This window comes from Osmerus eperlanus, chromosome 17 (genome assembly GCF_963692335.1).
Source record: "Osmerus eperlanus chromosome 17, fOsmEpe2.1, whole genome shotgun sequence".
Classification (NCBI taxonomy): domain Eukaryota; kingdom Metazoa; phylum Chordata; class Actinopteri; order Osmeriformes; family Osmeridae; genus Osmerus; species Osmerus eperlanus.
This window is the reverse complement of record NC_085034.1, coordinates 9,533,568-9,605,656: the sequence shown is the minus strand read 5'-3', so window position 1 is coordinate 9,605,656 and position 72,089 is coordinate 9,533,568.

Sequence of the window (72,089 nt, the reverse complement as noted above, 5' to 3'; positions counted from 1 at the left end):
GGTTTGAGGAAGAGAGATCAAGATAGAGAGAAGTAGAAAAAGGGGAAGGGGGAGCGGGTGAAAAAGGGAACGGTAGAGGAGAAAGAGTTGAAGAAGGAGAAAGAGAGGAGGTGGAGGGTGAGTGAGAGAGAGAGAGAAAGAGAGGGAGAGAGAGAGGAGAGAGGAGAGAGAGAGAAAGAGAGGGAGAGAGAGAGAGAGAGAGAGAGAGAGAGAGAGAGAGAGAGAGAGAGAGAGAGAGAGAGGAGAGAGGGAGAAAGAGAGGGAGAGAGAGAGAGAGAGAGAGAGAGAGAGAGAGAGAGAGAGAGAGACAGAGAGATGGAGGGAGGATGAGGTACAGTACTGCAGTTTCCCTCTGTCAGTTCCAAGAAGTCTTCCACTCTGCCTGTCGCCGACAGCCATTACCTCCTGTCCACATGATTTGAGCTCCTCAAATGGCCTGAGGTACGGCTGCTAAATTAGCCTGTCTACATGGAAGACCCATATGGTTGCACACCATCTCTCTACATGACGCACACACTCACACAGTACACAAACACCCCCCCACGCTCCCAGCTGACAGGAAGTACAAACACGGTAAAACAGGAGGCGTCAATGTACAGAGCATTTTGTTGTCAGAGAGGACCGTGAGGTGGTGTAGTGAGAAAAGAAAAAACGTAATCTTTGTCTCTTTTCATTCCAACGGTTTGGAGCCAGCATGGCCTCCACGACACAGCGGCGTAACGGAGGGCTGTGTCCCTGACTCCTGCTCTGTCCTGTTCCTCGGAGCCACATCATTTCGAAATTCAATTTTCTCAGGAACAACGTATCCCTAATGTCACTCTCCTCCACCTAACTCTTCAAAGAGTTTCGAAAGACAGGGAGAGAGAGGGTTAAAAAAAGAGGGAAAAGAGAGGTTGTGGTGTTCCGAAAATACTCCTCAACCATGTCCCCAAATAAAATAATGAGTCGTTTTGTTGAGTGAATGGGTTGGCTGTGGTATGTATGAACTGCAGGTTTTCCTGAACATTCTTTGCTGTTAGCTGTTAAGACATTTTTGCTGTGTGAGTGGGAGGGGGTTGTGTGAACATGTGTGTATGTCAGGAGGGGGTATATGTGTGTGTGTGTGTGTGTGTGAGAGATTAAGAGAGAGAGAGAGAGAGAGAGAGAGAGAGAGAGAGAGGAGAGAGAGAGAGAGAGAGAGAGTGAGAGAGAGAGAGAGAGGGGAAAGGAGGGTGTATGTGTGTGGGGGTTGTCTGTGTGTGTGTTCGTGTGTGGGTCTGGTAAGTCAGTCATCCCCTGCCATCTATTCTCATTAGTTCCCCTTCTCTGTCCACAACCCCTCTCCTCATCTCTTTCTCGCTCTCCCTGACATCCATCCCTTTCTCCTGTCCTCCCCCTGGTGCTGAGCTCAGTACTCAATCTGAGAGAGGGCTGATAAAGAGAGAGAGAGAGTGAGAGAGAGAGGGGAGAGAGAGAGAGGGAGGGATGGAGGGAGGGAGGGAGAGGGAAAGGGAGAGAGAGGGAAAGGGAGAGATGTAGGGATGGAGAAAGAGAGTGAGAGGGACATATTGAAGAGAAGCGAGAGAAAGATCGGGGGGGATAGAAAGGAAAGAAAGGCAGATTGAGGAGGAGGAGTAGAGATTGGCAAAGGGTGGAGGGAGTGGGAGGGAGAGAGAGAGAGAGCGAGAGACAGAGAGAGAGAGAGAGAGAGAGAGAGAGAGAGAGAGAGAGAGAGAGAGAGAGAGAGAGAGAGAGAGACAAGTGCGACCTCATACATTTTGATGACCCAAATGCAGGCTCCCTCCCAGGCGACGGGCGGAGAGGCGCGCCGGTCGATCCTGCTGAGGCCCGGCGAGGTTGCGTTCGGACACCCTCCGAGCGCACTGGACGTGCCTCCGCCCCTCACCGCTGACAAGGACATTCATCCTTACAGCCACACACACATACGTATTCACACACACCTGTCAGCTGAGGGCTCTCATTATCTCGGAGACACACCTGCATCACGCGCACACACCCCCACCCGCTTCAAGGTTTAGTTAAGGCCTGGAGAATTTCCTTCCCTCCCCTTCCTAGTGCAGCCCAGCATCCCCCGGCAGCCCTGTAGAATGCATGTCTCCTGCTGCGACCAGCGCTGTGTGTTGTACGGAGGAGTAAACCAACCTCTAGGTGGAGAAAGAGGAGGAGAAGGAAGAGGAGGAGGAGAAAGAGAAGGAAGAGGAGGAGGAGGAAGAAACAAACCAACCTGAAGAGTTCAAATCTTGCCTTGCATGTTAAGTTGGACCTGTTTCGGTTTCTGCTGAGCCAGCTCGGTGTGTGTCAGAGTGTTTGCCCTACACTTATTTGTGTGTGTGTGTGTGTTTCTGTATTTAGTCCAAGGTGAATCCGTTGACCAGTCTCCCTGTCAGGTGACAGTAGCAGAGACAGGAGGGACACTCTAAGAATCCTAGTTCTGCATTTTGGGAAAGATCATTAGGAGGAGCCAGACAGAGGGACCAGCCGTCAGGCAAGCAGACAAACATCCAGACAGACAGGAAATTACTTCAGCCCTGAAGGACTGTCTGATGACTGTCCGGATTACAAACACAAAGAAGAGAGAGAAAGAGAGAGGATGAATTCTCAGAAATGCATCAGTAGAAAATTCTCGAAATGGCCAGGGCTTCAAACAGTGCTTCATAAGCCTCGGAATCAAAACCGGGGCTGCTTGCATATCGACCCTCGCACAAACCCTTCAGAAGTCTGTGTTGCTCGTGAGCACATGTACAATACCGCATGTTTACGATCCTGAACGAGATCAAGTTGGTGGAAACATCACCGTCGTCACAGCCCCTGAAGGCGTCCTCTCACGTCGCAGCCGGATACCTTGCTGGTGCCAGTAAAGATTTTTATGGGGGTGGAAGATATTGGGGGTGGGGTGGGGGGAAGATGTATGTATGTGTGTGTGTGTGTGGGGGGGGGGGGGCACAGAATGCAGAATATTCACATCGTAAATCCCACCATAGGTAGCAGAGTCCCTGTCCTGGAGCACGGGTGTGATGTGTGGTGTGTGCCTTTCTTACTGAGTGTAGGTGTGTTCCAGCAGTCAAGTACCATGAGCTCAAGTTTAGCCCCAAGATAAAGAAGAGAATTACATCATATACGGTGTAAACACTGTTGTGGTTCTGCCTGAGTTGCAGTGCTCTACCTTGTCCTGGTTAATAAATCAAATCAAATCTAAATGTATTTTGACATGCAAGCATTTCACAGAGGGCTTCACATACGCCCATAGAACTGCCCCTCAATCAACCTAAACCCTCCAGGAAGACAAGGAAAAACTCCCAGAAAAACTCACTGCGGGAGAAAAAATGGAAGAAACCTTGGGAGGAGCAATTCAGTGAGGGATCCCCTCCTCCAGAGACGGTTGGTGAAAGAGAGGAGCAGAACACAGGCTTAACATAGTCATACAGCAGGGAAGTGTCAATGGGTTTTGAAACACCAAAATCCATTGTTCAACTTGGTAGATGTAGGAAGGGACTGGGAAACTCGCTGTTGCCCGTCATGGAGACTGGTTTCCGGTTGGCGACCAGGTCCAGCGTTGGCAAACCGACGACCAGGCAGGTGCTGACAGCTCAAACCCCCCACACATGTGATACACACATGTGATACACACAGACAAACACACACCCCAGGTTTACATAGAAAGTACATACACACATATTTATCTTTAGAAGTCATAAAATTGACTAAACAAGAACGTTTTTAACCTAATTTTGAATGTCGAAACTGTATCAGCCTCCTTAATTGATTGCTCTATATGAGAACACCCTGCCTCCAGCAGTTTTTTTTTATTTTGGGAATCACCAGATAGCCGGCATCTTGAGATCTAAGTGTCCTTGTAAGGCGATAGGGTGCAAGGAGACCAGAGAGGTAAAGTGGTGCCAATCCATGCAGAGATTTGTAAGTTAGTAATAGAACGGAGAATAGAATAGTCTGATGTCAAGGTGAGAGGCAGGGGAACACCAGGCAATACTCGTCGCCAGGAACACACCTGTGCTCAAAATACCGTCTAGAATCATTTCAATTAATTATCTGTGCTTGATTATTTATGTATGTCCCTTTAGAACCAACTGTCTGCTCCAAGAAAGGCAATCCCACTTCACCGGTAACTCCAAGCACGCTCAAACAGGTATTGGAAGGGTTTCTAATAGTCTTTTGATTCCTTAGAGAAGTTATAATGAGAACAGCTTTGTAGTGGTTGGGTAGAGAGAGGGAGAAGGAGGGACGGAGGGAGGGGGAGAGAGAGAGAGAGAGAGAGAGGGAGAGAGAGAGAGAGAGAGAGAGAGAGGAGAGAGAGAGAGAGAGGAAGAGAGAGGGGGAAGGAGAGAGAGGAAGAGAGAGGGGGAAGGAGAGAGATAGAGGGAGAGAGATCCCTTGAGCATTCTCACCTGCGAGGAGAGAGAGACTGAGCGAGAGATATGGAGTAAGAGGAAGACAAACATATGAAATAACATAAACACTGACAAAACAATTATGATTTGGCTGATGCTTTTCATTCCGTCCTCACGCTCATTGTCAGTCTTAGCATAAAACAGACATGAGGCAACAATGAAACAAACAAAAGTAAAGCACACCGGCCAGAGACTGTGCCTTTTCTGAACACCACAGTGTCAGTGCCAACATGTGCAGATACAACAGTGTACCACAACGCAGTCTAACATAGACCCAGAGAACAGGTTCTGATACCAACAATTGTTGCATATTTCTGTCCGGACCCAACCCAAGCTCACAAGAGTATTAACAGGACCGGAGCCGATCATCCATCATTTTAATTTATTTTTAAACAACATTTTCTCTAAAAAGAAGCTTAATCATCAGGCCAGTCCAGCTGACATGACCAAACCCGATCCGAACACATATATAATTTCAAATGTTTTGTCCGAACTCGCCCCAAAGTGAGCCAGCCAGCCAGCCAACCAGTCAGCCATGTCCCCCTCCTCCTCCACTACCCCAGCCAGCCAGCCATGTCCCCCTCCTCCTCCACCACCCCAGCCAGCCAGCCATGTCCCCCTCCTCCACCACCCCAGCCAGCCAGCCATGTCCCCCTCCTCCACCACCCCAGCCAGCCATGTCCCCCTCCTCCACCACCCCAGCCAGCCAGCCATGTCCCCCTCCTCCACCACCGCAGCCAAATGCAGCTACGGCCCTCATCATCCCACTAGTTTGCCAGCAGATCCGAGGAGTCCGATTTGTCACAGGCGCTGGAGGAAGTTCAGCTCCTCAACTCCCAGGTGGACTCCTGGATGAGTCAGCAGAAAATCTCCCCAACTCCAACACAGATGCACACCCGCCCACCCACACTCCCCCCCACCCCCCCGCCTCACAGTCCCCACCATTATTTCTCATTGCACGTTCCCAACTGCCCAGCCCTGTGATTAATGATGCGCCAGGGCGAGATTAAATATCAAAAGCAAACTCCGACATCTCAACTTCCTCTCGAACACTATCTCAGAGTAATTGTCCGAAGCGTAGAAGCAAAAGCCATTACGCCATAGCAGCCATCTGAAAGATGAATGGCTCCCATCAAATGTCAAGCTCAACGTTGTATATAATTTGAATCCTGTTTTCATACTTGCATTTGGTGAACTGACTCAGATCTGTCCGGTGCAAAAGTTCACTTTGTTAAGTAAGGTTTTTGTTGTTGTCATTCCGGAAAGCCACATTAACTTTACGGACTTCCAAGAATGGCGAGACTGACATTCTCAATTAATGTAAACAACGAGGAAATGAGCGATGCTGTGAGTGGGAGGACGGCGATAGACGTTAACTTTAAAAGCGTGTTTCTAGAACGAGGTGACAAGGAGACACGAGATGGAGCGACGGCCATATGTGGAGATGTTCAGCTGGAATTTAATTTGAGGTGAGTGTCACACATACAAAGTTACGTATACAAATTGCAATATGTAGCAGGCCAGCGTAATGGCGGAAATGGTGATGAAAGCTATATTGGAACATTTGCATTATCATAGCATTGGCTAAGTTCTCCAACTGCTGAATGTGTTTGAAGGTTGTGTGAGTACTTGCATGGCCGTGTGCAGAAGTGTGTGTACATTTGGCCAGATCATATCACTGAGCAATCGGGTCATGGAACAGTGCAATGATCCAGACATTTTAAAAAGCTTGAGTAGTTCTGGTTTTTGGAATGAAGCCCACCCAGTTCTCTCTTTCATCTAGCTCATCTGACTCTCATCTATCTGGCGCACAAACAGGCCGCGTGTCGGCATGCGACAAGATTGTTTTCACGCCACTGGGCTGGGACTCGTCTCCTCGACAGCCGAGCATGCCAGACGGCCGTCCCCCGCATGCTAACGACGCGTGTTCTCTCATCGCTCAACCCCCCCCCCCCCACTCCCACGCGCTCTCTCTCTCTACCTCTCTCTCTCACTCCCTCTTTCTTTCTCTTTTCCCCACTTCGCCCTTCTCTCCTACCACTGTCGTCGCCTGCATCCGTCGACCGCCCTCATCTTTCTTTCTATCAGTCCCCCCCCCCCCTTGCAGGTCCATCTGTCATGCCCCCTTCACCTCCAATCTCTCGCTCCTGTTCCATGGACCCCCCCCCCCCCCCGCTCTCTCTATATGGGCAGGTAACAGTAGGTTGTGACTGATAGAAGACTTGCCCATCTCTCTATACTGTTGCTGCTGTTTGGCTGTTTACCACTGGCTAATTAACGACCTCAGTAGTTGAAATACCACACACACAAATACACACACACACACATACGGGAACATAAAGACACAGATACGCACACACAGACATACAGACACCAAGATACACACACACAGACATATAGACCCCCAGACACACACAAGCACACACCCACAGACACACACATATACAAACATATGCACCCTGTTCGTTCCCCCAGGACCCTGGTGTGAAGGAGACAGTCTGAACCAAACAAACTAATCCTAGGGACAAATTACAGTGAGCATGACACACGCACGCACGCACGACAACGCTACGGTGCAGCACGTGTTCCATATATATCCCATTCGATTCTCCCCAGAGCACAGTGAGCACTCCAAGTCAGGGCTTCAACACATTTACGGGAAACAATGGCAGAGCTGTTTAATGAAACAACAGAATAGGAATTCCACAGCTGATTAAGTCCCTCCAGTTCTGGGGGTCATTTGGAGTTGGGATGGTTGGACTCATTATTGAAAGCAGGGGGTCTGTTGTGTGCTGTCCCTTTGAGTAACATTCTCAGTTTATCCGTGGTCCTGCTGCCTTGCTTGTGTGTGTGTGTGTGTGTGTGTGTGTGTGAGGATACTGGTGTGCAAGTGTTTTGAGTAATCTATTGAGTTGAGGGAGAATCCTACCCCAATGGAGAGAATATGCACACACAAACACACAGACACACACAGAAACACACACAGAGACTCCCTGGCCTGATTGTTCACTCTGAATGGGAGAATTAATTCCGACTAATAATCCTCAGCACTGTGTAACCACAGAGACAGACCTGACCTTCACTCCCCGCACACATGAAACTGACGCTCGCATAAGCACACACGAGCGCTGAACCTGTGCTCTGGGAATCCCACAGTCGGAGCAGGAGAGCGTTGGTGCTCAACAACAGCTGTGGTGTACAGAGGGAGCACGACAGAGAGGACAAGAGAGAGAGAGAGAGAGAGAGAGAGAGAGAGAGAGAGAGAGAGAGAGAGAGAGAGAGAGAGAGAGAGAGAGAGAGAGAGAGAGAGAGAGAGAGAGAGAGCGAGACTGAGCGAGAGAGAGAGTAAGAGAGACAGAAAGAGAAGGAGAGAGAGGGAGTAAGAGAGACACAAAGGGAAGGAGAGTGGTGGAGAAAAACAGAGTGAGAGAGAGAGTGAGAGAGAGAGAGAGAGAGAGAGAGAGAGAGAGAGAGAGAGAGAGAGAGAGAGAGAGAGAGAGAGAGAGAGAGAAAGAAATAAAGGGAGAGAAAGGAAAACCTAGTGACACTGAGGCATCTGACTCCAATCAAAGAGAGATGTTTAATTCAGAGCAGAGGATTGAGGGATCCACGGTTGAAAAAAGGTGGATAGAGGCCCTTCCCTCGGGTGGCGTGGTGGAGGGGGTGTGTAATGGTGACCTTCCCGTTAGTGTCCCTCTCCAGTCACCCGGAGAGACATTACCATGCAGTGACAACACAGAGGACAGCGTGTTCCAACCCAACCTGTGTTCTGAGCAGATGTCGTAAACACAAGGTCAACACTCGAAACAGGACAGAAGATAGCAGAACCAACATTTTCGATTCGAACACACCCAGTATTGGGGGGATCGTTTGCATCTCAAACAAAGCCACGTGAAGGCTGGAAGGATGTAACAAAGCTCCACCGCTTCGGACACAGAGTGCCGAGTCATGGCCCAATTTCTTAAACGATACCCCTCAAAACTGAAGCAGGCGTCGAGAAGTGCGGTGCTTGTTCGTTGTTGACTTCGTCACCTCGACTGACATCGCCAAAAATACACCTCGGAGTCACTTCTGGTGGTTTGTCCAAGCCCAGGTGACAGATGTGTTGTGACAAGATTGCTTGAATGTGGGTGGTCAACCTACCCTGACTCCAGACCCAGGAGCTGGGTGGGTGAGGCATGGAGACAGTGTCCAGAACTGGAAGCTTGACATAATAGGCTGTGAGGATCATAGCATGAAAATCCTGAAGAAACAGGTACGGTTAATGTTGTTTATTTGTTGTCGTTTTCTTGTTCCGTTTCATTGTTGCATTCTTTCGTGGAGTGGACTATGAGTCCTGTTCCACACCAGTGTTGATTTGCTGGTTGTATTTGAGGTCATTTCAAGTGTAAAGAAAGTCAGTCTATTGGATGTTCTTTTTTCAAGCACAATCAATCGGAGCTGGTTCATGCAGGAGACTCTGAGACCTAACGCGTCACTGGCAACTCGTCATATCAAGCTGTCAGGGCACACCTTCCTAATAGGGCGGGGTATATAGCAGGGTATCCCGGCGTATGCATTGCTAGGGCGACACAGACGTCAGTATTCCTGCTGCCTCCGCCTCCCCGGTCTCCACCCTTGGTTCTGTGTTTCCTTTCGTAGGGGGAATGCGTCGATGCTCTCTGCTCGGATGTCGTTGGGTGCGGATGTCTCCATTGGGTGCAGCAGGGAGCCGATGCAAGCAGAACCATTATGCCAAATCATGTATTACAATCATGTATTGTATTGTGTGCAATAAAGTATCAAGTAAACTACTACTGAGTCCTCCTGCCTGAAACAGCGAATGTGTTTGACATGTATTCCCCATGTAATTATGCTTTGTAGAAACCAGGGGTATGTATTTTTCTTTGCAAATTCAAAAATATGACTCTCACGTCTCATGAATTTGCACCCTTGATAACAACTAATAATCGGCAAGCACAAATAACTCGCACAGACAGGCACAAACGTAGGTGACACACACACACACATACACACTCATACACACAAACCTCTGCTCCCTCATTGTGAGTGTTCTTATTCAGAGCAGAAGCTCCTTCAGGAGATGTCCAGCTCAGCTGAGAGCAACAGGGACAAGGGCGTCTCCGACACACCAATCCGAGCTCACAGTGGTGTTTGTCTGTTGGGTGAAAGCAGAATGTGTGTGTCTGTGTGTGTTCTTGTGTGTCCTTGCTGTGTGTTTGTGAGAGACGAGGCTATCTTGGCCAGCTTGGGATCAAGCTGTCAGCGTTCACCTCAAGCCTGTTTCCAGACCGCTTTCAGCAATACACGAGGTCCGAAGCCTGAGAAGACCAGGACGCATTGGTTCTCCTCCCTTCCTCATCTAAACTAGTGTCTTCTCCCCTCACTTCCTCATCTAAACTAGTGTCTCCTCCCCTCCCCTCCTCATCTAAACTAGTGTCTCCTCCCCTCCCCTCCCCTCCTCATCTAAACTAGTGTATCCTCCCCTCCTCTCCTCATCTAAACTAGTGTCTCCTCCCCTCCCCTCCTCATCTAAGGAGTCTGTATCACACTTCTGGTGCCAAGGAGCAGTCAGAGACAGCAAAGGGGAAGGTTGAAGGGAGGGAGGGAGCGTAGCAGAGGTAACCGAGGTAAGAAGAGAATGAAAGAGAGGGGGGAGCATACAGAAGATGGGAAGGTGATTTGAGTCAATGGGTTTCTGTCTGTATTTGATCTTGGGTCCCACCGAAATGGCCAACTGTCCTGTTTACTGCACTGTTCAAGTCATCTCAATATCACGTAGGACAACGCACACATATGCGCACACACACTCACATAAACTGTATTTCAATGTAGGATTTGATGAAACAGTCCAAACGCCAGCATGTTGGGAACCCGACTGTCCAACCCGGACAGGAAATAACCAGGGGGAGAGGGTTCACACAGGGCACACACCATGGAGTCCAGTAACCAGTTACGGTGCCTGTTCAACCATGCCGGCACGCACAGGGTGTCTTGGTTCACCTCGTTCTTTGCTTGGCTAAGAAGAAAGTTCTCACAATGTAAGCACCTTCTCCCAAAGTCAAAGAGAAAGCCGAGTGGGGGTAAAAAACTGGAGTTTGTTTAAAGCAGGGGGGAGGGGGGTTAAGGGGAAAGTGAGTTGCGAGGGAGAGTCGAAATGGAGTAGTGCTGAGTGGTGAGGGGGCGTTGAATCAGATCAGATAATACGCGTCCCTGTCAGGGCAGGTCAGCGTCAAATCGCCCCACCCCAGCAACATCCCTCCCCCGCCAGCCCAAACACACACGCACGCCTTCGCATATTCCTGGAACGGAGCGTTTAAAGGAACAGCAGATTGAGTGGTCTGTATCTCACTCGGACGCTTCATGTCTAATTCACCAGTCCTGTTAGTGCTGCCTTCAAACAGTCACGAGCTAAAGAAGACGACATGTCCTCTTTGGACCCTCTGAATCTTTCAGGATCCCGAGTACCGAATGCATCCACTAACACACACACACACACAGAGACACAAACATGTTCAACCATACCGTTTCTGTAACTCTAATAGTCGATGGAGCTCTCAAATGGCATGGAACACAATAATACTACATTCTGTGTGTGTGTGTGTCTGTGTGTGTCTGTGTGTGTGTGTGTCTGTGTGTGTGTGGAAGTGTTTGCAGGACCCCTGCGGCTGATTAAGGAGGGCAGCCTCTCGGAACGTCCTCACCTGTCCCTCTCCCTGCGGCCCCGGGGGGCCTGCACACACACATGACATACGAGTAGCCAGGGGTGTGTGACACTGGCGCACACACGGAACAAAACAAAGACCCAGAGCCAGTCACACACACACGTAGAACAACAAACAAAGTCTTCCACGTGCGACTTGGAGTGGCCGAACCTCTGCTCTCCTCACGCTCGCCCTCTCGTCTCCTCACCCTCCCTTCCGTTCGTTGTCCTTCTTCTTCTCCTCTCCTTTCTCGTGGTCGGGGGGGATGGGAGGACTTCGGGCCAGGAGGGGAGGGAGAGGGGTAGGGAAGGAGAGGGGTAGGGAGGGAGAGGGGTAGGGATGGAGGGTCCATCAGAAAGCCAGAGCGAGGAGCTCTCATTTGGACGGGAGATAAGAAGCAAAGGGTTGGGGGGGGGGGTCCGCCAGCAAACAAACAGGCGGATGGGACTGTCGGCGAGCGTGTGTGCGGTGGGGTGGTGGGGGTGGGTCTGAACGCTCCTCGGCTCCAGTTCATTTCCCTTTCAGACAAGGGAGCCGAGCTTGCGCACGGCCGGGCTCGTTAGTGAGACAAACGAGAGCGAGAGGCACAACAGCAAGCCTACCCAGAACACCCCCCCCCCCCACAGTGCTCACGGCCTGGAGGAGGAAGAGATGGGGGGGGGGGGTCTGGACGAGGCATCGTCAGCTCTCGTCTCAGTGTATCATACGGTCATCAAAGCCCCTTTTCAATCAGTCACCGGCTCATTTTCTCCCCCTGCCCTCCCCTCTTTTTCTGTCTCTCTCCCTTCAGTGTAAATTGCAAACTGAGTCATCCTCTGATGTGTACGCTCCACCATTCCATATTTCCATTCCTTGCTTTTCTTCCCTCCCTCACCCAGCGCTCTCAAACCTTAACTTCTCCATCTCCTCTCCTGCCATCCAGAATGGCTATTTTGCCAGGTCCAAGACACACAAATACACACACAAACACACACAAACACGAAAGGGCCAGACTAAAACTAATACTCAGTTGCTGAAACACACCTGGCAACTACGATTTAACCTATGGACGGAGCAGGGAATTCTATGGGGGCTGGACTGGGGCATGTGTTTTACAAGTTCCTTATGTAAGCCTGCTCAAGAGCAGTCTAACATTGCTTTTAAAGTCAAGTGTTTGTGTGCGTGTGTGCGTGTGTGTCTGTGAGTGTGTGTCCTCAGTCACAAGCAGTCACAAGGAGGCTGGATTTGCTACAGCCCTGGCCCAACAATATCCCGTAAAAACCAAAGGGAAGACGAGGTCACAGCTGTACCACCAGCTACAAATTAACAATGCAGAAATTACCCTTTTGTGGTTTTAAATGTCAGGCGTGATGTCTGGAATGACTGCGATACACTGAACTGCTTTGTAGAGCTCCAGTGAGAAGGTCCCCACCACTAGGCTGAGTTGTTCATTTGTGAGCAAATGACACACGAGGGCCATCAAAGGTTTCGACCAACCTGCAAAGTACAGACAAAGGGTTACCTGGTTACGAAAGCTGGGGGAGCTGGCTGCTAAGGTTATTGTTTTCTCATTGCATGAAATGTATGTAGTAGAAGAGTCTGGAAAGATGAAGGAATTTCACCACAAATAAGAACAATGTTTTAGACACCTTTCACTGGATTTGCGTTGAAACTAGGCCTCTATACATTGACTGTCAACATAACAGGATAATATTATTTGATAATATGAGGCCACTTTGATCTGCGTTGATACAAAAGCCTAAAATCCAAAAGTACTTCTTCACTTTTCCCCTGGCCCCTTCAAACTGTTTGGTTAAAGATTGACTTGGTTCCTCTATGTTGACTGTGTGTGACATTAAAGGTGACTTGTTGAAGAACATTTCAGATTAATTTCAGATAAGGCTAAGACAAATTCAAGACCAGGCCAGGGTTACACCTCGGTTCTGTTGGTGCAGACAAAACTACTCCAATCTGTCCTTGAAATTAGATTATTTTGGCTTCTCACCAAGGCTCCTTCCCTCTTATTAAAACACCCCAACTTGTGCAGAACAGCATTTGAGATGAGGTAGTGAAAGTGACTTGGTGGCAATTGAACCAGCCCATATCTGACAGATGTCCTGACATTTCAGTGTTATTGAATGTTTAAATTGTGAACAGATGTAGCAAAAATTGCAGAAAATAGTTTGCAGATGTTTATATTCCAACAGTGCCATACTGTTGACCAAGTCAAATCAAAACAGAAAACCCAACCAGGAAAAGGAGAGCATATTAGCTTACTTACTATTACATTCAACTTAAGGGGTCAATTCCCATTTTGCCACCTGCAGGCCAATACAATATTCAGCTATTTTTCATTTGAGATGTATTGCATGTGATGGTACAATTATCTGACAGTCTCACCACAGCTAGCATCATAACTAAAGCTACTACTGTAGCAGAATATCCAATGGTTAGTTACAGCTAGCAGCATAACCAAAGCTTATCCACGGCTAGCAGCATGGCATGCTGGGAAACCAGCTCACTCTGAGATGAAATATTGCACTGAGCACCCCCAAGGCTACACTTAGCCACTGCAGACCCATTCAGAGGAACACTGAGGGACTTGAGCCCAGAAACGATGCTCGTTCTTGGGGATGTTTGCGAAAAGATGATTTCCTTTGGCAACACAAACAGCCGCCCAGGAGAGAGTATATACTGTTAACGGGTAAGAGATGAGAGGTAACACAGAGGACAGAATGTACCTTCCTGGGATAATGCAAGCCGGACAGACGAAGATAATTTGAAAGACAATCTCGGCTTGCACAGTGAGGAAGTATTAGCCAAGTTCCTGGGACACACATCCCTGACAGGATTACTCTTTACATGCATTCATTGAAGCAGTCTTGATGCACATCTCGACTAGGCTGTCTCTGGTTATCTGATTGTGTTAAGCCAAATCACGTTAAGGACCTAATCTTACAACTGTATCCTAGATGGCATTGATCGTGTACCATTTTCTGAGATATTCATAAAATCACAAAAAATCAGGGCTGATGGACAAGAGAACAGAAATCATTCAACGTGAAATAGTAGGTAGTGGTTTCCTACCATCGCTCTGGATAAAAGCGTCTGCTAAATGACTAAATGTAAATGTACCATGCATTTATCTAGCCTGATCCTTTTGCAAATGCTTTTTTTTCCTGCATGTTCAAGTTCCAAGGGGCTTTGTCAATGGGGGCAGACTAAAATGTCTCTGGATGCATTTGCATAGATTCAACCAATCAGAGCAAGGAAACTTCATCTTGTTGTTTAAGGCCTTAACAGCTTTCCCCTGTACATTAATCACATTAAACCCGCCCCATATCAGATAAACGGTTATGATTGGCTCCAATCTGGTTGGAGGGAAATCTGTTTGAATGGGTGGGTGGCCACACCCATTTGCCAGAGCAAATAAAACATGAGCTGGCAGATTCATCTGGTTCCAAGGCTAGCATTGAGCCACCATTTAACAGGAATGTGTACAGTCGTGTAGAAATACTAGAAATACCTCATATTAGGTGGACAGTTGGTGGATATTGCTTCCAACTCATGAAAGCGGCACCCACCTAACTAAGACTGCAGCGTCTTGGCTGGTGCTTGTACTGCAGACGTTGGCTTATTAGTCTTGATCAATTCATGTCCTCTGGACCTCGGCCACGGTGAAGACCTGGCCCCTCTGGCCTTTGAAGACAGGATTCAAAGGGATTCATGAGGTTTCAACTCTGTCGAAAAAGTATTCATCAGAACTCTCTGTGCGTGGCTGTGCTCTCCGCCGATAAGATGATGAGATGAGCTGAGAAAGAGAGGGGGGAAAAAACATCCACTTCCAGTCAAATGAGAGTTCATCCTGATTCTCTTCATCATACCTAGCAATCAACCAGTCACAGCTCAGACAGGTGTCTGATGATAGAACAACTCAGGGATTCTAGCTAACCTATCCATCCATTCATCCGTCTATTGTGGAAGAAAATTCTGTCCGTATCCACTAGAGTATTGTGACCATCCGTTGTGGTACTGGGTTTATGAGTAATAGTACAATGCTCGGTGATGCCCGTGACAGTCATGCAGCCGGTGAATAAGATGTCGGTTAGTTGATTTGGTGTTTATTTAATTGGAGTTTGCGAATTCCTCAATAGGCAGTCCACTGGCATTCTCTGAAAACAGCAACAAGACTCATAGAAACTACCCACTGCAACAGAATTGATTTCACAAGAAATTATACAAAATCCTTGAATTCCCCCACAAAACTTTTGTCATATACTGTACTACAAGCAGGATTTTTTACTAAACAGTTGTCTGAGGTGTTGTTGTGATGAGTCACTTTGGCTAAACATGAACCAATCAAATCCAATCAAAACTGACCTAAGAGCATTAGCTGTTTTGTAACTGCAACAATGTGTCAGTTATATATAATACCAGACATTGCAAGCGCCAACACCATCCAATGAAAAGGACCATTTTGAAGGCCAAACACACACAATACACCCTGTTCACAATAACTGCATTTCGCATTCCTTTAAACAACACACTTTTTGATACATTTCCAGCAAAGGCCTTGGGTCTGTTCAGCAAGCTAAGTGGCATTACCCTGGCTGTGTAGGGGGTATACAAAGCCAACCACGACAGAACATGAACATTACCCCTCCTTTCATAATCTCTCCCGTGTAGCTAAGGGTGCGTGTGGGTGTAAAGAAAAGAGAAAAGCAAAAGAAAACATGGCAGAGAGAATAGTTAAAGAAGAGCCAAGCTGTCCTGTCACATGTAGGCGCACACACACTCACACTAGCATACACATACACTCACACCAAAATACACGCACACTCACACTAACATACACACACTCACACCAAAATATACACACACACTCACACTAACATACACACACATTCATGCTTTCTTTGCATATTCAGCGAAGTAGCCAACAACCCCCCCACCACTGCCCCACTAAACAGGCAATGAATGACCCAAATACATGTTTGTGTAACGCTGGCCGAATATTGGTAAAAAGGTTCCAACACAATGTTTTCCGTAGCTGCCGAGGGAGTAGGCCCACTGACAGCCATGTCTTTAGGTTGGTTCTGTGACATGTACTGTTTACAGTAAACAACGCTGTGGCGTCTGTGTGATCTGGGAGGTGATAGCTAGCCTGTCTGTGTGATCTGGGAGGTGATAGCTAGCCTGTCTGTGTGATCTGGGAGGTGATAGCTAGCCTGTCTGTGTGATCTGGGAGGTGATAGCTAGCCTGTCTGTTTGATCTGGGAGGTGATAGCTAGCCTGTCTGTTTGATCTGGGAGGTGATAGCTAGCCTGTCTGTGTGATCTGGGAGGTGATAGCTAGCCTGTCTGTTTGATCTGGGAGGTGATAGCTACCCTGTCTGTTTGATCTGGGAGGTGATAGCTAGCCTGTCTGTTTGATCTGGGAGGTGATAGCTAGCCTGTCTGTGTGACCTGGGAGGTGATAGCTAGCCTGTCTGTTGTAATGGGGGAAATTCAAGCGGCACTGTGTAGATTTGAATAGTCAAGAGATGGCGGTTACAATAAATGTATTTTGCTTATACAGATCATGATATAACAAAGTACTTTGTGATCAGTCATAACGAAGGAGGTGCTAGCCACAGGTCGTTCGCCAGAGTGATAAAGAACAATCATAAAGCTTGTGCTTTTATACACTTAAAACAGATCCCCTAAAAAATGTTCAATTCATCAATGTAGTGGTCTCTGTGATTGGTTAACACTGGTCAGTGACAGTTAAGACAATATAACCCCCCAGGTCAAGTGACCAAAGTCTTTTGATGTCACGGCTCTTTCTCTAAATGAGGACAGTAAAGATACCCTTAATGAAACATAAACAGGACACAGGACACAATCTCCTTGGCCAAAAGGTCAGGGCTGCTAGATCAACTGAATCCATCTATCCATCTCCCTTTAGGCCACAGAACTCAAACATCCCCCAACCTCTGTGCCCCTAGCTTCTCAATCAGGCATCATAAACCAATACCATAAATACCTTAAGACCAACTGCAACATCCATTTGTTTAAACACAACCTCAGTCTATTAAAAATACATTCTTAGTAACTATATCAAAAAATGCCATTACACTGTGTGTTATGGGAAGTGATAGCTAGCCTGTCTGTGTGTCATGGGAGGTGATAGCTAGTCTGTCTGTTTGATCTGGATACTTCCTGGTCCTGTTTAATGCTTTGCTGCTCCCTCGAGTTTCAGTTCCTGCAAATTTCATCAGATAAGTCTACCCTCTAAACCAATGCAGACAACCACTTTCACCAAGATAGACAGAGTGATCTACTGAAGCAATTTCCCATTTGGTGAGAAGCACATTAAACAGACCTTTAAATGGAGAGTGATATATAATAAATAAATAAATAACTACAGTCGAGGTTCCAGGAAGTGGCAACTTTTCCCCCCTAGACGCTCTATCTCTTAATAGCCACATTCCAGGAGTAGCAAGGAGGAAGGCTGGGATAAGAGAAAAATAGCTAAGTTGATTAATTTCCCCTATGATGCAATGAGGTTTGAGAGCGAGAGCACAAAAGAAATGATAAGAAACACAATGAGGAGAATCCAGTAGTGACAAAAAAAGGTCATCTGACCATGTTGATCATTTCTGTCCCCCCCGTTCCCCTACACCTTACGAATAACTCAGAAAGCCTTGCTAGTTATCATAATTCATACATATTTAAACATGTCCCTTGCAACGTAGCAACATGGCGGGCCAAGATTTGTAAAAAATATTCATACAGGTCATTGCTGCCACAGTGAGTGAGAGTGAAGAAACAAACAAGATGAAAGGTCTCTCTCACAGGGTGAAGTGAATGGACCACTCGGAGCCCTGCGTTGGTCCTCAACCTTTCCAAGAACGCCGAGGCCACAGTGGGTTCCAGCTTCCTGCCCCCACCTCCTCACACAGCTGGTTCCAGGTACATACAGCCTCCCAGAGGGGGAATGGACCTTTGAATGAACGGGTTTCAGACAGCTTTTCTGAACACACACACACACACACACAGGTTCTGACAATCACAGGATGGGGGCGTGGTGTTGGAGGACACAGGGTGGCTCACAGAGCAGCGTTGGCATGGCAACGAGGCTCAAAGTGGAACCCATTGTGACTGTGAGTTCTTGTACACACCAGAGGAGCAAGGGCACAGGCATGCACACACGCCCACAGCCTTCCTGCTTCACCTTCACACAATCGCCCTCTTTTTGTCTCACACACAAACTATTACTCTATTCTGTGCTCTCGGCCTCTGTCTCTCTCTGTCTGTCTATCGCTGTCTGTCTATCTTCCTCGCACACACATACACAGACAAACTTCAAAATGCAAACATTGACATGCAGCACAAGTTCCCTTATGCAAAGCACCAGCTGTCAGCCCGGGATGCTGTTAGCCAGGCCTCCCCTGCAGTCCCACACTCCAGAAGGGCATCGCAATGAGAGAGGCTCCTCCCAGCCCTGCCCAGGCTGGCTCTGCTGTGATGCTCCCAGCCCTGCCCAGGCTGGCTCTGCTGGGGTGCTCCTCCTCTCTGAGAGCCAGCTCACTACCTCTCCTTCAAAGTAGCAATATGGAGTAGCCTGTCACCCCATCGCCCTGCTCTGATCCCACCACACACACACACAGCAACATTCTCACGCAGTAATGCAACAACTGTCAGTGCCTCTGCTTGAAATCAGCCTTCGACCACGCCCCTCAAATGAGAACAATTAGCATCACAAGCTTCACCCACCCTCTGCCCGTTGATGCTATATACCATCTGTTCCTCTGTTCCTTGCCATATCATGGCAACTTTTTTCCTGTGCCTTTGCAGTTATTAGAGTTTGATACCTGTTCAGTCCGCTGCCTGTTTTTGACCTGGATCTTGCCTGACGTTCCTTGGTTTTTTAACTCTTGCCTGTCCATGTAGTCCGAGCCTGCCTGCCTGCCATTTTTCTACCTGCTGTTTTGGAATTGCTGAAATCCTCCCATTTTTCACTGTGCCCCTCCTGCTCTGTACTGTACCTGACACAAACACATACAATCACTCCCACACACACCGATGTACACACACGCACACGTTTTCTCTCTTTTTGTCTCACATGGAGTGACTCACACACTGATACAGTAGGTGCCGATGCATCCTTGACAGTAGGGGAGGGGGGGGTGCTCACAACAAGAGCGGCCGATTTGGAGTGACACTGCTTTGTCAAGCTGCACAATGAGCCTGATTAGGGTATGAAAGGCTAATCCACCCCTAGGTGGAGTGTAGTCCGTCTCCACGTACCTCATCAGCATGGAGGGGTAGCAATCCGGAGGGGTCGGGGGGTGCAGGCGGTACTTGGGAGAGGGGGCATGCGCTGTTCGCTAGCAGGAGTGGAGAGCGAGCTAGTTAAGGGAGGTGTGAGTTAGGGTGCTAGCCAGGGTCACTGTACCGCAAACAGGGAAATTAAAGCAGAAGCCTGGCAGGGATTTGCTGCAAACTCTAACCTTAAAGAGAGTACGGACGGAGCTTGGAAAGTCATGATGAGTGACCTGGCCCCCCGCGGTAATGGACTTGGACCGGCCTGGTCAAACCTTCTGCCAATCATGCTCGGCAGAGCTGGCGCGAGGGACCAGGGTAGACCTTGCCAAAACTGGGAACAGACCACCTCGCCCCGGGCTTAGGGGACACATGCTGGTGAAGGAATTTGGCAGGGGCTAGCACTCACGCTGGGATTGATTTGTGGCGAGGGGAGATGCAAAGTCATTTATTGTCGCATTTCTTTCAGTTGCCTCTTGTCAACAGCGTCGATAATGAGTTCCCTGTTTCCATGTGTAATAGACCGCTAGCTAAAATAGTGCCCTCCAAATCCAACACAGACTAATTTACACACACACACGCTACCAAGTTGAAAGGCTACGAGCTGGTTTTTGCATGACAAAGGTGGTTCACTGGACTGCATGATATCTTAACAGCAGACATTACCTGAGGACCAAACATGACAGACTACAAACACTAACCCTCGCCTCAGGCTAACACAGCCTAAGGCCTCCCAGACGACCCGGTTTCCCATTTCTGTTGGTCACTGCTAAGCAGCCAAGCCCTCTCTGAGGGAGTCTACATGACTGTTCTGAACGGCTGCCATTTTAAACGTGACACAACGTACCATGCTAGCATGACACAGCTCCATCCATACACTCCAGCCTACACAGGCGAGTGACCAAATCAACCGCTAACTAGCTGAAACAGCTCCTCTTTCAAACTTAAATGGAGGCCTGCTGGGTAATATCACATTTTCCTCTGGGGAAGCTGTGGACTTTGGGAGCGGGCAATAACAAATATGTAGCCCTGTACAAATCAGCTTTGTGTGTCGATAAGTGGTAGCAATTACGGGGGAATTATCCCCACAATGCTAGCTGCAGGCTGGGAGAGGATGGAGAACAAGATATCTGGGAGATGATTGGTTCTCTTCACCGGTACAGTTTAGCATGGAGACAACTAAGCTAGGGGTTCATGGGAGATAGTGGTGTATCAGTTGTTTATTAGTGCTGTACAGTATTCACACTTCATGGGCATGGGCATTTGTGTATGTATAGTATGTATGTATGTATGTGTGTGTGTGTGTGAGTGTGTGTGTGTGTGTGTGTGTGTGTGTGTGTGTGTGTGTGTGTGTGTGTGTGCGTGCGTGCGTGCATGCATGCATGCAGGTAGGTAGGTAGGTAGGTATGTAGGTAGGTAGGTACGTACGTATGCACGTACTGTCTTTGTGTTCAGGTCATTATTTGAGCAGGGAAAGGCTCTGACCTGTCAGACAGAAATGAAAAGTCATTGTGAATCTCCCCACATACTAGGCCTGCATTATTGGGTTTTAGACTGCACACAAATTTCCGCCTGATCACATCAGTAGATAGCACTGCATCCGTACACACACACACACAAAACACACACACACACACACAGACACATCCACAAATCTCTCACCGGACTGCCTGTGAGATGATAGGTCCAGAAAACCTCCATCTCCCTCGCCCCTATATGGGGCCCAGGCAGCTGGGGGGGGGGGGGGGATGTGTGTCGTATTTAAGAGAGAAATGAAACGAAAATGAAAATCTACCATGACTGGAATGACAGATACACACGCTGTCAGATTAACCTGGCGATACGAGTACATCCGTCCCACCGTTAGTGGGGTTGTAAAAGCTGGCCTGTAAGCCGGGATAAAGACAAGCCGTATCCATCTAGGATCCCCTAGCTGGCTGAAAGAAGCAGGAGCTTAACAGTGGCAGCCTTCTGATATGTGTTGCCTTTGATTGGTTTACAGCGGGACTGTCTCCCAGGATGTCCTATCAGACATATCAAGTGGCAGATTATATTAAGACAAGGTGAGAGGAGTCAAGATGTAGCCGGTACCAGTGTTCCTTTTAATCCTATTGTTAGGACGGTTGAAAAGCTGCTTACCTTCTCTGTGCAATCAAATTGCGATCTTTTGGGAAGCATGCTAAACTAGCATGTGGTTACATATCTGTCCAATCAAATTGCTGTCTTTTAGGAAGCATGCTAAAGTTATCACCTAGTATGTTTTTGGTGGTGTTCACATGTGTTTGTGAACCAGATAACGCAAGGGTTAACCCAGTCAGTAGAAGTGGAAGTGAGGGTCGCAGGTAACACCGAGGTTCCTGCGACCCCCACATCCAGATGTTCTGACCACGCCTTGAAGCAGAGATTGTACTTTGACTCCAATATTATACTCTCGACAGACCCAACTCAATCACTTCTTATTAAATGAGCCCAGCATCCAATCTTTCCCATCCAGACCTTCCACTGTGTAAACAGTGGATAGACATTTGAGCACCCAGAGAAACTACAATAAGTGTAGAGTCAGGTGGCTGAGCGGTTAGGTAATCGGGCTGGTAATCAGAAGGTTGCCAGTTCAATTCCCTGCCATGCAAAATGACGTTGTGTCCTTGGGCAAGGCACTTCACCCTACTTGCCTCGGGGGGAATATCCCTGTACTTACTGTAAGTTGCTCTGGATAAGAGCGTCTGATAAATTAATAAATGTAAATGTAAGTGAGGTGTGCGTATGAATGTCCTGCTTGCTCCTACTTGACTCGACAGTGATGAAGCTAACACTGAACCATCTCCTGTTCTATTACCTCGTTAATCAGCCAGCTGGTGGGGATATACGACATTTTGTTTTGTCAATAGAGACTTTTTCATCTCACCAAGTGTCTCATTTGCACCTTGATGAGATATAGTGTGCGAGGGAGGGGGCACATGAGAGAAATGGAAAAATGATTACAGAGGATTCTTTTTTTTTTTTTTATATCCCATGATTAAATTTGACAGTGTAATTGGGTGTGCTCACGCCTTCGGCGAGCACAACCATTGTTCTCTCACATATATATTATTATTATTCTTTTTATTCTTTTCCCACCGCTAAGGATCCCTCAATATTTGCGCTAGATAGACAATGCCGGTGTCAAAAGGTTTGTGCTGTTTGCGATTGCGTTGCTAGTATTTTCATCTACGTTCCGTTGCACGGTTTAGGCTTGAATTAAGTTTTTGTGGCAAAAAGTGCCTTTTGTCGCACAAGGGAACTCAGTGCTAGCCTACGTCACAACGTTAGCACACGTGAGCAACGATGCATAGATACGACGTGCTAGTGTACTAGCAGCATCATATATTTAGGCAATTCAACACTTGCATGTACAGTAAGTAATGTCAAATTAAATCATGTATTTAAACTCAAGCTTGTGTGGTGAGTCGCTGTCTTCAATGACACAGCCTACACTTTATGTCAAAAGAAACGTTTTTCATTTCAGGCGCATTCAAAGAATCCCCTCAGTGAAGTTTGGCTAGCAATAGCAGCTAGGCTAGCTTGCTCGTAGCACAATTCAGCTCTCAACTTTATAGTTTGTGGTTATTAATTGAATGCACAGTACAATGGTAAAATGTGAAGCTTTTGCATTGACATTTTATATTTTTAGCAGCTGTTTTTATTCAAACCAATCGATAAATGACTGTTAGACATTTTGTTCATATGTTTGGCATAATGTATCATGAGATTCTAAAAAGCTTAATGTCTACCAATCTTCATGCACGGCAACGGCTTTAACAGACGCTAATTAGCCATCGCAATTACGCAACCTGCCTATGTGGCTAGCATGTCCACCACCATGCTAATTCTGAGGTGACTTTGAGAGCTCGTTGGACTAAAAAACTGTTGAAAGAGTACACAAAAAAACGAATAAAAACACCCTATCATGGTTCACCAGTAAAAAGAAAAACACACAAAAACACAATATTTAAATAAAATGAGCTGAGACCAAATTCATTTTATGTGCATGATGATGTGAAAGCTAATGTTTTGGGAGAATAATTGTCCTTTGATTTTCATCTCCACATGAGCTCAATGAGTAAGTGCTGGTGATTTGGCTAAGAGGGCCCTGTGGTGCGTTTGAACAGACGACATGATTACAGTACCAGAGTGAAACATTGTTTGTTAACTCCTAGACTTCCCCAACTACAGTACATCTGTCCAATCCCTTCCCTCTCTTTCTTTCTCCCTCTTGAATTGGGTTTCACTTATCAAGTAACAGACATTTCCTAATTAATGCATGTCAGCGATATTTTGTTTGAAGTCTTGGAGCTTGTTTGGAGTCTGTATTGTGCAGACATTTCCTAAATAATTTCTTTGCTGCCGACATAATATCTTATAGTATCTGTTCTGAAGTGTTGAAAAGTGTTTGTTTTTTTATACCCTTCATAAAATGTTATACAACAAATACTCTTAATCCATTATTTCGATTTTCTTTTCTCTCTCTCTTGGGTATTCAAATGTCCTTTCATTTTCCGCCTGTCGATACACAAGGCGAGATAATGTGCAGCTTTGAATTTCAACTTTCAATTTAAATTCAGTTTGAGTTAGTTCCAAACGCATTTGCAATTCAAACATTGGCAACAGTTGTGAGAGTGGATCGGCCTCGCAATCTGATCCTATTTTACTCAGTTTTTCTGACTGAGTCCCATTTTTACTCTTATCACAATCATAAAGTGAATGTTATAATTACTTTGGATATCTACAGCACCTAAAGCAAGAAATACTGCAAAGCAAGCAGCCCGATAAAGCGAATTATTTGCAACTCAGCAAGTCTTCCATTACCTTTCAATGCCACCCGAGCAGGAATACCTGTATTGATTAAGAGAGATAAAAGTGAAATAACAAGATGGAATCAATGTAAAAACATATTGGAGGGGTGATACTTCATGGGTTAGTCTGTCTCCACATAGGGAAGAGTCCCGACATAATTGACTGTTGTGATAGGTTTGGGTGTGTGGGCTGGGATGCTGTTAACCTGTACCGAGTCAAAGAGACTGAGACGAGAATTGACGTTGGAACCCCCATGTCAGGACACTCCTCGCTCACTACCCCTCCCCCTCTTCGCTTCTCTTCTCTCCCTTCTATATCCCTACCCCTTTTCCTCTTCCCTTTCCCCGTCTCCTTTCCTCGTCTCCTTTCCTCGTCTCCTTTCCTCATCTCCTTTCCTCGCTACTTTTGGCCTTTCATGTCACATCCCCTCCATCGTTTACTTCCCGGACACGTTCCTGTCAGCCCGGGCGGATTGTTAAAGTCTTTATGAGCGCTATGTCTCATCATCACTGTCACCATAACACCACGGGACGACCTCTCCTGTCAACCACCCAACCCTGTCTGACCGATTCGGCTCCATTTTGGGTAGACGCTCCTCTGACTGAGAGGAAACTTGTCGGGATCGTGAAAGAAGTGGAACCCAGAGCCAGAATGCAGCAACCAGAGCCAGGCTCTAACAGAGTGGCGATACTGGAAGGAGAATGTGGCACATCAGGTGGATTTCACAGGCGATTGCACAAACAATACGGGCTCAGTTCTCCCCCTAACTCGCACACAAGAGCGCGCCTGTACGCGTAAACACACACCCACACACACCCATTGTCGTACACTCCTTCATGCACATACACACATATAATTGGGTTTCGTCCTCACGGAATCTCTCTCGCTCAATTCACTCAGAGCGAACATAGACTTTCACTCTCCTGTCATGATGGAGATTTCTCTCTCTATCTGTACTTCCCTCTCTCTCTTTCTCTCTCTCTCTCTCTTGAAAAATAAATGTATTGCACGCTCACAGGTCTTCCACCTACCGCGTTAGAGGAGAATACCTCTCCAAAAGTCGTTTGAATCGTAAACATGTCGGAGGTCATGGACAAGGACAAGTCTGAACAGAACCAAAAGAATATGAACCAAAAGAATATTCCAAAACCTGGAAATAAACGTACAGAAAGTTGACGTCAACATATGTACATACTGTATATGTTTTCGTCACATTTCCTGTTAATCTTTTGGCAAGTCTTCCCCAATGCGGTCATTTCAACCCACTTATAGGTGGCCTCACCCCAGAGAGCCAATTTGCTCTTCTTCATCCCCCTCTCTCTCTCTCTCTCTCTCTCTCTCTCTCTCTCTCTCTCTCTCTCTCTCTCTCTCTCTCTCTCTCTCTCTCTCTCTCTCTCTCTCTCTCTCATTTCCTCTCTCTCTCTCTCTCTCTTCCTTCCACCACACCCCTCTCTCCCGTTGACTCTCTCTCTCCTCCTCCACCCATCCCCACCGCTTCAAACTACGGCCTTCCTCTCCACCCCACCTCCCCCTCCCATCCTGCCCGCTTTGTGTTGGTGAGTATCGACCTCTGTTGCCCCAACGCTGGAGCAACTCCCCGGCATCCCTTCACTTGATATGCATTACATTTCAACACTTTCTGGCACTTATCAGATTTCCGTCAACGCGCCGCACAGGGAAATTGAGTCTGAAGGCCACGGGAGTTCTGGCTGAGGCTTAAATCCGTTACCGAATTTGACGCGTTCTCCCGGGATGTTAGGACTCGACTCCGCGAGAAAGAACGTGTGTACCGAAGTTTTATGGAAGGCGACAAATGCAATTCAAGCTGTTATTCTACAGACTCCAATAAACGTGACTGCCACACTGCTACACTGCAGTGGAACAATACCCAACACACACAACGGGGGCTAGACCTGCTGCCACCTGTCAAGTCTGGAAGTCTTATGACATCAATATGCTTTGTAGGGCTGGAGGACCCTTTATTTCAAATGGCACGGGTTCATTTTCAATTCCACCACGGGCACTCTTTCTCGAATCAACGTCTCAGAGAACAAGCCTCTGAATAGAAGGGGCACCTGTTGTTTTTTGGAATATACGTTTCTCGATGATGTAAGGTGTCCCTGAGTGAACGCGATGTGGACTGTTCTCCAATGAGGTAGCATTTGCTTTGGCTCGCAACTCGGTTGTTTGTTTCTCTCTCTCTCCCTCTCTCTCTCTCTCTCTCTCAGTAAGTGGTACTGGGGAACTGGGAAGAGCAGTTAGTGACAGGTGCCAAATATCCTTCCTGACAAGTCCATCCCTTTTTTTTACTGTAATGTGTCTCTCTGAAGGCCAGTGTTACTGCCTTTTCTGGAAGAGAGAGATAGTTAAAACACATGGAGAGAGGAGTTTACTCTGGTGGATGAGGTGTTTCATTATGAGGAGGAAAGTGATAGTCGGAGGGGAAGACAATGCATGTGTGTGTGTGTCTGTATGTGTGTGTGTGTGTGTTTTAGTAGTGGACGATGTGGGAGGGTATGTTGTCTTCAAGCCTGTTATTATGTATTTCTCTGTTGGACATACTGCAGTTTATTTCAATTGTTGCCTCTGAAACTGTGTCAATTGATTAGATCCAAGTACTTGCTTTTCACCTTCACATTAAGACAAAGCAAAGAGTAGTCATTGTCTCTTATCTACCGACGATGTAATTAAGTGAACTCTTCATTTGGAAAGGAATGATAGGTTTGTAAATAACCCAGGATGTGAACAAATCTCCATGTGCCTGTTCTGTTCAACGTCATGATCAATAAAACATTCAGTTGAAGTGTCACTCTTCTCTGATGGACAGCAGGACCGAATGTGGAAGATGTGGAAAATCCAGGGCTTCCTTGACCAGTTGGAAATATTGGCTAGATTGGTAAGAAAGAATTCCGATTCAGGTGTGTTGGACTGGAACTGGCAGTCCTCTGACTGGATGACGGGCAGTCAATCTTCTACTGCATGGCCCTCTACTGCAGTTTAGACGTGTCCAAACCTGGACGCGTGGTTTGATGTGAACCGCACGTGGAGAGTTCATGTGGAGAAATGAGTTTATAGGTGCTAGAATGTGATTCATGCTCTCCGCTGCTCGGTTAGAGGTGAAAATCCCAGCTCTTTTGTTCGAGGTGAGGGAATTATTTTTTGCGCTCCGGAGAGTGAAGTTGGGGTTCACTATTGGGTTAACTGATCCCGGGATCTTAACCAATCGTGGCGAGGTGTTGGCAGGAGAGTGAAAGAATCCACGGACGTGTTGGGGGAGGAAATGACATCATGGGGATGATGGAGTTTGACTCAGATGGCGGGACTATGTGGTTGGCAATCTGCGAAACATAAAAAAATTAAAATTACTCCTGTTCTTCCTCCCTCTAAAACTGAGTGATGGGTCTACATTGCTGAGGGCGGAGGTCAGGTTCACAGAGCACCTGGAGGATGCACACTGCACATACAAGTGGAGTTGGTGCTCGTTGGCGGCGAACCCTAGTGCAGTGCTCGTTGACGACGAACCCATGTATTATTTATTTGCGGCGCGATCCGTTGCTCCATCTCTGAGCGCAGTACAACACGGCAGCGAATGCGGTTCTATTCCTTTTCTCGAACCGACACGTCCTGTGTGTGTGCGTGAGTGTGAGTGAGATCGTACACAAGTGAGGAGAGCGTGTGTGTGTGTGTGTGCAGAAGTGAAAGGACAGAGAATGTGAGTGTGCCTCCATGTTGTTTCTTCTTGGCCCATAAATTCTCCTTTTTCACTGAGGCCATAAGCCTGTCATTATCTCCTTCAACATCTCACAGCATTTCATGTCATTCTCCAACCCTGGGAAACAAGTTGATCATTTGGACATGAATAAAGATGCTGTGTCACTGTCGCCCAGCTGACTGCAGCCTGCATCTCCACAGGAAATAAGAAAACGGTACCAGTGACTCTCCATTCCCATCTCCATAAGTTATGACACCCACAAACCGATGGGTTACGTATGATACATGTTGATAGCGCAAGTCCCCACAATAGAATATTGTGGGTTTGATTTAACTGCATGACATTAGCATAGCTCCAGATAGCAGCCCCCGATTTCTTTATTTAGTCTATTATCACATCGAGACTATATTGGTATTGTGTTCATTATTCAATGCTAATGAGACGTTGGGTGCGTGTGTTTCTCTCTCCCTCACCCTCATTTGCAGTAAACAGTGCCTCTCGCTCTCGGAGAGACAGCGGCCATCCGCCATCCATTATTCAAACCAATCATCATTAACCACAAGCTCTCTGATTGCTAAACAATACAAAATGCACAAAGGCGGATAAAAGCACACTGGCCACAATGCTGCTAGTTCCCAGGTAAACAAAATGAAATAAATAAAAAAGGAGAAAAAGGTTGGGGAATTGTACAAATGCAAACAAATCCCATTCGAGTGCAAATTCATTTAGCAGCTGCAAGGCATGTGCCATCTAACTAATATAATATGAATCTGTATGTGCGTGTGAGTGTGAGTCTGTGGCTCAATTATGTTGAGAACAGGCCCCGATACCATGTTAAAATGCACCAGGTGTATTGCTCAGGTCCCATGGACAGTGCTGAGTTGATTGTTTAAGAGTTTCTTTTGTTTGTTAGGATGCCAGTTTCGCATCAACTATTGAATATAAATACTTTTGCTGCCAACCCTCACTGCATTAGCGCTAGCCGCCAAGCGTTCGGCCCACGGGCACTCCACAGATGTTTGTTAACGTCAGACAAAGAAACTAGCTTCTGCATATGGAAAGGATTTAACAAGGAATATAAGCACTGCACACATTTAAACACTGCATTTGTCATTAGTTACTGGACGGATTATACGACCGCAAGAGAACACAACCTCATGTGCAATAAACCTGCCCATGTGACATTACAGGTGGGATTAGAACTCGCTGTTACGAACACAAAGTTTCTACCTATTAACAAGTGTAAAGTCTAGCCAGTATCCCAGTGGGTAGACTTCAACCATGAATGCTTTCATGTCCCCTCCTTAATCACCGTTTGCACACGGGGTTGCATCGTCTCAGGGTGTGATAAACGCTCAAATAACATTCCTGCTGAAACGTCCCTTTTTCTAATTCAACTTTAGTTCTCTTTTTGGTTGACTCAGGACTTTAAACCTTGGTGTTCCATGTGGGACTGAGAGTATGTCGTTAGGGAGGGCTCCACAGCAGCTGGGAGCGACTGGGTTATCCACCAGGTACCTTGCACATTACACTTCTGTTCCAGCGCTATTTGTTAACTTGACAGGTTCTTTGTCACTGAATTACAGCTAATGCTGCTAAGCTCCGACACCATTTGAATAGCAGCTTCAGCTTGAAGAGTCGATTAGTATCATCTGGAGAGTGCATCCTTGAGTGAGTGAGTGAGTGAGTGAGTGAGTGAGTGTGTGTGTGTGTGTGTGTGTGTGTGTGTGTGAGGTGGGGAGGGGAGGGCGGGATGAGAGACACGAGACATGTTTATTGTTTTTATGTCTGGATGCAGGTGCACTTCTTTCAACTTCCAAATGCTTTTAGACTTGTTGACAGTTTTTTTTGTTGTTCTAGTTGAAAGAAACCTGTAGTTAAACCGTGATGAACACTACGTGGTGAAATCGAACGTACAGCCATCCTGGACATTTCAACATATTTAGAAACCACTTCTGTTGATCATAGTGAAATTCTCTCGAATGCGAAAAGAAAGAAAGTGCCTGAATCCCTCTCTGTCCTCCAGTCTCTCCACCACTTCTCGCCTCTGTCCGGCATAGCTGTGGCGATGAGCTGGGAAAATGAATAGGTACTGGGAAGTAAATAGTCCCTCCGGACACAAGATGTCATCCAGATAAGAACCAAGATGGAGTAACCCTTTGTTCTGTTGAAGAAGCTTCACTTCATCAAATGCCAAAGCTCTAGTTCCCCCAGGACTCCGGGTGAAAAACACGGGGCAAATGGGTTGTTGAATCCTGGGGTGTTTTTCACCTCAAGCCCTTTTCTTTTTTAGTCTCACCTATCAAAACCGTTTGGATGACTATCAGGTTTCATTGGTGTTACATCCTAATATCTCAGATCTGTCAATGTCATTCTTCACTTTAAGTCATTTCCATTCGCCAAGGGTGACCTTACCTAATCCTCTCATAACCAAACAAATCTCAAGGAAAAAGACGCATGAAACAATACAGAGATTTCAGAGAACTTGATTTGTTATAAAAAAATTATAATATAGTATTAACTCACAGAACGTTTTATTTAATTTAGAGGGGATTTCATTGAATTGATACCACAAGGATTTGGTGCTTCTAAAGAAAATTAATTGGTTACCTCCACCTTAAAAGAGACTCATTGAAGGATTAACCCTGATAATCCTAATGGTGAGTGGTTGTAGATAGCATCTTTAATTAAATTCCCATTCTCTGTGGAAACAGCCGTTTATGAAACTACAGGAGGAGATAAGAGACATCAATGGCAGTTGAATACAGTGAGATCATAGTACAGTGCATATTGTTGTCTGAAAAGAAAAACTTGAATAAAAAGATCCGCTATTGTTTTATTGCAAACAAAATAAAAATCTCCAAATGTTCTTTTGAGTTATTTCACACTGCTAAGTGCACAAGCCCTGTCTACAATATGTACATATGTAGTGCATCACCTACACTGTATGCAAGACTAAGCCTTGAAGAACTCTATTGAAATGCCACATACTTCATGAAGCCATTATGAATCCCCCCCCCCCCCCCTTTCAGCATTAATTACATCAACGCTGATTACAGAAGTCCATTCATCAATATCAATTTTCAGAGCCGGAGTCTCCAAGCGTATGCAACAGAATATGAGACGCACCTGTTTCCGAAACGATGAGGATTGAATTAGGGGCATGATGCTCGATGAAGACGCGTTTTTTGGCAAGGGTGTCGGAGGGAACAGACCGCAGCAATTGGGAACGTCCACCCTCGTTCCAGCCCCCATTCATCACTCTCTCACTGGCCTGCAGGAGAAAGGTGCTGCTCCGCTCCACCTCGGATCACTGTTTGTTTGCGTACGTGCGAGTGCTCTTGTGTGTGTGTGTGAGTCCCATCCATGTGGGCCCGTGCTGTACTGGGAGACTGGAGAGCCTAATGAACACTGGCAGACACAGTGCAGGAACTGTTCCACTAAACATGAACTCCATCCTCACACACACACACACACACATACACAAACACACACTCTCTCCATTCACCTGTGACTGCTGAGCGCATCCTCCAACACACACACACACACACTCTCTCCATTCACCTGTGACTTCCGCTGAGCGCATCCTCCAACACACACACACACACACACAGGCGAGAGGTGGGTTAAAGATTGCTCTGCCTTCTGTTTATCTGCTCATCCATGATCTAATGAGACTTGACCAGTGTTCTGGTTTGTGCTCAGGGGGACCAGCAGAGAGTGGAGTCCAAGGCAGGAAGTGTTCCAGCCAGCTAGCCCCTCATCACATGTGAATTCAGAGACAAGACTGGTGTAAACGGATTTGCGCTCAGAATGTGTGTTCCATCTCTGTGTAACAGCTTGCATTTAGAGTACCCACAAAGACACTGCCTGCCTGTATTGGTGTGTGTGTGTGTGTGCGTGTACGCCAATGCATGTGTGTGCGAGGGTATCTGTATTAGTGTATCCTACTGTAATGCACGTGTGTTTGCTTATACGCATGTACGTGGGTGTGTGTGACAACCTGTTTACTGACGTGAATGCACGTGCGCTTGTGTATCGTGAACTGTGCGTGTGTGCGTGTGTGTGTGCGCATGGGTGTGTCATCTCTCGGGGCGTCTCTCCGTGATCGGGCTATGTTCTGCTTTGTTTCCGACCGTGTCGCTGATAACGGTTAACGAGGAAACATCATGAGCCCTCCCTTGTCACCTGTCTCTGTAGGGCCTCGATGGAACTTCTCCACGGTTGGATTGGAGACAAAGAGCGATGCTCTTCAGAGCATAATAGATCTCTCATCTTCACAACGACAAGGAACGTTGGCGCGTTTGCGGACAATAGGGACAATATGTCTATAGAATTATCTCTCAGGATCATTTTCTTAAATGCACGTTCAGGTAATTGTGGAGAGGGATAATGATGGGTTTGATGTAATCAAGAGCAGTATTATGATGGTTTCATAGCCCACCTTGCTATTACAGTTTTTTACAATCGCTATGACAGTTTTTTCAATACCTTTAACAAGTTTTCTAAACTCTTAACGCACCAACACACCTACCACACACAATTGGCAAAACTGTTAATTTCATGCTCAAAATCAAACATTGTAAACTAAACTCTAACACTAATTGTCATAACACAAAAATACACTAAACATGACACCATGTCTACCAAACACTAACACACGTTCTCTTTTCACAGGAACATTTAGTCAATCATAGCAAAAGACAAAAATATTATTGCTGCAGTAAAGGCTTCATTTGCAACAGGACATTACTGCAAGAAATATGCAATATAGCTTCCATTTACAGTATTACACTATCTCTGGCCCTTCTCTGAGCGCCACCACACATTCTAACTCCTTTCCCTTGCCCCACTCCTCTCCCTTGTCCTGGTACTTGTCTTCCTCTCCCTTGTCCTGGTACTTGTCTTCCTCTCCCTTGTCCTGGTACTTGTCTTCCTCTCCCTCTCCCTTGCCCTTGTCCCACTCCTCTCCCTTGTCCTGGTACTTTTCTTCCTCTTCCTTGTCCTGGTAATTGTCTCCCTCTCCCTTGTGCAGGCATAGTAACTGTATTCTTACTTTCTTTGTGTTGCTCTATATTGTTCTTTTTCCACACAAGATCAGTCCAAAGAGGTCCTCTTTATATGTACCATATGGTCATGTGATTGAAAGAACCTCAACATCTGAGTGTTTCCTAGTTGGGAATCAGCTGTGATTTACAGTATTTGCATTACTTCAACCAGCTTTTTCTCAGTAGCAATAGAATAAAATACAGGGGATATATTTGTGTTTAAATTCACAATATGAACACCTGTTCACTTTGACTTTAGCCAATAAGTTAGGTTTTGAATATGATGTTATCTGTTCTGACATATAGTGTGAAAGCATTGGTAAATTAGTCCCTAAAAATTGATTGTTTTGGTCTTGGTTGAGCTTGTGTGTAAAAGAAGTTCAAGCATTTTAAAATTGTGTTTACTCTATGCATTGTGTGTCAAAGCAACAAGAAATGTGTCAATTGTATAGCCTACACAGACGGATGTTGTGCTAACTGTGTTAAGAGTTTAGGAAACTTGTTAAAGGTATTGAAAAAAGTGTCATAGCGATGGTAAAAATTCATCTGAATAGAAATGCAATAATGTTGCTCATGGAGACAGTCTCCAGATCTGAAGTCTTCATCGCTTTTAGATCAAGTATAGTTGGTTGTGGTGTGTGTGTATGCAAGTGTGTGTGTGTGTGTGAGAGAGAGCGAGAGATAGGGAGAGATAAAGAGAGAGACTTTGTGTGTGTACGTCCCAGATTGTGCCAGGCCGACAGGGCAAACGCTCCATCTGTCTGGACTGACACTTGTCCCCCGCCCTACCACCCCCCTCTCCCCCCTCCCTATGTGGGTGTAGGATGAGAGACCGGGGGGGGGGGGGGGCGGGTGAGAAAGAGGGGGGAAGGGAGGCCTATTTGAAACGATCTTGTGGTGCCCGTCATCAAAGCACAGCACTGCTAACCTTTGAGGATCTCACTGTCTAGCGCTCCAAACAATCACACCCGGAGGGTCGACGTTGGCCTCCGAAAACACAGATCTGGAGGATCACATCTCTCAGCCGGGTGCCAGAGGACTCATGCCGGGAGGAGCGGGAGCAGAAAGCAACCACTGATCAGCAGTGCGGAGCCCCATATCTTCTACATTTCCATCGTATTCATTTAGCGGACGCTTTGATCCCCATAGCGACAAACATTTTACCAGACACAGTGCAAAATAACCACGTTCGAAACCGCTGATAAAATCTCAACTCTATCCTCTCTCTCCTGTTTCATTTTAAAACACAAAATCATATGCTTTATACCCCCGCCCCAAGACACACACACACACATACACACACACAGACACACACACACACATACAGACACACACACACTGACACACACACGCAGACACACACACAGACAGAGACATTTGCGCATTTAGAAAGATGTGAGAGTGACATGGGCTATGGTTTCAGGGCATTGAGATGGCTTGGGTCATTCTGAACGTCTTCTTCACTCGTTCAGTAGGCAGGAGGAGCTGCAACTTTTGAAGTCACAGAGGAGATCTTCAATTAGTATCATTAGTCCGACGAGTTAAAGCTAAAAGTTATTACTGTAATTATTGCATATGCAATTCACCTCTCTTGCTTTCGTGTTTGTTGTGTGTGTGTGTGTGCACTCAGACACACACACACACAACACCACAGACAAATTTGGCACTCAAGACAGATTTTCTCATTTGAAACTGCTTGGCCAAGCTATACATTTTTTGATCTATTATTCATGAAGGGTAGCAGAAGCTATATTCTCTTTTCCCACTCACATATTTCATAGAACGCGCAGGCACGTGTTCCTCATAAACAAAGGAAACAAAGAAACGGCAAATGACGACAGGAGTCGCACGGAAGAGACAGACTTGGCATTCACAGGTGCGGGTAGGAGGTACAAGTGTACAGATTGCGACACGGGATGGGGTGTCAAGTGAGAGGCAGCGCAGAAGACACAACCACAGGTGGCACACACACACACACAAACATTGTGGTATGTAATTAGAAATGAGACTTCAGGGTTCTTTGGAGCAATGCCGTAGACATGGAGTCAAAAATGTACACATGGGATTAACTTTTTATTTTATTTTTCCGGACAGCGTGCATGGTTGCTTGTTGTAGCGTAGCACATTTATATTTCATTTATATTTTTATATCAATAAATTGGGGGGGACATTTTTACCAGATTTGAATATTGGGGGGGATGTATATATTATATATATAATCACAATATATATTATGATTACGGGCCTGCTTTGGAGTGTGGGAAGCCTGAGATGTTGTCTCTCTGGACAGGCTAGTTCTCCTAGGCTTCATCGAATTGCAATCGTGGAAAGTTACCGGAAAAGTTGGACTGCTTGTTATCATTTGGGATTGGCTCTTGGCCAGCAGTCAGAACAGTGGCTCTTGTCCCCTGCCTCATCATAATTGGAGGTAGTGGGAGTTCGGCCAAGGGCCTGACTGCGGCCACTCTGGGTCCTCAGGGTGTGAGGCTCTCTGGGCCAGTCAGTAATTCTATTGTTCTACGTTTGTTGCATCAAGGTAGGGTTGTGGGTTAACAAGCTAAAGGCTGCTGAAACCCATCTAGGGGTGGTCGACTCCAGTGTGGGGTTGGTATGTACTTTTTGTCTAGGCATGGAGGAACTCCTCGTAAAAAGACATGGTCATGCTGTGTTCACAACCACAGACGCACGCATGTACGCACACATACACTGAGACTTTACCTGTGGGGGTTTTCCAGTCTGTGGGAGATGGAAACAGAGGCACACACACTCACACACTGATCCAATGGGAGCTGATTTGGCGTTAAAATACATTCCACAGTCATTTAGTCCCTCACAAAACCCTCATTCCAAGTGTTCTCTCTCTCACCCCCCCCCCCCCCCCCCCCCAAAGACAGCATAGCGCACAGGGGATATCAACAAGGAGTGGGAAAGACATATGTGTGTGGTGTGTGTGCGTGCGCGTGTGTGTGCGAGGAGGAGGAGGGGCTGGCAGAGAGGCAGAGGTGGGTGGGGTGCCTGAGGCTTGAGGAGTCCCAGTGGCACAAACACCATCCAGGTGTGGAGAGACCTGCCTGCTGGAGAGGAGAGAGAGAAACAGAGAGAGAGAGAGAGAGAGAGGGGGGGGTAGAGGGAGTTGGACAGACAAATGGAGAGAGAGAGAGAGAGAGGAGGAGGGATCGATAGCGAGAGAAACAGGGGCACAGACACACAGAGAGAGGGGGAGGTAGTGACACAGAGAGACATAGAGACACATAGAGAGGGGGGGAGGCAGTGACAAAGAGAGACACAGAGAGAGAGGGGGAGGCAGTGACAAGGAGAGACAGCGGAAGAGAGGGTCGTGAGGGGGTTGAGGGAGGGGGCAGGCAGAGTGGCGAGGGGGAGTGAGTCGTGTTGAGAGAGCAAGAGAAGTAGGGAGGGAGACAGAGCAAGGCCAAGAGGAGGCAGGGGAAGCGACGGAATGAGAGAGGGGATAAAAGGAGAGAGGGGAAGAGAAAGAGGAGTGAAGAGAAAGAGGAGTGAAGAGAAAGAGGAGTGAAGAGAAAGAGGGGGGGAGTAAAAAAGAAGGAGGGTGAGGTAGAGATGAAAAGAGAGGGAGAAGGCGAGAGAGGGAGCAGGGGGCAAATGGTGTAAGCAGATGTAACCTGACGCCCACACATCATCTTAGCGTATCCCTCTGAGCTTACCAGTATGTGGGTGTATGTGTGCATGCTAGTCAGTGTTTGTTTGTGGGTGTGTGCCTTTGCTTTCATGTGTGTGTACCTTTAATGTGTGTGTGTGTGTGTGTGTAGCAGCCTGAGGGCACTCTCCTCTGACGGACAGAGGGTCCCATGGAGGGTCTCTGGAATGTTTCTCTTCACTCCCCTGTCTGCACCAATTAGAGCTGCAACTGCTGCTGGGGCAGAGACCAGCCCCCAGCAAAGAGATCAACCAGGAACACACACACACACACACACAAACATACACTCACAGACTCACTCACACACACATACACTCTCACACACACAAACAAACACACACATACTTTACACACACATACACTCACATACACTCACACACACACATACACATACTCACACACACATATACTCTCATACACACAGACACTCTCTCTCACCACACACACAAACATACACACACGTACCTGTGCCCATTTGCAATTTTTTGACACTTTTCCAGTTTGGGTCTATAATGTGAATGCACATTCCTAACCAGAATTTCATGAACTTCACAATGTAGCTGTTTGCATCCGAACTTCTATGGAATTTGCCCTAACTGTAACCCTAATCCTTAGCCTTTACAAAGCGTGCAATATTTGAAGGCCTATACAAATTCATATTCCATAAATAGAGAGACATAGATAATTACTAATAGTACACAGCCCACACACCTGGAAAAGTCAACTGTTACGTTAGTGTTCGAATATTATGTCATTTTACAAATGGTATTCCTGCATTTATCTCTGACGACTGGAACGCAGTGTCACCCCGCGTCACCCCGTCACCAGGTCCCTCTGGGACACGTCCCTCGCCAGATTTACAGCTGCCAAAGACACGGGAGTTCACAGCAACCCCTTCCCCATCACGCTCCCGTTTCAGAATGAGCTCTGACCGGGAGTCAAAGCTTCCGGGGTAATCTATAGTTGGCAGGCAGCGAAGTCGCTTCCACACCTGAAGCGCTGCATTAATTGGGACGCAAGGGGGAGGGGGGGGGGGGACAGGCACAAGCTAATGCGTGACGCTTTTCCCCCTGAGAGGTGTGGGAGTGATAGGAGTGCATGTGTGAGGGGGGGGAAATGTGTGTGGAGAGAGAAAGAATGAAGGAAAGAAAGATTGAAAGAAATGTGGGTAACACTTTATTTCGATGGTCCATCTGTTGACACACTATGGGCCCTATTTTAACGATCTGAAACGCAAAGCGCAAGTAACTTTGTGGGCGGGACTCCGGCGCTGTTGCTATTATACCGGCGGGTAAATGACTTTGCGCCTGGGCGCAAATCTAAAATGGGTTGCTCTGAAGTAGCTACATTACTAATGGGTGTGGTTTGGGCGTAACGTGCAATAAACCAATCAGAGCATCATCTCACGTTCCCTTTACAGTAAGAGCAGCGCTTGTTCCATGGCGGATTGCTATTATAACGGCGGATTTTCCAGGCGCACGCACGCCGGTTCACAGCCGAGGAGACCGACGTTCTCGTCAGGGCCGTAAAATATAGAGAAGTGACATTGTATGGGAAAGGCAGAGCAGTTTTTCATTGCACTAAGTTGCTCACTCATGCTGTTCATTCAAATTTTTTGTCTTATTTTTATATATATATATATGTATCAGTTGAATGTCAACTGATACATTGATAACATGCGACTGAGTAGCTACTTGCAGATTATAGTGTGCAAACAGATGGACTATCTGAATGCAACACACAATCTACAGACAGTTAGTTGAATATTGGTTAATGACCTGTTGAAAACAAGCTTTGAAAGTCAGCAGACACTTTCGGTAAAATCTGTAGACCAACACTTGAAATGCACCTGATAATCTACAGACAGTTAGTTGAATGCATAACTACATATCTGTTGAAACCGTTTGGTCGAATATAAACTGATACATTGTTGACATGCTACTGAGTAGTTACTGATAACCTATAGTGCGTCAACAGACAGAACATCAAAATAAAGTGTTACCGAAATGTGGACAGGGAAATATAGACAGCAAGATGGAGGGAGCTAGTGAGTGAGTGTGTGTGTGTGTGTTTATGGGCGGGATCCCTCACAGAGAGTTCACACAAGGGTAGTCAGCTCACAGAGGCCTTTTGAACTCCCTGACACACGTAATTGATTCGGAGACCTTAAAAGGCAGTGTTGGTTAGTCTGGTTAGCCTCTGTCTCGGTAGAAGCAGAACAGACAGCGAGAGGTGGCAACACATTTTAGATTCTCGGGCTTGCCAGTTCGGCCAATTACACAGATGTCAATTTGGGAGAGGGGAGAGGGGGAAATAGATATCTCCCAGTTACAACTTTGCTCTGCAATCCACACAGGGACATGCCGTGTTAGAACTACATGCCAAAACAACCGTCTCCAAAATCAAAGGATTTGATTTGAACACTTCCTGATGGGATTCTCAAAGAAACTTAAGGCCAGAGGGATTAGGCTGAATGGATATGGAGTTTGTTTAAAGAAGATTGTCACACTGGTGTTTTTTACACAGGGGCACAGCTCATGCACTATTGTTCTATTTGTTATTCAAGTGCTGTGTATTAACATTTCGTTTACCTGTCTGTTATACATTGTGTATGTGTGTGTGTATCCGACTGGGTGTATGTGTTCCTCCACACAAGCTCCTGCGTGTTTGTTTGTGTGGTGTGGCTCTCCGAAGGGAAATCAAAGTGTGCAGGAGAGGAGAAGGAGGGAACGAGGGAGCGGAGGAGAGCTGAGAGAGAGGGAGGTCAGGAGGCGGAGAAGGAGAGAATGAGACAGTGAGAGGAGACGAGTTGGAGGGGGTACGGGTTAGAGAGGGATGGATGGAGAGACAAAGACAGAGAGAGAGAGAGAGAGAGAGAGAGAGAGAGAGAGAGAGAGAGAGACATGGAAAGGCTAGAGAGCGGACCTGTCTTTCCCTGAGGAGAGAACACCATGTATGAATGCCATGCCAGTGTTTCCTTCACTGTTTGTGTGTGTGTGTTTATTGGTAAGGAGGACACACACACACACAACACTCCAGTTGCATTGATCTGCACCTCTTTTACGTCGACATTGCAATTGAGGGAAGGACATCGAAATCTGAACCAAAAACGTCAACTAAATCAAAGAACAGCAGGGAAACTTCCGAGGAAGTCACACGCTCCTATTTACGTAAAGGAGACTGGGTGGAACTTCCACGGTGCAGCCGCCAAGGCAAGGCAGAGGAGGAGCTAATGCCCAATTACAAAGCCTCATGGAAATGTGTTCGAGTCTGCTCGCAGCTGATAAAACACCATCGCCTCACAACGTTCGGCGCGGAACACACTAGAGGGCCGAAAACGCTTTTGCAGACGGGCTCCACAAAGGAGAACGGTAATTGCACCCGGTTTGCTAGCGTTGTCGCAATACTGATCCGGATGTTCCTTCCTGTCCGTCTCACCGCTGACGAGGAGACAGAGATTCCTTCGTTTCGGATGAAGATTTGATTCGTGCACCTGGTCGTCGCGGATTCATCACTGGCGTGGTAGTGGGAAGCACTGAGCCATGCATATGATGTGGAGGAGAGGGAGGAGTTAGGATTGAGGTACTGAGAAAATGAGGTGGGAAGGGATGGATGAGAGAGCGAGATCAAGGGCGAAAGAGAGAGACAAAGGGTGAAAAGTCTTAGTTAAGTATTGTATTAAGTATAACTCAGCTAAGACTTTAGTACAAAGTCTTAGCTGAGTTAAATAACACGCCACCAGGAAGATATCTCGTTTCAGTTACGGTTTCCCTAAGAACTATCAACACAGAACCATCTACACCAGGGGTGTTCAAATCTGGTCCTCGGGGAGGGGGGGGGGGGGGGGTCTGGTAGCAAAATTAGATGGATTCCAATATTTCTTAACGACACACTATAGTGTTTGGAGTGTGATTTCCCGTAGGAGAAATCACACTTGAGGTTGGACCACTTCCCCAGGCTCCAACCTCCCGATCCTCATCATCGGTTCTTTCCCACCACCCACAGATGTTTTCCGGGGCCATGCCACTGGTAGAGCCTCAGCAAACAGCACAAACAAATCAAAGTGTGGCTGTTTCAGCCCGTTGATTTGGCTGGCAGCGTTATCAACTGACCTGCTAGCAAGGAATGTGTGACAGGACAGAGGCAGGTGCCAATGCCGTACGGTCTCACCTCTCTGGAGATGCTGTCACCGAGTGTGTGTGTGTGTCATGCTTGCGTGTTCAGTATCTGGATGCACGGGCCTGACGGATGTGTGACCGAGAGAGTGTATGTGCATTCGAGTTTAGAAGAAAGAGAGAGAGAGAGAGAGAGAGAGAGAGAGAGAGGGAGAGAGAGAGAGAGAGAGAGAGAGAGAGAGAGAGAAAGAGAGAGAGAGAGAGAGAGAGAGAGAGAGAGAGAGAGAGAGAGAGGGGGGGGGGACAACAAAAGGGGTTCAGTGTGTGTGTATGTTCTCATCTCCACGTGTACAATATCTGCACTAAGCTGTAATTCATGGTGAAACTCCTCTGGTTCAACCCAGTTCATATTAGTCCATCTCTGGGGGGCTGGGGCTGGGGCTGAGGCTGGGGCTGGGGCTGAGGCTGGGGCTGGGGCTGAGGTCGGGGCTGGGGATGAATGGAGCCTGGTGATCAGAGAGGAGGGTCACAGTGGGACAGTCTGGGACTTGCAGTTCAATCATCTCCTTAATGCCCCCCTGCTGATCATAAATTAGACCCCCTCACAGTCCCAGTGCACACACACATGCACACATTCACAGCCACGTTGTCGTACTGCCGCACACACACACGCGCACCCACATACACAATGCCAGAGGCTGAAGTAATTTCCGACTCCTTAAACTCCATAGTGCGTTTTCTATGTGGTGCTGGTTTCCTTTGCAGTGCAGTGTAGCCACATGGCAGCACTGAATCTGTAGGCATATACGTTTAGTCGTATCACAACAGATGTTGTGACTGGGATAGCGTTGCAGTTGATGTAATTACTATTGCAGCACAATTACAGGCAGCGATTTTCTCTTGTCAGTCAGATGTGGAATAGTCATTTTTACTGCTGTAAAAGAAACAACAATTTGTCTTAATTGGAGACCATGCTAAACGATACGTGCTAATTAACATAAATAGCACATAAGCGCCAAGGCCGACAAATGCGAGAAACACTGGCATCTCCGTGTTTTCAGGATCGAACAGATGCCACTCAATGATTATTGTTACGACCTTCTCTTTGGTTTGTCTCTTATCTGTCTTTTTTCACTCAGATTTTATTTGAGATTTTCCGTGGCAGACAAACAAACATACACGAAAACAGTACGACAATGTAAAGACATGGCCATTGCACAAACAAGATAAACCAGTCTCTAACCAGGGAGGGAGACGGGCTGAACGAATGTAGGACCTACACTGTGTTACACAGTTGTGAAGGGGGTGTATGTGTCTTAACGCAACAACGAGAGAAGCAAAGTTTTCAGCACAAAAAGGAATATGTACTGTAAGGTATCCCGACCAAAAATACGCCACAGTGGAACAAGGGGACCATGAACGGTGCCAAAGCGACGAAAACCGGAAAAAGGGCAAACTAAACCTACCAAACCAAATAATGCCTCTCTAACAAAAGTCTGTCAGGTGGCACTCGTTTCTTGCCTGGTGTTCTTAAGAAAAGTAAAGCTACTTACAGTAATAGGCTGTATGTCTATGGGCAGCTTTCCCCTTGCCCCTGTGTGAAGGACCAAAAACCAAACCAAAAGCACCGTGCATAGTAGGCACAAACAGAAAAACATCATTTAAAAAAAGAGGATGACACTGACTAGCAGACAACTACAAACCCCACAAACCCCACAGACACAGAAACCAGCGCCTCGAACAAACGGCAAAGACACACGAATCCATCGGCTCACGGACAGAAGACAGGAAGGGGTTGAATAAGACGGACACGGAAGCCATCGGTCGGAATCAGTTGCGGTAATGATGATGCTGCATGATGTTGATGAGCCAAGTTGTCCCTGGCCAGGCCTGGACTAGTAGGCCCCTCTGTGCTGCTGCTGTGGCTGCCCCACTGCTCCTGTCTGTCCTGGGAGGAACGTCAGCAGGATGGAGAAAATGCAGAGGCGAGTTTCTCTGTTGGAAGCTTGGGGTGTGTGTGTGTGTTCTGCCGCTCCCTGTAACAGTGTGTGTGTGCCACGATTGGTGTGGGGAATCATATGGGTTTCTTTGTGCGTAACAAGTACGCATGCCAAACGAGTAGGATTGAGTCATTAGTCTCAATTCAGGAGCACTTTGAGTGTGAAACAAGGTTTGAAAACAACCGTGACAGGACTATGCTGTCAAAAAATACAGGGAGGCTAACCAAGGTGTCTAACAAGACCTTGTCTGTCTCTTTCTCATTTAAACATGTTTAATTGGCATGCAAGCAGTCCATAGAGAAAGGACAACAAAAATGACTTAAGAATCATTATTCACAAATCACTCATCTAATTAATCAATCATTAATCGTGAATACAAAACAAACTGTTAAAACAAGGAACGATTGAACAGGCTTCCTGTCTTTCAGTCACGCTCCCTCTCCTCCCTCTCTTTCTCCCCCTCTCTCCATCCTTGCTTCCTCACTTGGCAGGGGTGTCAGCAATCAGGAAAGCCATATCTAAGTTTTCCCTCCAATACCAGGCTGGGAGGTCTTTGGGCTGGGACAACCGAGGCTTGGATGCGGGCCAAGTTCCCAGGCTGAAGCTCTGAGGTGGCTGTGAATGCGGTGAAACTTATCGTATCGAGTAGCGTGTTTTTGAAGTGGAAGGTACAAAAGCCTGACAGAGACTCACTGCTAATCTGCCACTCATTCCAAGAGATGTGATTTGCGTGTGTGTGTGTGTGCGTGCATGTGTGTTTGTGTGTCTTTACATCTTTTTTGCCAGCAAGTGAGGTGGCAAGCAGTGTCTCCAGCACGCCAGCGTTAATATCAGGTGTTGGCTGGACTGTGCATTGGGCGGTCAAGCCTGGCTGCCAAGTCTCTAATTGATTTCTTTTATGTTCCAGAAACAATGGCTGGTGACCCGTCACCCACAGCTTCCCCCAAAGCCTGCCTGCCCTCTCGGCTTGCACACAAAAGACGCAGCGGCTGTTTTGTACCGCTGAATGCAACCCCAAAGGTTTCTGTGGAGATGGGAACTCATTGAAAGAGTCCAGTATGAATAAACAGTAAATAATAAGTGCTACTGGTGATTACAGTGGAACAAGAGGAGGGAAATGCAAATTGGAAGTTCTGTGTGAAAAGACCAGAAACAAATGATGTATTAATGTGTTGGGCTTTTTGTGTCCATACAGATATAGCATTTTAATTAGAGAACTGAAGAGCTATCAGAAGCGTAGCCCTAGTAAGGCACCACAACAACGGCGTTACCAGCGACAGAAAATACCTTTCATGCATTTACATTTAGTCATTTAGCAGACGCTCTTATCCAGAGCGACTTACAGTAAGTACAGGGACATTCCCCCGAGGCAAGTAGGGTGAAGTGCCTTGCCCAAGGACACAACGTCAGTTGGCATGACCGGGAATCGGACTGGCAACCTTCGGATTACTAGCCAGATTCCCTCACCGCTCAGCCACCTGACTCCCCTTTCATGGCAAATGCTTTCTGTCACATAAGGCAGCCATGTTTTTGCAAAATTACCACGCACTTGTGCCTTCTGAAATTAATTTTCCCCCTTTTTCATGATAAGCAACCCGACTGTTTGAAGAAGTCACTGAAGACTGACTGAGGCACCAGAGAGAAAGGAAGAGCTTGTGTTCTAGTGTTATTAGCTTTCTGTCCTATTCGGTTCCCCATTGTATAGTATTTGATTTGAGCAGCGTGCCTGCCCCTTGATAACGGTGTTGAGTTCTTTGACTGTGGAGAAGCGCAGAAGCCCTTTCTTTGGCCACACACTCAGCAAAGAACACTTACACACACCCAAACCCACCCACATGCCTCACACACTTCACCCAATCGCCCTAAACACCCTCTCACGCATGCACACACACCTAGACACACCTAAACACACACACACACACACACACAGGCACACAACACAAAATCCAAACCTCAGAGCCAGCCCATAGTGTAGGCATCATATTTCCATGGCAACAACCACTCAGGTTTTCATTGCGTTTTGTAAGTATCCTCTCCTGCAGTAAATGGGCACAAGAAACAACTCATATCTGAAAAAACTGTTAACCACAGTGTGGATTTACTCACCACCTATGCATGACTTATTGGAAGAAAGTGGGCAGGTTGGCAGAAAAACAAACTACAATGTTTCTCGATTCCAGGTCCATGCAGTAGATGATACAATTAGCATCACAAAACAGGCATATATTTTACCTTACAGTGTTTACACAGTATCATAAACATTTTCTAAACAATACCTGCCTGTACATTGCACATTTCATACACACAATGAGTAGTGTTCATATGACACACTTCTATTGCAAGAATGTCACTATTGGTTTAGTCAGTAAAGTGATAATAGTGTTACATTCTTCTCAGTGGGTTGTTGTGCAGAGTTATCCTAGCCTCTTAGCTGGGAGCTGTCAATCACACAGTCCTCCCATGCCAATGCCCCTCCCATGGGCAACCGTGGGAGGTGCACAGAGACCTGGCTGGCCTCAGAGAACCAGACGTGCTGTTCATCTAGCAGCACGCACACCCACACACACACACACACTAATACCCCCCACATACACATATACCCACACCCACACACTAACACGCACACCCATACAGTTATACCCACACACAGGCACACACAAACATCCACACACTAATACCCACACACACAAGCACACAAACACCCACATGTACACACAGTAACACACACATACACAGTTATACCTACACATGCATACAAACTAACACACCCTCCCACACACACACCCACAAACAAATACCCACACACAAGCACACACTGACACCCACACACCTACGCACTAATACCAACACACAAGCACACAAATACCCACACACAAGCAGACATGAGATGAGCATAGCTTTGTTCTGGCTCCTTCTCAGTCTACAAGACTGACAAGCCGGAGTCTCTAACCAAAAAAAGCTTAGAGCTTTGACGGAATATTCAACAATGTTTGGACCTACTGTCATATTTTCATGTAAGTCCCTGTAATGAAGACACATGCAACATGTCTTGCACAATGACATTACAGTACAGGGCTGGACTGGCCATCTGGCATAGCGGGCATTTGGCCGGTGGGCCGACTCGCCGATATAATGCATGTTTTTTTTGTTTTTTTTGGGGGGGGGTTTTTGGGTCGGGCCGGCCCATAAAGAACTGACAGTGGCCCATTGTATTTTTAGTTTTTTTGGTCGGGCCGGCCCATAGAGAACTGACCGCGGACCATTGTTTTGTTTTGGTTTTTGGTCGGGTCCCAGTCCAGCCCTGTTACAGTGAGACTGATTGGTCCGAGTTAGCAGGTTAGATTCCCATGCAGAAAATTGAACCTATGTTGACAAATGCCTTGTCTGACAAAGTAACAATTTTCTGCCGTATACAAAGGTGAATCAATATTGTTTGAATTATTTCACGCCACGTAACATGGGCTGTAGTCTGTCCAATGGAGAACCCAACCAAGGAGCAGGTGAAGCTACCTATCAACTGGAGTTTGTGCGTGCATGAAACCCGGGAACTAAATTGTTATTGTAATCCACCGCTTGTACTGAGGACTTGCTGGATGAAGATTTTATTCGATATTCCTCACACCTCATTGTGTGACCTCCTGCTGAATTGGTTGTCAAATATGTTACATTTACATTACATTTAGTCGTTTAGCAGACGCTCTTATCCAGAGCGACTTACAGTAAGTACAGGGACATTCCCCCGAGGCAAGTAGGGTGAAGTGCCTCACCCAAGGACACAACGTCTTTTGGCACGGCTGGGAATCGAACCAACAACCTTCTGATTACTAGCCCGACTCCCTAACCGCTCAGCCATCTGAACCCATATGATTATGAGTTAGTGTCACTGAAGTCTGATGGGTTGTTTTTACTGATAATAGTTGGGTGTGAAAGGGAACGTGGACCATTCTTCTCTCGATTATTGTTCTCCTCCGGCTTTTGCTTCTCCTCCAGCCTCTAGATTTCCTTGATCTCTTCTTTCTCTTTTTCTCTTTCCCTTTCCGATTTACTGTAATCGTGAAAGAGTCGGTCAAATGTAAAACCTTCCGTTTGCAACACGTTTGCCTTGAAATGGATTTACTGTAATTCATTTGCAATTTTATTAAATAACCTCTTCTAAGTTTACTTTGACCATTCTTGCTCTAACTAAACCCATAAAGTCAAATATCTGCAATTTCAGCATATTGAGTTAATAATAGACTGGCCAGTTCCCTTTTCCATTGGATCACGTGGCACAGTTTTGGTTGTTTGGCCAATCAAAACCTCTACTGCACACCAACACTAAACACACATTACAACTCAGATAACAGCCAGCTAAAACTTTACAGGAGTTTTACGTTGTTTAACATGCACACCAATCCAAAGAGAATAGGCCTGTCAATCTCCATTTAATCATAACTAATGTACAAACACTTATCCATGATGACAGTGTTTGTTCAGCTTGCTGAATAGAACTGATACAATGTCTCATGTAATTGCCTCATCTAAAACATTTTAAGGTGAGCCTAAATTGCATCAATCGATTTGAAGCATCAGTCAGAGGAATTATTTTGCTCAGTATAATTACACTGTTAGTGACTAGTCCAAGGTGCATTAATACAGCGAGGGAGAATATAAAAAGGATGCTCAATCATGCAGAAATAGTATAGGGATCTTGCAGAGATATCACCCTGAGTGTTTTGGTTCATGCTTAACCTGATTTAAGATGCCACAATTAGACGCAGTACAGAAAACAAGTCAACATGACATTTACTTGGGGAGTGATGTTGGTGGCCCAGATCCATATTAAATAAAAACGCTATGGTAATTTGTGTTTTGAAGCAACTAATTAGTGATAAAAGTGCGCTAATAAGCGTTATTTATGGATCTGCAGTTTGATTCACAATATTAAATTGAGATTTTTTCACGTAGTGTCTACAGTCATGTTTAAGTATTGAAAATAAGTTTCATAATGTTAGGAATGAAGAAGATAACTTTCCATTGCAGCACAATATAGTAGCTGTGTGCCACCGTGTTTTACACTCAACATTGTGCTAATGCTAATCTTATGTTAAGACACATTTTATGCAACGGTATTTTAAACTACAGTAAATACCAATGGAAGAATGCTTTAACTAAAGTGGATGTAAAAAAGCGGGGGAGGGGGATTATTGCCACAATAATCAAACAAGAAAATAACTCTCTGCCAAGCATTATAGAAATGTCCTTTCTACCATATTGAGGATAATTATCATCACGTCCCTAATTGCAGCGCAAAGGTTGAAGTGTGGAATTAACGTATCATTATGATGATTGTGTAAATTATGTCGGAATACAATCAACCACAGCATGTTGCCCACTTCATTCCTCCAGTGAATGGAGTTTAGCCAGAAGTATGTTACCTGTCATGGGCTCACATAGCTCTCATGTAGAGGGTTAGCAGCCTTTCGCTTTCATATTCAGCTCTGAATAAACAAGAAGACATATGAGAAAAATTGGAAGTCTTTAGAGAACAATTGTGAACACCGAACGGAAAGTACCAATTTGCCGATCCTCAATCCAAGCCTATTACATTATTCATATGCCTACAGAAAAACAAATGTTAACATATCAAATATTAACATATGATCCCAGGAGACATTTTCGAAACTGAGAAGAAACGGAAAAGCATTTTTATTTAAACATATTTAGAGGTTGAGAGCCTATTTTCGTTGAGTCCCATGTACAGACTTACCGGTATATATTTTTTTAATTCTAGGTGATTCTGAATCTGAATCCAAGGTCTTTGTTGATGGTAAACCTCATCTAGTAAAAGTTTCTCTCTCCCTCCTTTTGGTCTTTGCTGGCTGCGGCACCCTGGGACACGTCCATCTTGATGACGCATACAATCGTTGTTACCGTGGTGATCACCACGGGTGATAGTCACCATAGGTGTCTGCCTGCCCTCACCCCCCCCCACCCCCTTCACTCCCACCCCTCCCTGCCCCCCCACCCCCACAGGATTTCAAAGGAACCTTCCGCCGATTGTGACGAGCACTCGCGCCATGTTTTATGTATCCGTCCTGGAGGAAAAGCTGGCGACGGCGGCGGCGAAGGGGCAGGTTAAATAGACGGGGGTGACCTCACACACCGCCCCGGGTCCCGGGACGCTCTGATTGCTGCACTGCTTGACACAGAGCCAACCCACAGGTCAGGAGGTAATTGGTTCTTGCTCTATCTCTCTCCCCCATTCCCCGCCCCCACCCCCCCCCCCCCGCCTTCCCCCCTCCCCCACGCATCCGGGAGGAACATATGCGGGATGCCTAGGGTGGTCGTTGGGTCAGATTTCACCTCACTATGCTTTTCCCATGCTTGGAGAGTCACAAAAGGGACCCTGAGAGCCGAAGCCGAAGTTCTGTCGGTTCAGGTCTGTCTTGCCAACGCTGGTCGCTCCAAACAATCAATAATCCTGCCAAGCATGTATATGGGTTGGCCAAAAACACACAGCTCTCTTTCAGAGTGGATTTATCCTCCAATAAATAAATACATTATACGTTGAGAGGGCCAATAAAGAAGCGGAGGAGGGGAAGTAGATGAAAAGGGAAACGAGGGAGGAACCTCCCCGCCTTGGCCTCTCTCTCTCTCTCTCTCTCTGTGTCTCTGTGTCTCTGTCTCTCTCTCTCTCTCTCTCTCTCTCTCTCTCTGTGTCTCTCTCTCTCTCTCTCTCTCTCTCTCTCTCTCTCTCTCTCTCTCTGTGTCTCTCTCTCTCTCTCTCTCTCTGTGTGTCTCTGTGTGTCTCTCTCTCTCTCTCTATGTGTGTCTCTGTGTGTGTGTGTCTCTCTCTCTCTCTCTCTCTCTCTCTCTGTGTGTCTCAGTGGGGCTTGAAAGGTGACTCAGCAGACTCTTAGTGAACGAGGCACCTTTCATCCATCCTATGCATCCTCCCGATGAGCTGGAGACTAAATGTGCATTAAAGTCAGCTGTGGAGAAACAGAGCCTTGACTGCGGGGTTAACCTGGAAAGGAACTGTATCTGAATGCAGCCATTGAGTGTTGGGTTCTACTGTGTGTTTTGTTGCTGTTCTGCACCGTATTGTCGGAGTCATTGACAATGCTTTTCTATGCTTGGAATCACATCTCAAGGGATTTGGGGACTGACTGTCCCATATTTTCTGTTGGCCTGTGTTTGTTTCTCTGTTGTGCGGTGTCCGGTCAAAATCCATCTCTTCCGATTGCACTAACTTCCTTGTGGAAGTCTGAATGATGAAAAAAAAAAACATTCTTCCACTCTTGTCCCTCTGTTCCTTTCATCTACCTCTTCCTCCATCCTTCGCCCCTCCCCCACTTTGCTAGGCAGTGGGTGGCTCGAGGGCTCTTGTAACATTCTGATGAGAGACAGGTCCATTAAATGTCATCTCTCTCGACAAGAACCACAGGCCCTGTTGTGCAACACAGGGGACTCAAAGACAAAGAAGAGAGAGGAGATGGAGAGAGAGAGAGAGAGAGAGAGAGAGAGAGAGAGAGAGAGAGAGAGAGAGAGAGAGAGAGAGAGAGAGAGAGAGAGAGAGAGAGAGAGAGAGAGAGAGAGAGAGAAAAAGTTAGACTTTGAGTTTTAGTTTTTTTAAACCTACGATAGGAGTAGGCCAAGTACGACTCTCTACACATTCAAAAGTAAATACTCTAGCAGATGACTCTTTATTTTGTTGAGAAATTGTACTTTATATTGATTTTCATCCCCCTCATATTGATGTGTTACCGGCTGACATTTGTTACTAATGTTAAGATTGTGTGTGTGTTTAAAAAACTCAATAACAAGTTTTCAGGAGCGGTGATGTGAAAACAGAGGGAAAGAGAGAGAGAGAGAGAGAGAAAGAGAGAGAGGTGAGAGAGAGACAGAGAGAGAGAGAGAGAGAGAGAGAGAGAGAGAGAGAGAGAGAGAGAGAGAGAGAGAGAGAGAGAAAAGAGAGAGGGTGAAGGAGAGCGACAGAGAATGACGGAGGAGTGAGGGAACAAAACAGAGAGATGAGTGAGGAGAGAGGGGAAAAACTGAGAGAGTGTCTCACCTTTGGGTTGTAGACTCGGGCACGAGTGCTGTGGTCATAATAATAATAAGACTTTATTTATATAGCACATTTCATACAAGAATTGCAGCTCAAGGTGCTTTACATAAAATCTATAAAAACAATAATGGCCGGGTTTCCCAGATTCGTTAACGCTAAGAGCTTCTTAAGAGCGTTCTGTGAACGCTCCTAAGAAGCTTGAGCGTTAAGAGCTTCTTAACGAATCTGGGAAACCCAGCCAATATAAGTAATAAAAGTAATAAAACCCTTCTGAACGAGTGAGACGAGAGTTTGTGCGTCCGTGGCTGGCTATGACAGTTAGCCACGGAACAAACACCGACCACATTCATACCATATGGCAGGGGAGTTCATCGTAGCAACATGGATAACCACGGAGGAAGTGTGCTCGGCTGTGTGTGTGTGTGCGGGGGGGGGGGGGGGGTTGGGGAGACGACTGAAAAAGAGATAGAGGAGAGCGAGCGAAAGAGAGAAAAGCAATAGAGAAATGCTCCCACATTTTTCCTCCAGAATCAACTCTTCAAATCTGGGATAAATAGCTGACAGCCACACACACTAGCATGCCGGCTCACCTTTGAGAAGTACAACGATAATGAAAAAAAGAGAAGTACATGTTTTCACCCCGCGGCAGGGGAGACCATTGAAAACCCCTCCCTCGTCTCCTGCCTCCTCTTCCCAGCTGCGCGTCCTATACCCGTGACAGTCTAAAGATGAGTTTGGTGATGGGCTCTGTTCTGGTGCTTGACACTTGTGTGTAGCACTCTGTTAGGGGACAGTACAGGCATGTGTGTGTTGAGCCTGCGTTCTGCTCTACATATACAGTATACATGCAGTATGGCAATATATACACACAGTGAATGTGTGAGAGAAAGAGAGAGATGGAGAGAGAGAGAGAGATAATGAATAGCCTTCTAGCTGAAACATGTCGACAGCTGAGAGAATTATGGGGGATAAAGCTGACATATCCAGTTGCTACACACACAGGTTGCTGATCGTTAGAGCTGTGTGTGTGTGTGTGAGTGTGCCATTATGTGCATCAGGACATTGTGTGTACCATCTCTTTGGTTGTGTGTGTGTGTGTGTATGTGTGTGCGAGCAAGCGAGCGAGCGAGCGTAGAAGGAGTTGGAGTTGCGGTTTCCTCACACGGGCAACGGTGGGGTTGCTCGGCGGTGTTACCATGGCAACGGCAGCCCGTTCAGCCGGCGGTGCCCGGGGGGCTGCGGTACCGCCGCTGGTTCGTTGTCTCCCACTTTATTCATTAACTTCACACACTGCCTCCTCTCCCAGGTATCAAGGAGTTAAGTTATTTAGCCCCCCGCCATGCAGTCTCCATGAATATTTCATTACTGATGTGTCGCAATGCACTGGGAGGTTCTGCCCGCTTTCTGCTGTTCTCTTTTTTCCTCTTTTCCTGTGTCCAAATGGCAGGGTGGCCTGAGAGGCACGCGAATAGTTAGAGGAGAGGAAAGGACACCCGTGGAACGGACAGAAGGAAAGGAGGGGAGATGGAAGAAGAGAGAAGAAGAGGGGGAGAGGAGAGGGAAGAGGAGAGAGGAGAGGAAAAGAGAGGAAGGGAGAGGAAAGGAAAGGAAAAGGAGGGGAGAAGAGAGGGGAGAGCAGGGAACATCGGTGAAGGAAGAAGAAAGAGATACAGGGCCTCATTTACTAACAGGATTGCGCCCATTTCAGGCGTAAAATAGCGGGTAAAGACATCAAACCGTATTTACAAAGGCAGCGCACTTAAGTAAAAACGCAGATTACCGCTGCTGGCAGGGTATAAGGGAAAGTGGGCGTGTGCCGCAAAGAGATGGGAGGAGAGGTGTATTTCTTCCTAGTAACATCAGGTGGTGTCAGGTGAGTCAGGTGGAGTCAGGTGGCTGAGCGGTGAGGGAATCGGGCTAGTAATCCGAAGGTTGCCAGTTCGATTCCCGGTCATGCCAACTGACGTTGTGTCCTTGGGCAAGGCACTTCACCCTTCTTGCCTCGGGGGAATGTCCCTGTACTTACTGCAAGTCGCTCTGGATAAGAGCGTCTGCTAAATGTAAATGTAACATGTTATGTTAGCTGTAACTTCGTGAAACAATATTTCTATCTCCTGCTCGCTGAACCTTCTTTTTCTTTTCCTCGAATCACCCATGGTGGCAGTAACGTGCAGGCGATTTCTCCTGTCTTTTACGGCGCGCTAATTAACACTGAAGGGCGGAGTAAGGCGCTGATTGCCCGACGAGGATCTGGTTTGATAGATACCACGCAAAATGCGGAAATACACCTTGCGCTATTTGCGGATGGGCAAAGGCGCAGATTGAGCTGCGGTCGCAATGCTAGTAAACGAGGGCCACAGAAGGGAAGGGGAGATGGTACGAACGGGAGAGAAGAGCGGTGGAGAAAAGGAGGGGAGGACTTGACAGCAGAGTCTCTAACCCAGGCGGTGTGGCAGACGCGGGGCATCAGTTCAGCCTGACTGCGCGCGCCAATTTCCCTGCCACTGTGCCACCTCCAGGAGGTGCCACCGCTCCTACACCAAACCTTCAAATGGAATTCTGGGTAAGGGCCGCGTACGTCCCGGGGCCAAATCTGACGCCGAGCTGTGAGCCGCGCAGCTCATTTCTTCGCCCCTGTGTTAGAGATGGCAAAGACATGAGAAATCAAGTTCAAAGAAGCTTAAGCTAAATATGTATATATCTACTGTATATATACTGTATATATATTCTTAATAATTGAATTATATTAAGTTGTCAACATGAATGCCGAACAATGATAAGATTGTACAGTCTCCTGCAGTGTGTGTCAAGGTTCTACAAAACCTCATGTGAAGAGTTGGAGAATATGACGGAGGGTGCCGCCGTTGGAATCACGGAAGAAATGAGGATCTGATGCAGCCCAAGGCCCCCTGGCACACTCATTTTAATAAACTGGAGCATGAAAATAAGCCTGTACAATGCCCCGCGAATGCTAAATACAGCCTCTTTTCTTCCTCCCTGAGTTTAATCAACTTCCTCTTATCTGCGCCTTGCATCCCCCTCCCCCATCCCTCCTCCCCGGCGCTCTTCATAAACAGAACGGGAGAAATCTGCGAGGCGGCGTCTTTTTTCTCGCTTGTCATCCCTCGCCGCCCTGCGGCCCTAGCCACCCCCTCCTGCCTACCCCCTTCCGCCCTTGGCCTTACTACCCCGCAGGCTTGAAGGGCTCCAAGAGTCTGTCACATTTAACCCTCCCCCCACCCCTTCCGAAAACAAGAAATAAACAGATGTCTTTCCTCAGGTTGAACCTTCGTACTTCAAACGCCTCTGCCTTTAATTCAGCTCAGACATCAGTAGTCTGCTCCCCCCACCCCCCCACCCGCCTTGTCTCCCCTCTCCGAGACCACAAAAGGTGTCAGAGCCGAGACATGATGCTGTGTATGCGAAATGATGGGTGAAAACTCAGCTGTTTTTTCATGTCTCTGCATCCAAAAGAACCGCAATTCCTTTCTCTGTAGGAGCTTGACACCTGCTTCCTGCAGCACATTAGCGCTCTAATGCGTTCCCTCTGCACGATACTGAACTTTCGACGTGTGTGTGCCTTAGTCGTGAATGTATTCGAAGAAAAAAATCTATCAAATAAGTGTTCATAAAGAAAGCAAAGGATGTTACCCGTGATATGCATCAGAATGTTTTCGAATCCATTTGCACCTGTCTTTTCTGTATGACACACACATGCACATAAGATTAGGCAGCACACTGTTTTGTAACAGGAACACTGTGGTTCCGTACAGCTTGAAATGCCACTTTGCACTTTAAGTGATTGTCTCCCCGACAGCTGGCTGACTGTTACTTGACATACCGCAGTTTGAATAGTGGACAAACTTTGACCCAGCAAACTCTGTGTGCTAGAAAGAGCGAACAAGAGAGAGAGGGAGAGAGAGAGAGAGAGAGAGAGAGAGAGAGAGAGAGAGAGAGAGAGAGAGAGAGAGAGAGAGAGAGAGAGAGAGAGAGAGAGAGAGCAAAGAGACAGAAATAGTGTGCAGTGACAACCTCAGACTTTTCCTCTGCGGTGTTGTAGCTAAGTGACAGCATTCGCTCAAGAAGTCCCCTACTGAGAGATTTACGACAGAATGACGCTGGTTTTCTGGCTACCAGACTTACACATCATGCTTCTGATTCAGCTGTCAAGAATTGAACTCGCCCAGTGACAAGGGCACATATCTGAATATTATACTCATTCAGATGGAGATTTCAGTATCAGAGCTTGAGCATGAAGTATTTGAAAGAGAAAACCTCTTGTGTCCTCGTGTCCTCAGTTTAAAACCAGCTGCTAGGGAATTTCTTTATGCTGAGTGCCCTCTTAACCTTAACCCTGAACCTAATGAGCATGCCTCACCCTAACTCCAATCCAGCGCATGTGCTGTGTTCTGGCAGTGTGTTCGGATTATGCGGCTAGCCTTTCACAGGGATTGGGCCTGTGTCCTGGCTCTAAACTAGATAGAGACAGATGGGAAAAGGAGGGGCTCTCTTGAGCTGCTACACTCATCACTCCACCTCTCTACCCAGCCTCTGGCTACAGTCCTGCGATTGTTTTATTGCCATATACAAAGTATTGAACCAATTACCAGCCTGTTGCGGTGATAAAGAGGCCCCCACAGGAGAAGGTGGCTCTTGTTTATTCTAGCCAGTGAGCTATCATCACACATAGAAAACTCAACCTCAGTGGTCATCACTCACCAACATGCAAACGGGAGACCTGGCCTGAAACTGGCCCTGAGAGACACAGCCCAGATTCAGCCCTGTCACTGCAGCAGTGAGGGGCGCTTTGTTCCTGCTCTGTGATGTCACTAAGACGAGACCCCCCCCCCCCCCCCTGCACTCCAATGGAGGGAGTTGGACCTGCCACTCAGTGAGGGACAAGACCCAATGTCACACGCACAGGTGTGGCCACATCCCGTCACACATGCCTACATTGACGTGCTAATCAAAAAGAACTGGAGGTGGAGAAGAGAGAGTAAATGAGCGTGTCTCTCTCTCTCTCTCTCTGTCTCTCTGTCTGCCTCCTTCCCCATTCCCTCCCTTCCGTCACCCCTCTCCTCCTTCTCTCCACACTTCTCTCTCCTTGATAGAGGGTGCCCCGGGGTGGAGAACAGCCGCCAAGGGTTCCATTAAAAATCCAGCCTTGACAGAATACCGAGGGTGGGGGTGGAATCCCACCTCGCCTGGCATAATCATCGCTTTTAACATCCTCCGCCGCCCCTCGACTGTTGACTGCTGATTACTGTTGACCCACCGACAACCCCCCACACTTGCTCCAGAGAGCTTCAAAGTGTCGAGGGGCTCTCACTGTTGGTTGTCTGGTTTGTAACGTGTCTAGACAGTGATTTGAGTTTCCGCTTGTTTTCGAGGGTCTGTTGCGCCATGTTGGTTTGGTTTCGTATAGACTTTGCGTACACAAACTTAGGCGAGCCCCTCTTTCTGTCAGACTATCTCTCCCGCACACACAATCAGACAGGAAGATTCACACAGATTAGAGCACTGTTGTTCCATCTCTCGTTCCGCAGATGTTTACATTTACATTTAGTCATTTAGCAGACGCTCTTATCCAGAGCGACTTACAGTAAGTACAGGGACATTCTCCCAAGGCAAGTAGGGTGAAGTGCCTTGCCCAAGGACACAACATCAATTGACACGACCGGGAATCGAACTGGCAACCTTCAGATTACCAGCCCGATTCCCTCACCGCTCAGCCACCTGACTCCCTACATACACTCTCGATCACACATTTGTGGGGGGGGGGGGGTTTAAAATAATCTTTTGACTCACTATGTTGAACCTCCTGGTCATGTTCAGACTTTTATGTCTAGACTTTATAAACAACGATAGCTAGGGGCCACAGCAACCAGGAAGACCTTCTCTTCCATCTCCCCGCTCTGTTCCTGGAGCACACTGTGATTTCTCCATCCGTTTCTTTGTTCTTCTCTAGTTTGCAGCGTGCCACTGTAAGAACTACACTCTGCCGCTCCAGAATACTAATTAGACGACAATCACACACCTGGCTCTTGTTAGTCATCAGTCCAGGCTACATCTAGCGTTGTGTTTCCCACATTTTTGTGAAGACTTGCATGTTTTGTACTCCTAGTCCTTAGCCCGATCTTGCCTATATAAATAATATTTTATACGTAATAAGTAAGGGTTGTAGGCAGGCAAACAGTTTTCGATGGATTACATATTCAACCCTTACTCATTATACCCTCCTCTTTGCCTCTCTATATTGTTTTGGAAGTCCTGCCATTAAACTTTTCCTTTGGATCGTAGCTCATTTGTCATACAATGCATTTCTGTTCTGGTGCTCTCCTGCAACGGAGCGAGGATATATCTACGTATGTCTAACTATGGGGTGGAGACATACTGTATGCCATAGCTACTGCATAAAGTCTGACTGTGGAGAGCTCCGGGGAGAGCTGTCGGCCTGCGTCTTAGCTGTGTGAATAACCAGAGGTTTCAGTAATGGAGATAATAGGCCCTTGGTCGAGTGTCCGGGACGCTAAATGAATGGGCCCTCCTTGACACCGAGTCCATTTGCTCCTTTTTAAACATTGTGACAGTTAATTACAGAGGTTGTTCGGCGATCGAGGCATGCCGCCTCCTCCGCTGCCGCCGTCGCCGCCGCCTCGGGAAATGTTTCCTCCGTGTGCGGAGATCCTTTTAGTCAGCCGGGTTACATGGGTGGGAGGGAGGGAGGGAGGGAGGGAGGGGGGAAGAAGGTGAACACACGGAGGGAAAAAAACCCTGTTAATGTCACAAACAGTTTCCTTCAACGGAAAACTTTTGCTTGTGTCGAAATGTACAAGTCCCTTCCTCCTTACCCCCTCCTTTTCTTCCTCCCTTCCGTCTTTCCTCTTTTGAAACCCTCCGACGCTAATCGTTCTCCAACTCTAGAGAAAGTTTACCGTGGTAAAATGACCCGAGCCATGCGCTTTTTCTGTGGAGAGGGCATTCCCCTCGTGCAGGGTGGAAGAGAATATTTCACTGAGGCTAACGGAACAGGCCAGAGATGTGGGGTTTCTCGTCGCCAGCGAGCCACAGCTGACTCCTCAATTGAGATTTGTTGAACACTGTCCATCTTTCAAAAGGAAAAAAAAAAAGGAAGAAGGACTGAGAATAGCAATCTGTGTTTCCCGGGGAGACGCGATTTTTTTAATTATATATCACAGCAGCTTGTGTGTTAAACCACAGGCTGGGAGCAGTGAATAAAAAGCAGGTCTGTTATCTCGTTGGGGAACACAGATGCGCCTCACTGGGTCTTTAGAAGATGCAGTAGGTGGTTGGGGTGGGGGGGGGGGTGTGCTGACTATGGGTGACATCACCACACCCCCACACCCCTCTGTTGCTCACACCCCACAATGGACACATTGCTTTTTGCACTGCATCACAAATTGTATCTTGTACCATTTGTATTTTTTGTAATATTTGTATTTTTTGTATTTTTATATTGTAAAAACGTATATTTTATTTTATATTTATTGTACTTTTTAATTTAATTCTAATTCCACTTAGTTACTGCTCGTTATGTACCCTTAGAAATAGTTAGTCCTCATATTAAAATTTAAGATTCCTATATGTTTAATGTATGCACCTTCCTACCAAAGCATATTACTTGTCTGTGCAAACTTTCATGGCGAATAAAACTCATTCTGATTCTGATTCTGACAACAAGACTGGCTTCATATATTAGAATGTTGTCAGCCTTGATACTTCCGAAACAGTGGGAAACAATAGAAACTACTTTCCTGCTAATCTGTCTGTATTCCCCACATGACAGCATTAATTAAGGGTGGCGTTGCTTGGAATTAGGTTTCGAGTTACAGTGTGCCAACCCAGACGGCCAGGGCAGGGGTTAGTTGGACAGACAGACAAACAGACAGACAGCTGGACAGAGGTTCAAGTGTCAGAGACATTCGCTGGTCCTCAGGTCAAAGAGTGCTTACTTTAAATAGCACTTAGAACGTCATAGTCCCCGGAAACCACAACCGTGCACAAAGTCTCGCACATACACATACTGTACCATAGAGACACGCACACACACACACACAGGCCCACTGTCTACCAGATGTGCAATGATGCTGCCATCCTAGCCATCCTTTTTGAAGATTTTGAGAACCGCAGACCACAAGATTTCAAAGAATCTGTCATGTTCAGTTCAAATCCCCCTTTCTGAAAATGGGCCAGCCATTTTTACTTGAAGTGTTTTCGCTCTCGAGTAAACCAGCAAAACTTGAACTTGCTGGGTGGCTGCCAATGTCTCTTGCGCTACAAAATGATGGGCATAATTGAATGTGTAGCAGCTGAATTGATGATCACAGCCTTAATATTTTGATGACTAAAAACTCCAAAAGTGAGTTGATGAAATAAACTGTCTCCTTCTAGCGAATGACTCAAGCCACAAACACTCATACCAAGCAGAGTTATCCGATACAGCACCACTTTGGGCGTTTATAAACAGATCAATACAACCCTCATTTATTCAACATCTCAGTGAGGTTCTGCATTTATTCTCTTCAAACTGCAGTTTCACACAACTGCTTTTTGGATCAAGGTGAACCTGAATAATAATATTTTTCGTTTTAATAACTGAAACCTGGTTATCTTCTCAGCTGTGTGTTTTTAATCACGTCTTTACCTGTTATTTCTGTGGACATCGGTTCAGTTCTAGAATCTTCCATCATCTTCTTCTGTCTTCCCAATGATGAAAGCAAAATTATGCATTCCATGGGTATATTATAGGCCACTGCTCAACACCACTTAACTCAGATAATGAAAAGATGACAGGTATTTTCATGTAATGTATTTATTTAGCAGACATTTTTATTCAAGGTGACGTACAGCACAGGGTCAATCTGAGCCTGTGATCTCTTTATCCGTAGTCAAGTGCTCTAACCACTGAGCTATACCCTCCCCCCATTTCCCTGTCAGTGTCTAGCTGTATCCACACAACCACTACTTTGCTATGTTCACAGAGACACTAAAACGGAGTGGAACATCTTCTTCTATTGTACTGTACAACAAGGACTCAACCATCTTCCTCTCACACACCTTCAGGGAGGACTTCAAATCCCGGAGTCTACCTTTCAAGAGAGGCATCCTTGTAAATCCTTCAACGTGTCTGCTGTGTTCATCTCTGCTCTGCGCGTCGGAACAGAGCTGTCCATGGTGCTGACGCCAGAGACGTGAAAGCAGACGTCTCCACTTGACATAGACGGACAACAAGCATCTTATACCCAGTAGGGGCCTTGATGTAGGGAACCATATTATCTACCAGCAGGCTCTTCTTCCATGGCCCACCATCAAACATTTAGGCAATTGTCACTAAGCGAGTGCTTGTCACATCTTGTTTCGCCATAATGCTACGCGTCCCTGGAGGCTCTGTGTATGTGTGCTCTCCTGGGAACCTGCACATGACATATCTGTGTAAAGGACCTCCACATTGATCAAACACTTATGCTAATGGGAACAGAAAATGTGTATAGACCTATTACGGCCAAATCTGAGCAGAGCAAGCAAACCTGGAAGGAGTCAATTGCCTTATAAGACAACAATGGCGGTAATTGAAGTGGATGATACAGCCTGTAGTGCCTGGTCCTATTAGGATTGTTAGATATTGTGAAACATCCATCTGATTAAATTAGGTGGAGATAAATGGGATTCCCCTATTTCCATGACAAGAGAGATGAGTCCTTCACCACTCCTGGGATCAGAGAAGGGATTAACTGGATTTTGTTAGCATTACAGTGGTGTTTGTTGAGGCGGATAGGTTAAAGCTGCCTCTTTTTATGATTGCTTAACTTAAGATAAAACACTGTTAACTCTAATTGTTTCAATTAGACGGCCAGTTTGTGTACAATTTAATGTTCCGGTTTGTTAGGGGACACAACATTTTCAGCCTCCAGACCAATTCTCTTATAACAAATGTTTGTCTACAACAGATGTTAAACCAACCACTCAAACACTGTGCAAAGCAGGTTCATAGGCCAACTAAAGTTTTCCCTCAAGCTATTATTGCAGGTATAGTAATAGGCAGCTCTAACACATATTAATGTGTTAAGATTGAATTCTTATGAAAGCAATTTTTTCTTAAAAGTACTTCCCAACATTAAACAAATGTAACCCTACAAATGATTATAAAATAATTGATTACAAAAATACATTGAGTTTGACAATTAGGAAGCTAGCTTGGCTTCCCTTATTTTCAACAAAATAGTTACTGTAAGTTGTTTGGGCGAGCTATCGTTTTGTTAGGATGACTTATGAAAGATTAAAATACCTTATATATTCCGATAATTTTGTTCACTCTTCGAAAATGTTACGTTTCCGCTTGTCCTTCAGGGATTCCGAAAAGATAAAACATATTCTTCTCATTTTAAACCGAGGCAGCAGCTGCAATCTACATATAATCGTCCATGACCTTGCAGGAGTCAACATAGCCAGAGGTCAAAGGAAACAAGGGGCACTTGATTGTCCCATAGCATGACATGTTACCATTGATTGCAGAACCGTTGCATAAGCGCCGCTTAATTGGCAATCTTTCGGACGCAAGCGACTCCTCCAATATTTTCTCTTCCCGCTTTTTTTCCCCTCCGCTTGCAGTTTTCATTTTAATTGGGAACTGCCACATTATACATTTCCCTTCCATGCAGCCTTGCATCGTTTTCTCTGCAGGGCTGATGTGCTGTTGAGAACTGGGGTTATTGAAACATAGATTTGAATTGCATTAATAACATCCACTACTTAGAGGCCCTCAGACAGAGGGTTTAACGAGCGAAACGAATCAGTCGTCATCCTACCCTGTGACGGTGTGTCTCAACGTGTTGGTGTGAGGATTAATGTCGGGGGGGAAATCAATTGACAAAGAGGAGGAGCAACGGGGGGGGGGGGGGGGGGAGAGGGAGAGGGGGGAGCGGAGGGGTTCCGAGGAAGTCTCCTCTCCTGACAAGAGGCGATTACATCATCTTTGGCGTCTGCACTGTCACGGTGAAACGACACGAGATGCTAATGATCCCCCAATCGTCCCGGTGTTGGGCCGTCACAGTGGCTTCCCCCCCGTCCTCGACACGCAGCCTTGTTGAGCTTCCCAACAGAAACAGCAGCCACCCGGCCTTCTCGGGGGCCCCACGCTGCCGGCGCGGGCACAGTACAGCAGGAGGACCTGTGATTTACACCCCGGGCCTCCAGCTCTCCATCACACCTAAGCAGGGTGAGGGGCCGTCTCGTCAGGTACACTCCACGGCCGACGTCCCTTCCCCCCCCTGGATCACTGCCCCTCGGAGATTGACTCGCACTTAAGAGGCCGGTCGGCACCCGCCAGTAAATACGCCAACGGCCGCTAATAAAGCTGTAAAACACCGTGAGGAGGAAGAGAAGCAGTGTTTCTGAAGCCCTGATGAATCATTCGCGTTGGGGGGGGATTTAGAGCTCTGGGTCTGGAGGAACACTGTGGTGAGAGGCAGATTCCGGGGGGGAATGAAAATGGACGCGCGCGGCCAACGGGGAGGGGGGGACGATGAATCCTCTCCGGCGGCAGGGTCCTCTCAGCTCATCAGCTCCAGCGCCCCCGCTCATGAATCACTTTAACTAACGACTGGGGACCGAGGCTGAGTACACACTGGAGCTGGGGGGGGGGGGGGGGGGGGGAGTCTGACTGAGGGTGTTGGGAAGTCTGTGCGTGTCAATGTGTGGGGCGGGTTGGTGTATGACTGAGGATGTGTGGCATGGTGGGGTGGGAGCGTGTGGGGGGAGGAGCTGTGCCGTCATGGGCAACAGTCATCCCCAACAGTCCATTAGGAAAAGACAAAGTACAATATCTCAGAGGCCTGAGACTGATTAAGGCCTGCTATTTGCTTGGAGACACAGCGACCTGCTCCCTTGGAATGGCCATACACACACACGCGCGCGCACCAGTGGGCGCGCAAACACACACATGATGAAATGTCACTGGTAATGGGCTTTTTCAAAATTTTAAGAACTTCTGCGACTCTGACATTTAGGAGCTTAGGAATGGCAGGATCCACAGCCTCTGGGCAACACAGAGGACGCAGATACCAGACCTTCTATTGTTATGTACTTTAATTGCTAATTTGATAGCAAGCAGTGAGATTGGATTTGGGTTCAATTGAAACGGAATAGGACTCGCCGGAAGCTCGATTAAATCATTTTGAGCTAATATTCACGCCCACTCTTTTGTAGTGGTATTACAGCAGCTAATGTAAGAGTGTTGTGACACATGACAAAGTGTCAAAAATGTCAGCGACAGAGAGGAGAGTAAAGGTTTGTCCAGTGAAAAAGACTGTGCATAGTACATCTCAAAGCCTATTTGGAGATGTGAACAACCTTTTTATTTGTAGATAATCATTTCTAAGGGGTTTCAGGGGTTTAGGAATGGATAGGGGCATGTATTGCAGACAGGCTTGCTGGGAGAGATTCCCTTTTTTCATTTCACTAAGCACCCTGAAAGGTTGTGATGGTTGCTAGGCACCAGCTGGGGGCGCTAGAGCTGGGATGGCGTGTGGGAGGGCAGGGAAGGGCTGGGATGAAGATGTATACGTGTCTGTGTCTGTGTGAGAGAGAGAGAGAGAGCTAAAGTGGGAGACGGGGGGGGATTGAGAAGAAGAGAGGGAGGAAGAAAAAGAGAGAAAGGTGAGGACAGTCGTCAGACTGGGCTCGAACCACCTTCAGAATCCAGTGTCCGTTCAGGAAAGGCTTTATTGCCATCAAAGTGCAGCTGTAAATATTGCCAAAGCAGCAATACAATTGTAGGGGATGAGGAAGAATGATTAGCAAACATTGTCAGTGTCATGACAAAGTCATTGAGTCCACTCTGACCTTCCCTTCATACAAAGTCCTCATCCATTGAGACATGTGGAGCCCTAGGCCCTAGGGAAGAGGAGAACATGCACAGACTCTTCATCACCAACAACAACTTCTTTTCAGGACTCCAAACATTCATGCTGCTGTCTGCAATATTTGGACTGCTCAGGATGTGAGTTGAAAAGAGCAAAAATTCCCCTCTGAAAACATATTTTGGTGTAAAGGTAAACAGATAGTACATCTGACACAGTGTTAATATCTTCCATGGAAACTATGGCTAAGAATGTTCATCAGTGCCCTAGTTTCAGTGAAGTTAACTACTGTATAATGAACACAAGAAAAAATAAAAGAAACTAAAAATAAATTGTTTTCCCATCCCTGCCTTCCCTCTTGACAAAAATGTGCAAAGATGAAAGCTCAACACAAGACTAATGGACATAAATGATTAGTGAAACAGCTGTGTGGTTGTTCATTTATAATCCCACATTGCTTCGAAAATCGAAATACTCAGTGTGCAATATTTGTATACAATGGGTCATCAACAACTGCAATGCTTTGTTTTGAAAAGTCATAAGCCTAGATGCTCCATACTGGCAAACTGTTTGGATGGAATTGAAAGAAAATCATTGCATCTGATATTGGGCAGAATGGTGATTATAAAACCAAAACTGAATTACATCATGTAATACCCTTAACATTACAGTGACCAAAGTTAAGACTAAAAAGGTTTTTTGCCGAAAGACTACAACAAAATCATCTGACATCCATTCTCTGCACAATACTGGTCAGACTAGAAAACTGTTGAAAGGAGTGTGGCCAAGTATGTCGGTCTCCCTGTAGGCCTACTTGTACTAGTTTCAAATAGTAAATCAACTTGAAAGATAAAAAAAAGAAAGATGCGAGGCCCATTCAACTGCAACTTAAAACATACATAATCATGTCAAAGATCAGACTGGGTCTGTCGAGTTCTGACACACTCTACATAGCTTTCCTGCAGTAAAATCTCTGATTATTTCTCAAATCTGTCCGTGTACATGACAGAATTCCAGTAAGCTGCATACATGATTTATGTTTGTCACCTTTTATTTGAAATATAACCACAGTTAGCTAAACAGAAAACATGGCTGTGAGCCAATAAGCTGTCAAGTTGACTTGTCAACACTTGTGATTCATAGGTTGCCCTGCACTGTAGCAACATCCCTGTTGAGAATAATAGGAATATGTGAAAGCTGTGATGTTCTTTTTTTCTTAAGGCAAACATAGATTTTCAAATAAACCATGTCCTGTTGATTTAGTACGGCATCTTACCGCAACACAAGACTGGGTTTTAAATGTGTTTCGCTTTAGAGTAAGAATAAAAAATAAGAGCTTCTGGAACCATCTGTCATTTTATTGTTTATTTATGGATTTACCTGCTGAAATTTGTTTCATTAATTAGTCCAGAAAATGAATTACCGATGACCCTCTTGAGTCAATCATCTTGTCATAGTAGACCAATCTTTCCTTGCATCCGGCAAGGGTTATAATACACACAAAACACACATAAATGCACATAGACTCCCCGTTGCTGTGGCAACAGAGTGTCCGCATCGGCCTGACAACTTAGGTCAGTTAAATGGAGCACTTACACGTTGTTCAGAAGGAGAAGGTCACACCACAGGAAGTGATCAAAATGAAAATGGCCCTCTCGACAAGTTGGCCGACTGTCTGCCGTCTGAGGGGAGCAGAGCAGAAACCAGTGGATGCCTTCGCATCACACATGCCCAGGAGAGGGAACATTTAGCTTTCCGCTTAATTCAGACGCCGCTTCACGTGATCATTTGACAGTGACGAATCAGAACACAGACAGGTGAGGTGAACAAGAGGGAGGAAGAAAGGCAATGAAGTCATCGCTCTTGTGGAGAGGAAAAAACGATGCGGACGGCTAGCTAATGTTACCACGTGTTTCAGACATTCTCTGTGATTGGCTATCCAGAGCTCGAGAAGACAAGTAACAGGATATACACATTTCAAAATTGGAGTCAGTTAATATGAACACGTTTATTCCCTGCCGTCATATCAAACATATCTCTAGACGGGGACAAGCAAACCCAATAGTCACCATCTTTACAAGGCATTCAAATTGAATTAAAGGAGTATTGTGTAATTTGATAATCCTTACAGTTTTCTGGCTAGGGTTATAAACTTAATTATTGATGCAAATTGCAAGCACTGGGATTGTTCATGCCTTTCTAGCGTATCTGAGCAACTGCAGATGGATTGCAAGAGGCTTTAAAAAAAGTTCTGGGAGTTCAAAGATCCGGCCCAGTTTGTATTATACTATCTGGGTCTTTGACATTCCATTTCTCTCTCTCTCTCTCTCTCTCTCTCTCTCTCTCTCTCTCTCTCTCTCTCTCTCTCTCTCTCTCTCTCTCCCCCTCCTTTCCCACTATCTTTCTCTCTCCACTCCCTCCATCCATCACCCTCCCTCCCTCCTTCCCCATGGCAATGTTGTGAGATAATCTGCCCATCTACTCCTCCTGAAACCATCTATTCTCCTGTAATGACATTGGAGTTGGACTCCACTTCCCAGGATACCCACTGTCCCTGCAGAGTGCTCACTCTATGGAACCAGGCTTCCCCACTGCAGGCTCACTCAGGGTGGGAGCAGACCAGAGCACCAGCCAATTGTCACCTAGTGTTCAACCAAAGGGAAATAGCTCATCAGATGCCAGTAAGCAACTATTAGGACAACATTATTATTGATAGAAATAAACACACACTAACACACACTTACAGACATATAGGTCCACAACCGGGAAAACACAAATCCGCAAACAAACACACACAAACACACGTCATGTTTCTTGTCTGTGACCACCTTGTCAGCTGTGGCAACATCGCATAATAGCTGTTCTTTCTTCCTTCATCGTCATCACGTCGGACTAAGGTCCCTTAATGTTCTCGCATCAATCATTAAACCAGAGATTGTGAGACCCCTTCAACCCCTCTTCCTGACCCAGGCGGTGGAGCCGGGGGGCTGGGGGTGACTCAGGAGGTGGCCCCTCCCTGGCTCTCCAGTTAGCTTCCCTCTGCCCTCAAATCTATTTGTCATTCATGAAGCGTTCGTTCCAGTGGCGTCCGGATCTGCCGTGGCTTAACCCTGCTTCCGCACCGTGAATCCACGCACACCCACACATACAGCTACACACACAGACTCTCTCTCTCTCTTTCTTCCACAGACACACACGCACACTCCAGCTCTGGCATGCTGGGGCCAGCGAGCCGCTAACCTTAAACCGCTCCCCCTGACCACTGCGATCCAATATCTCATCCACCCCCCCCGTCCCCTCATGAGAAAGTGTTCTATTGATTGCCGTGAACTCCCCCTTTTAGTCTGTGACCGTCTCTCCCTTCACTGGGCTCACACCGAAATCCCCACCCCCTCACACACACACACTATCCATTTATTCGTCTCGAATGCTGGATCTACCCAGGTCAAGTAGAGGGTCAAGTAGAAGTCCTCCGGGGAGGGGGTGTGGCTCTGAGTTTTACCTCCCCCTATGACAGCGTGAAGGTCTGCCGAGAAACAAGCCTTCTACTCAGTCACCCCCCGTCCCCTCCACCACCCTTCTGGAAGAAGAAGCCATCACGTAAAGAAAACAAACACATTTTGTCAGGCAAACAAACAAACACACACACACACACACACACTCGAGCGACGAGAGAAGCTGCTCGTTAGCCCGGAGCGAACGCTAAACGCCGTTGCCCCTCCTCTTCCGCACCGACAGAGAGTGGGGGCGGCGGTATCAGCGTCTTCCAGGCGCCCGCCGACCCGGGGAGCCGAGCCCAGGAAGACGCCGGGGCTTCCAGTCCTCGCTTCCCCTCAGAAGTGCCGTCGAGCCCACGGTGTGTGTGTGTGTGCGCGTGGACTTGGTTTGACAGTCCCCATTGTCCCCTCTGAGTTGCTGCTCTCCGCATTCTCAGGGTCAGCGTGCCCTGTGCCTTCACATGGGGCCTGTGTCCTCCGCTGGCCTGGGGACAAACACACACAAACACACACACCTACGCGCAAGCCTACTGGCACTTTCCTGGCACAGAAAGAAGCGACTGAAACGAGCTGCCTATAGGGTGCTTAGGCGCCCCAAACAGAGAAACAAACACACACACTGACACCCACACAGGTGCACACACACACACACACACACACGCAGTTCACGTCACACTGCTGCCAAGTGTTCTTGTCCATGGGATTCTTAGAAGAGAAAGACACGCTTATGCTAATAAGGGCCTGATTCAAATTCTCTCTCAAGTGTGCGAAGGAGAAAATCCCTGTGTTGTCTCGATTCAAACATGGCTGTCTCAAATATCAAAAGCCCATGTGAAGTGTTACAACGTTCAGTGGAGCAAAGGAGATTAAAGTGCGTTTGTGCGTGTAAAAGCATCCCTGTGACAATATAAAAAATTGCACTCGCTGTCATTAGAGGTGTACATCACTCACTGTGTCGTCTGGATTACATCGCTACGCTGAAGGATATTTGGAAGTCAAATGAGCCCTGTGTTCAGCAGAATGCTGAACTGGTTTGTCCCTCTCCAGCCACCGTAGGACCTCTGTGAGAGCAGTTGCCCTGTGCCCTATTGTGTAATCCCATCCACCTCTAAGTACCTGTATGACATAAGTACCACTGTGGCCTCGCACATTAGTGTGTCTCCATTTAGGATAACAAGGACAAGAACATTGAGAGATGAGAACATTAAATGCCAGTTAACTTGATCAGAACTAAACATGGTCACTGGTCTGAGCCGAGACAGAATCTTTTGCGGGTTTTTCCAAACGTTGCAATTTCACAAAGCAGTGACGACAACCAAGTAACTAACCAGACAACCTAATAACTACTCAAGACCATAACAATTCAGCCATGGTTTTACCTATTTACTATATGTTTTTGTGATCCAAAAGCTTTGACCACTACCAGATGTGGTTTCTACATGTTTTGCTGCACTAATAAATGTGTCCTCGTTATAACAAACTACACTGTTATCCGAAGAGGAGGAAGTATGGACAACTCTTAAGTCTCTATCCCCCACTCTTTCTCCCACCTCTTTCTCTCTCTCACTGTCTTTTCTCTCTCTCTCTCTCTCTCTCTCTCTCTCTCTCTCTCTCTCTCTCTCTCTCTCTCTCTCCCTCTGTTTTTGTGCCTTTTTGGAAATAGGTGATTTGCATATCCTGGAATCCCATCGTGACACAGCAATGGTCATGGGAGTCAGGTGGCAGAGCGATTAGAGAATCGGGCTAGTAATCAAAAGGTCGCTGGTTTGATTCCCAGCCGTGGCAAATGACGTTGTGTCCTTGGGCAAGGCACTTCACCCTACTTGCCTCGGGGGGAATGTCCCTGTACTTACTGTAAGTCGCTCTGGATAAGAGCGTCTGCTAAATGTAGATGCAGATGTAAATGGTCAAACCAGCTTTATGACTGCAGCACAGGCTGGTTTATGTTCACATCCTGGTTCTGTTTTGTCTCTTTTAGGGATTGACATTCAGCCAACGTTGCTCTGCTCGAGATCAGCATCAGGGTTAGTCCTGATAGGGTGGCATGGCTCATCTGACTTTATCTTCAATTACTGTATATACAATAACACGTATCAATGTAATCATTATTCTTTTGCTGTCGATTGAATACAGCCTCTTCTGTAGAGCAAACAGCTGGTCCCGGTGCCGACCTCCAGGTTTGCAGTCAGGGCTCACAAAGCTGCCCGCTGGCCCGCTGCAACAATAACGAACTGTGCTTCGAGGCTGGCGCGGGCCTTCACCTCCTACCCCCTCATACCCCCCTTCCCCTCCTCCCTCTCCCCCCCAACACTGGGGTCGTTACCAGGAGCCCAGGACGGCAGTTTCCAGTTCCAGGAGCTGGCATCAGGACTGACCAATGAGGCGTGACGAAACTAAGCCGCAGCGCATTACAGGATGATGATCGGGTCATGTGTCTCGTCTGGGAGTCGTTAGAGACGTTAGGAGTCTGACGTTCACATCAGTCAGCGGGGCCGGCAAGCAAGTCTGCTTCTAGTGCACCAGACATATCATGGACGGATCAGGCCCAAAAACAGTCCTAGTTAGAAAGGAATTGAAGGAGCCTGAACTGGCTTGAATAGGTAGTATTGAACAGAATGACAGGGTTGAGTTTCTGTATGCCACACAACGCTGAACAAGGGCTTAAATTGAAGTTCAACTAAATGATATAAGTACATTTAAAAAAGTTCAATATATATACATGCCTGTATTCATCATCAGTTTTATCATCAGTTTTATCATCAAGCTTGGGCACCTACCATCATACTTATACAAAGGAGCACATTCATTCCCTTGAAAGCTGGTTTGAATTAAATTGCATATTTGTCAACAATGACGTCTCCATGATCCGGCTAACTGAGGTGCTGTGAAGTTCCCATAAAAACTGGACCCAGAAAGGATTTGCATGTAGGTTTTCATGATGCAATAAACAGTGTACAGAGAAGATAGACCTGTGTAGCTCGGAGGTAGACTCTCAACTGCATATTGAGAAGTTGCAGGTTCAAATTCCCCCTGTACGTGGCTTTGGATAAGAGTCAGCCACATTATACATGGTAGACTCCAACTCAATTATTCTTTAAATGAATTAATGTCTGAGTACCAAGCAAACTATGTTTTGTATTTCTCCAGCTCCAGAATAAGGGTATCGGAATGATCTAGTCTGTTTCCTCCCACAAAAGTTTGACGCAATAACACAAGTCAACAACACTAGACCATATCACTACAGTCCACATAGGCTATTTGTTGCAACGGACACAAAGAAAGAACCATGGCAGCTTGCTGGATGTCATTTGGCTATGATGCACCTATTCAAATGTGTATTTCAGGAAGTAAGTTGTTTTTTGAGAAGAACAAAGGGCCTCCAGTTAACCAGCCCACACCGCTGGAAGCCAGGGTGACGAGCAAACACAAACACGGAAATGTCCCAAACACTGTCGCACACAGTCCATTTAAAAAAGTTGAATGCAATGCTTTTTTAGTCGATCAGTGATAGAATATCTCTTCAGGCCTCTAACATATGTTAAGTACAAATAGTACAAAGGTGAGGCCCTTTCTCTAGTTTGTACGGACTTATGCTAATCTCACCCTTTCCGTCGCCCAAAATGAATGATAAATATTATGCCCTATTCAGATGCCTGTCCATTAAACCATTTCATGTCCCCCCTCACTCTCAAATCTAGCTTGTCCAGTGGGGGAAACACAGGAGACACAATAGTGTTTCCTCCGGTTCAGAGAACATTTTTGCTAAAAAATGACACAGTACAAAAACACAGTGAGGCTATACAAAATCCATGAAAGATCCTTGCGTTCAAGCAACATGAAGCCTTGTCAAGTAAAGTAAGTGTGATATTTATAGAATTAGGTTACTGTAAAGTTTTTATTTTGGATTGCACACATACCAGAAGACCAAGGAAATCATCTTGGACTGCCCATTGATGAAGAACAACCGTGCCCACGACCCCATCCACATAGATGGGGCCGAGGTGGAGCGTGTGTCCAGCTTCAAGTTCCTGGGTGTTCCCGTCTCAGAGAACCACTCCTGGGCCCTCAATACCTCCATCTTTCTCAAGAAGATACAACAGCACCTTTTCTTCTTGAGGAGACTGTCTCCTCGAGATCCTGGTGAACTTTCATCGCTGGACCATCGAGGGCATTCAGACTAATTCCATCTCAGTCACAGACACACTACCCAGCTACCCTCCATCGAGGTACATCCAGCGCAAGCGTTGCCTGCCGAGGGCAGTGAGGCATCCTGCAGGATCTCTCTCACCCCAAACACCAGCCTCTTCTCTCCCCTTTCATCTGGGACGAGCTCCGGAAGCTTCCGCTGTCACTCCAGGAGGTTCAGGACCAGCGTCTTCACCTCAGCTGTCCTTCTCCTGAACCTTGGACTCTAACACAGACCACAATATTTGACCTCCCACCCCACCTCCCCTCCCTGCTGTGACTCAGGAGACCATATATCGTGTACTACCTTGTTTCCATGAACGATTTCACTTGAACTTCCGTCAATCTGATTGTTGCCCCACATCTCATTACACTTTTGTTGCACAATTCAGTTATTACTATTTGCTCTTCTGGTTCAAAGCTATCTGCACTTCATTGGCTCTGTACCCGTACTGTGCACAATGACCAAGTACAATTGTATTTACTCAAAAGTTAATTTATTTGATCCCTAGTTGTTCACCCAATAAGCATCATTTCAGTTTTAGTTAGATTTCATTTAGCAGTATGTGGAACTAGGCGGTTCATGTGCATTAAGTGATCAAACAGTGTCAATCACATGATCCTTAGGTTCAAGGTCAAGGTTTTTGACCTTGAGCTGGGTAAATGGTGGAAAGGTTTCAACGCGTCCCTGCATGCA